Below are 72,089 nucleotides of genomic sequence, written 5' to 3' on the forward strand. Positions count from 1 at the left end.
GTATGCTTACAATGAAGTCATTTGCTTTAAATTTGTACTATACAAAATGCTCATTTTTTCATGTGCAACCATTTCAAATGCATTTTATATGATATGTTGGGGGTTGTAAACACATGCTCTAGATTATATGTTTTAGTATTTACTCTTAGATGAACATAATAGCGTGGAGTGGGTGTTTCTGTATTATTTTAGGACCCTATTGTAAGTTTCCCGATTCATGCCCTTATATAGGTATAAACCACCATATCCTTATATAGGCATAGAAATCATAACCATATTTAGGCATAGCTCATGCAGTCCAAATACGGCAGGGCTACTTCCAATAGTTCCGAAAATCCACAACGATTTCTTTTTTTTTTTTTTTTTTTTTATCCTCATTTGCCACCTCGCCACCCAAAACTTCTATCTTAGTCCACCACTGGGCTTTTATATCTCATAGGTTGGTTTAGAGTAATGGGGCATAAACATCACATATTCTTGAGTCTGGCCTTCCTCTGAACTATCCCTCTTGGCCACCTGACTCAACATGTGTGTCCTCCTCCATCTCTGTTTATCGTCCTGAACAAAAACCATATACCAGCGAGACAGGCACGGGCTTAATCATCGGACTTCAACATTAAAAATAATTCAACCAAAACATAACAAGAAGGGTACCCAAAATCCTCTATTTCTCTTAGAACGGTCTAAAATATCAAGCTTAGCCATATATCTCATAGCTAAAATCCAATCCATTAAACTAGGACTAAGTGGTGAGACCCATAGTTTACATATCTCTCGACGTGCTAGCAACATAGCATAAAAAATAAGCCTAACATTGTTATTCAAAAATCTGTTTTCTAAATCATATCTCCCGGTAATAATTAATTCAGGGCTTACCTCAATGCGTTGGTTCAGATATTTGGAGAGAGAGTTACTTACATCTATCCAGAATTGCTTGATTTTTGGACAGGACACAAACATATGTAAATCATCCACATTTGGAACTTTACACTTTGGACATCCAACAATTCCTCCAACTTTAAATTTAGAAAGTCTATACGGAGACCAATATGCCCTGTGAATGGTAAATAAAAGGTTTCGCCTTAGGTTTGCAGGTTTAACAATACTATAAAGCATGAACATAGTTACTTGCCATTGGTTTTCTGTCGCAATCCTTGGCAAGCTATCCATCCACAGGGTCTCTGGCAAAACGAATGGTCCATCTTCCATTTCTAGTATCTGCCAGTACCAAAAAGCCACTTCCTTCTTAAAGATCCCTGTCTCCAACTTTAACTCAAACTCATTTTCAACTCCGATCTCTGTTTCCAAGTCATTTGCCCAGCTTTGGATCTGTAGATATTTATATTTTGAAAAAACCGGACCCCACATTTGCTGGCAAAAACCCCATGTTATAAGTTTGCCATCTTGAAACAAATCTTTCCACCTTTGCAGAGCAGGTTCCTTTTTCAGATGTAGTGCTAGCGCGTCTTTTGTCCAAGATGGAGCACCAGGAGACTCCCATATTGGAGCCATGTAGCTAAAGTAGGGTAATTTTGATATTTTTCTAATTTTATGCCATATCTCAGCCAAATCTCTCAAAGTTTTAAGTCTCACTTTTTAAAAAAATTTAGGGTCTGCAAACTTATATAGAAAACCAAAATCATGATATCCAGACCTTTTCAACAATATTCCAAACATTTCGCCAATCGGAGAACTAGGTAGGGTACCCAGCAACATCCTGCAATTTTTTAAGCAGAAAGCCCATGCATAAATTTGTATATCTGGGGCCGCCAACCCTCCTTTATTGATTTTCCTCCTTATTTTATTCCATGAAATCCGAGAGGCCCTTGACGCCCAAATAAAAGATATTATCGTGCTCTGTAATTTAACCAGCCATTCCTTTTTAAAACCCAACGGGATAGTCTCAAACAAAAAAGTAATTTTTGGTACAATCACCATTTTTACAAGATTAGATCGTCCATATATTGAAAGAGGTAGATTCATCCATCCTTTTAGGGTATCAACAACTTCTTTTTTGACCCTATCAAAATTAGTTTTTGCTAAATCTTCGATTTTTTGTGTAATCCTAACCCCAAGGTATTTCATTTCTGCTGTAGTTTTTACCCCTCCTGTGTTAAGATTCCAGGTCATTATTTCAGTCTTGTCTTGATTTAACTGATAACCAGAGATCTTTCCAAAATCCTTTGTTATTTTCACTAGATTTTCCAAAGAACCAACCAAATTTGAAGAATAGACAATAATATCATCTGCATATAATCCAAGTTTCTTTGACCAGTCCATCACCAAAAAAGGGGGTATCTCTTCTGAAGGTCTAATTTTGCAGGCAAGAGGCTCTATATATAAATTAAAAAGCAAGGGTGATAAAGGGCATCCTTGTCGGGTGCCCCGCATTACTTTAATAGGGTGTGTGAGAGTCCCATTAACCAATACACGCGATGTTGGTGTGCAATACAAGGCAAAAATAGATTGCGTGAATTTGTCTCCTAGGTTAAGATAATGCAGGAGTGTTTTTAAGTATGTAAAGTTAACTCGATCAAAAGCCTTGGCAGCGTCTAACGCGATCACTGCCAAGGGGTATTCATAATTGGAAGCTATATCTATCATTCCTATCAATGAGTATGTAAGTTCTTTTAGGTATCTCATCTTGATAAAACCCCTTTGGTCTTCGTGGATCAATTTATGAATAATTTTACCGAGTCTGTCCGCTAAGATTTTTGAGAAAAATTTGTAATCACAATTTAAAAGAGAGATGGGTCTAAAAGCATCCAAACTCTTTGGTGATTTCCCTGGTTTAAGTATTAAAATAATAGTTGCCTCATTCCATGAGCTTGGTATTGTTACCTCCCCTCTAAAAAATGTATTATACAAATGACATAATGTGGGAGCAATTGTGTCTCCTAAGACTTTGTATACTTCTCCTGGGAGGCCATATGGCCCAGGGGCTTTCCCTCTTTTACTCTCCTTAATCACTTTCCTCACCTCTTCTTGAGTGATTTCCTTATTTAACTCCAGCATATCATCCACTAAAAGTGGTTTCACTAAGGGTAGCCAGCTTTCTATCTCTCCTTTATTTCGACAGAGATCCTCTGTATACACATTCACAAAATAGTCATGAAATGCTTCTACAATTTGTTTCCTTTCTGTTATACCTTCACCTGTGTCTGATTTCTTAATCTCTTTAATTTGATTACGTATGACGTCTTTCTTAGCTTTCCACGCTAATAACTTGCCACATCCCTCTCCATATGAAAAGTGTGCCAATTGACTAGCTTCCCATCTTTCTTTAACTCTTTGAGCCAGTACTGCCGTAAGTTGTATCTTTAAATCTAAAAGCGTATTCTTAACCGCCTCTTCTGAAATGTTACCTCCCTGAGCAGTTTGACTAGACTCACAGTTTCGAATTTCTTTTTCCAAATTAGTAACTAAGCTATGATACAGTATCCGCTTCTTGGCCCCCTGAGCTCCCATTCTCCCTCTCATAAACGCTTTGCAAGTTTCCCATACTATATCCTCCTTAGCCGAACCCACATTCACATCTAAAAAGACTCGTATCTCTTCTTTAAAAGCTTCTAGAAATTCTTCATCTGCTAAAATTGTTCGATCTAATCTCCAGACAGAACTCGTTTCCTCTATTTCTAATCTTAAGTTTAGACTCACAGCAGAGTGATCTGATAGATGTGCCCCTATATGTTCTACGCTCGTGACCCGCTCTTTTAACCTAGTGTCCACCAAAAAGAAATCTATCCGTGAACTATGCTTGTATTTTTTATTATAAAAAGTAAATCCTGTCTGCTGTGCAGCTTTAAATCTCCAAATATCACAAAGCCCTTGCTGTGCCATAACTGACCTTACCTTTGCTGTCATTTTGCTATTTACTATTGCCCTGTCATTCCCAGTTCTATCCAACTTACAATCTAATACTGTATTGAAGTCTCCAGCCATATAATTTTGCCTGAGAATTCCAACAACTCCACTTCAATTTTATCTAATATTGTTGGGTCGTCTACATTCGGGCCATAATAACCAACTATAACAAGAGCTTCCCCTGCCAATCTTAACTTACTAATCACCCATCTTCCTCTTCTATCTACTGAATTATTTTCAACTACTATATCAGCTCCTTTCCTGATCAAAATAGCCACCCCTTTCGTAACCAAATCTTGAGATGTGAAAATAGCATTTGCAATCCACTTTTGAGTACTGAAAATCTCCTTACTTTCATTCTCAGTTAAATGCGTCTCTTGTAGAATAATCACCTGGGCTGGAGAATCTTCTAAATATTTCAAAATTAATAATCTCCTCGTTTTAACCCGGAGACCGTTCACATTCCATGTAAGGAACCGTAGCTCCTTATTAGTAATCCTACTCATAATACGCTACCCATATTTCCCTTCTACATATTCGACGGTAAGGCAGCTCTTGAGGAATATATATTTTTTTTGTTTGCTCCCTTAACCCACCCCCTCCCAACCCCTCCCAACCCCCCCTCTACCCCTACCCCTCCCCTCCCCACACAGCCTACTTTTCCTACCCCCCCCCTCTTCCCTCCCCGGAAAACCCAACCATAACTCCCATGGCCTAGGCCAGTGGATGTCGCAGTGGTGATGTCTATTTATACTATTTGTCTATACATAGTCAGTATTCTAGTCTTATCCATCCTGAGTGATATCCAGAAAGGCGTCTACATCTTCAACTGTGCGAAAAGTATACATCTTGTTTTGCCACATCACTTTCAAAAAGGCAGGAAATTTTAACTGGGCCGTAGCACCTATTTCTCTTAAAGGTATCAATCGTTTTCCTAATTCCCATTGCCTATTTGCTGTGGCTGGGGACAAGTCTGACCTAATATCCACTACCGTTCCGTCTATCATTATAGACTTTTTCTTAAGAGCAGCTGTCAAAATTTTTTCTTTTAGAGAGTATGTCCCAAAATTAATCAAAATTTTTCTTGGTTTGGCGCGGTCTGGGTTCAACCTAAAAGGGTCGCGATGTACTCGCTGAATATCTCGCATCAACATTTCCTCTGTTTCGACTAACGGCAATTCCTTCTTTAATAGCTGTACTACAAAACTCTTAATATCCGAACCCTCCTTCCCTTCTGGTACTTTAAGAATTTTTAAGTTATTGCGCCTTTGCATATTTTCCAACCTCTCGACTCTTTCATCCAGCTCTCTATCCTTAGAACTTAACTTCTCTATCTCCTTGCGATTATCCAAAACTCTTCCTTGTACAACTTTCATCTCTGATTCCATCTCCCCTGTGCGCGTACTTAACTTGTCAATCTTATCTTCTAGTAATGTACATGTAGCACTTATGCGCTCCGATTTCTTTTGGAGGCTTCGAATCCTAGATGAATATCCTGTTCCAATTTCCTTAGTAATGCCATAACAGACAAGTCTATCGTTACTGAACTATCTTGCTGTCCTATTCCAGATTCTTCTGAGGAAATCAAAATGTTTCCACTAATAAATGTATCATCTTGTCTTGCGGATATATCCTCTCTTGCATCTCTCACCTCATTTTCCAATTCATCTGAGACAATGGATAAACTTTCACCTAGTGTATCTGGTAAAGGGGATTGAAGCCCCTGCTCAATAGGTGCCTCCGCATCCACACTAATAATTTCCCCTTTATCTAACTCCATCTCTGCTGCAAGTATCTGGAAGGGGTTCGGTGTCGAGAGAGTAGACCAGTCCTGTTCCTCTTCTATAGAGCTCAGTGAGCGGTCAGCCAACTCACCAACTATGGATTGAGATTGACATAGAGATTGAGCTTGAGCTTGAGAAGTAGAATCTGGCTTCAAAACCAAAACTTTTGGAACTGGCTTAAAGTATAAGTTAAGCGAAGGGGTTATTGGGGGCTTAAGACCAGCCCTTTTTTGTCTCTTTTCTCTTTCTTTTCTTGATGGGGAATCCTTAGCTTTATTAGAAGTAAACTTAGAGGTAACCTCTTCTGCTTTTTCTACCGCACCCTTTTTAGTGCCCTTTTTAGTACCTCTTTGCAACTGTAACGGATTAGAATTCCCCAAAACACCTTCAGTTTTATCTACTTTACTTAATTCCTCTGGTCTATTGCTCCTTAGTAGATATCTTGTTTTACCCTTTACTTCCAGCCCTTTGCTTACTTGTTCGGCTTCAGTTTCAAAATCAGCCCCCTTGTCTTGTTCATCAGCTTTCTCGCCAACTTTTCCTCCCAGCAAGGGAGCGGGGGGGGGGTGGTAGTTAAATCTTCCTCTCCTCGACCTCTACCACCGCTCGTTGGCGTTCCAATTTTTGCCAGTACTCGGCGTCCTCTACTGACCTCTTGAGCCGCTCTCTCCCAACTCCCGGCTGGAGATTGACGCGACTCCGCCCCCTCACTCTCGGCAGCCTGCACAGCCGAGGTCTCCGCCATCCGCCGCGGGCTTCCAGCAACCGGCCGACAAACGGCCTCCAAGATCGCCCGGTAACAACGATTTCTTGGAAAAACCCGCTTTCAGCAGTCAGGGACTTTCCCTTGCTTGAATATGGATTTGTCCAAGAACTCATGGAGTTTTCAAAGAACTGAGACTCTTTGATGACGTTATTATGTCCAACCATACGTCAAACCGGGCACCTTCAAGGTATAAATATGCCCACACTTGCCCAAGCAAACACACGGAGGTTTGGAGCATTTCTACTATCTACTTGCCCGACGTGCCCTGCTACAGCAAGTGCCGAAGGAAGCCGACCCTCCAGCAAATGCACTGAGAGAGACGCTGTCTTTTCTCCTGCCGAGAAATCCAGCTCCAGTGTTTCCAAGCTACCCTTGCGAGTTGTTGGGAAATCGAGTCCCAGGACCAGCCTTCTTCATAGTAAACTAAGGTACGGAGCTGATTAGACCCTTAGAGAAATCTTGGGCAGATTCTTGGCAAAAGAATACAACATTTATGCTACACCTCACTTCTTCCCTCGTACTAAGTTTAGGTAAGGCACACCGGGGTAGGCGTATTTTAGAAGCACCAGTTGAGTACTTTTAGCCTCTGTTATTTATATATGTATTTATATATGGTTTAGGAACCATACAATACTCTTACAGTATTATTTTATTCTACTACTTATACTGTATGCATTATATTTTACAACCAGTTCTACAATTGTAGCAGTTGATTTCTTGTGCTTGAGAAAGAAGACTGTTCAATAAATCCTTTTATTGAAAACGCCCGTCTTTCTACTTTCTCTGCGCCTCTGGCGAAACGAAGCATGCACGATTGACTGAGTGAAATATCTATCTATTGTTTCCACGACTCTGAAGATGCGTTTTATCTAGAGGAAACAAAGTTGTCATGTTTATGCGGTTGTCAGAGATTAATCCCTTCTTGTGAATTCGAGAAAGTTTCTAGTGACCTCTGAGCTAGCTGGCACACACAATTAAGTTTAGTGTATTCGATAGAGACCTTGTCGACCTCAGTCCTATGTCTAAACTATAGGATATACTATTCCAATGCCCAGAGCCTATTGGGAATTTAGGAACTACACTACAAGGTTAGCTAGAGTATCTGCCATAGAGAGATTATCTAAGGTAAGTGGTTTGTTTTCCAGACACTTCATCTGCTACCCTATACATCAGCAGCCCAAGGCACCTGCCAACCTGTCCAAGTTCAGTGCTAGCCCTGTGTCTGATGCACACTTGCAATTCCTCTGGCAGTTTATTGCTACCCTTCCATGAAGCCCTGCTGCACTCCCACAGATGTCAGAATGTTTTGTGGAGTCCAAGTCACAATCAACATGTGTGGCCCATCTGAATTTCTGTTAACATAAACATTTCAAATTAATCCCCATGGCCTGACCCACATTTGGAGGCACACCCACCACTTGGATATATCAGAAAAGCAGGCAGGCAAGGTCTGTTTTAGAAATATATAAATATTTATAGCAATAGCAATACAGGGTCCATGGAATGAGCAAGGACTGGGGCAAACACCCTCATCTGCTCCCTCCTAGTGGTAGTCCTGCCCAGACCTTTTCTTCCTCCTCATTTCTGCCTTTTCTGGTCTACCTCTCTTTATCTGTTCAAAGGCTGATGAGAAAAAATATGGCGCAGTCCCCAAAAATGAGTGCTGGCGGGCACCCCTGCAACCTTTGACGCCAATTAAGCACTACACTTCAGTACATTCATGCATAATAATTTTTATAATGCCTGCCTTATCTTTTGTTGTTCTGTATTTTAAACTATCAATTCCAGAGCTTGTTAATCATTGCAATTTTTATCTCGAAGCTCTTTGGACCAATGTAACTCATTGCAAAGATTGTAACAACCACAGACTGACAGTTCATCTCTCTCATTCCAAACACCGATATCTTACTCCAGCTTTCACTAAATTATTTGTTTAAAACAGGCAGGACTGATGGCCTGCCCCAAGGCTCCTGAGATTGACCATCAGCTCAAATTCCATCTTGCAACTGCTGAGGACTTTGAGGGGGTTATGGCCATTTCTGGAGATGTTTATCGAGGAATGGACTACTTACCAGTGAAATACCACAGCTGGCTGCAGGAGACCAACCGGAGGACATTTGTAGCCAAACTCAAAGGGCAGGTGGTGAGTTAACCAAGGAGCTGGTCATTCAATTAACATTTCGCAAGCCTTCCTCTGCCTATTGAAACATCAAAATCTGAGTACCACCCAGTCCAGGGTCAATGTGGTTGAATACTATCTACTCCCGGGTTCTGAATTTCCTTTGCAGTCCTATTATATGTTTGTGATTTCTGGGACCATAGATCTCTTTTCTCTCTACTGCTGCTGTTCACAGACCTCATCCACTTTGTTGCTGAATCCCCTCTCCGCCTCCGTCTCTGTATCCCCTCTGCCACTCTGTCTCTATATCCCCTCTGCTGCTCTGTCTCTCTATCCACTCACCTGCTCTGTCTCTGTATCCCCTCAACGACTCTGTCTCTGTATCACCTCTGCCTCTCTAACTATGTATCCCCTCAACTACCCTGCCTCTGTACCCCCTCTGCTGCTCTGTCTCTGTATCCCCTCATCTGCTCTGTCTCTGTATCCTCGCTTCAGTTCTGTCTCTGTATCCCCTCTGCTGCTCTGTCTCTGTATCCTCTATGTGGCTCTGTCTCTGTATCCCCTCTGCGGCTCTGACTCTGTATTCCCTCACCTACTATGTCTCGCTATCCCTTCTGCCACATTGTGTCTGTGTCTTCTCACCTGCTTTATCTCAGTATCACGTCACCTGCTCTGTCTCTATATCCTCGCTACCGCTATGTCTCTATATAACCTCTGCCACTCAGTTTCTGTATCCTCTCTGCCGCTTTGTCTCTGCAAATCCTCTCCCGCTTTGTCTATGAAAATCCTCTGCCTCTCTATCTCTGTATCCCCTCACCTGCTCGGTCTCTGTATCCCCTCTGCCGCTCTGTCTCTTAACCTCCTCTGCCACTCTGTCTCTGTATCTCCTCTGCCTCTCTGTCTCAGTATCCCCTCACCTGCTCAGTCTCTGTATCTCCTCTGCTGCTCTGTCTCTGTGTCCACTCTGGTGCTTTGTCCCTGTAACTTCTCACCCGCTCTGTCTCTGTATCCCTTCACCTGCTCTGTCTCTGTATCCCTTCACCTGCTCTGTCTCTGTATCCCCTCTGCCGCTCTGTGTCTGTATCTCCTCTGCTGTTCCGTCTCTGTATCTCCTCTTCTTCTCTGTCTCTGTATCCCCTCACTTGCTCTGTCTCTGTATCCCCTATGCCGCCCTGTCTATTTATCTCCTCTCCTGCCCTGTCCCTGTATCACCTCTTCTGCTTTGTCACTGTATCGCCTCTGCCGCTCTGTCTCTGTATCTCCTCTGTAGCTCTGTCTCTGTATCCCCTCAACTACTCTGTCTCTGTATTACTTCTGCCACTCTGTCTTTATATCTTCACACCTGCACTGACTCTGTGTCCCCTCACCTGCTGTGTCTCGGTATCCCATCTGCCGCTCTGTCTCTGTATCTCCTCTGCCGCTCTTTCTCTGTATCCTCTCACCTGCTCTGTCTCTGTATTACCTCTGCTGCTCTGTCTTTATAGTTCCTCTGGTGCTTTGTCTCTGTATCTCCTCACCTGCTCTGTCGATGTATCTCCTCTGCTGCTCTGTCTCTGCATCTCTTCACCTGCTCTCTCTATATCTCCTTTGCTGCTCTGTGTCCCCTCTGCCACTCTGTCTCTGTATCCACTTTGTCTCTGTATCCCCACTACCGCTCTTTCTCTATATCCCCTCTGCTGCTGTGTCTGTATCCCCTCTTTTGCTCTGTCTCTGTATTCACTCACCTGCTCTGTCTCTGTATCCCCTCCGTCTCTGTATCCCTTCTGCTGCTATGTCTCTGTATCCCCCCACCTGCTCTGTCTCTGTATTTCCTCTGCCGCTCTGTCTTTATAGCTCCTCTGCTGCTCTGTATCCCCTCACAGGCTGTATCTCTGTATCCCCTTACCTGCTGTGTCTCTGTATCCCCTCTGCCGCTCTGTCTCTGTATCCCCGCACATGCTCTGTCTCTGTTATCCCTCACCTGCTCTGGCTTGGTATCCCCTCACCTGCTATGACTTTGTATCCCTTCTGCGGCTCTGTCTTTCCATCCCCTCACCTGCACTGGCTCTGTATCCCCTCACCGTCTCTTTCTCTGTAACTCCTCTGCCTCTCTGTCACTGTGTCCCCTTGTCCGCTCTGTCTTTGTATCCCCTCTGCCCCTCTGTCTCTATAGCTCCTCTGCTGCTCTGTCTCTGTAACCCCTCACTTGCTCTGTCTCTGTATTCCCTCACTTACTCTGTCTATGTATCCTCTCTTAAGCTCTTTCTCTTTATCTCCTCTCCTGCTCTGTCTCTGTATCTCCTCTGTGGCTCTGTCTCTGTATTCCCTCACCTGCTCTGTATCCCCCTCACCTGCTCTATCTCTGTATCTACTCTGCCTCTCTGTCTGTGTATCCTCTCTGTCCCTCTGTCTAACTTCACATCTGCACTGTCTCTGTGTCCCCTCACCTGCTGTGTCTCTGTATCCCCTCTGTCTCTGAATCCCCTCACCTGCTCTCACTCTGTATCTCTTCTCCTGCTCTGTCTCTGTATCCCCTCCGCTGTTCTGTAATCCCTCTGCCGCTCTTTCTCTGTATCCCCTCACCTGCTCTGTCTCTGTATTTCCTCTGCCACACTGTCTTTAAAGCTCCTCTGCTGCTCTGTCTCTGTATCCCCTCACTTGCCCTGTCTCTGTAGCTCCTCTGCTGTTCTGTCTTTGTATCCCCTCTGCCACTCTGTCTCTGTATCCCCTCTGCCCATCTGTCTCTATAGCTCCTCTGATGCTCTGTGTCTGTATCCCCTCACTGCTCTGTCTCTGTATCTCCTCTGCTTCTCTGTCTTTCTATCCCCTCACTGCTCTGTCTCTGTATCTGCTCTGCCGCTCTGTATCCCCTCTGCCGCTCTGTCTCTGTATCCCCTCTGTGGCTCTGTCTCTGTATCCCCTCTGTGGCTCTGTCTCTGTATCCCCTCTGTCCCTTCGTCTCTACAGCTCCTCTGCTGCTCTGTCAATGTATCCCCTCACCTGCTCTGTCTATGTATCTCCTCTGCCGCTCTGTCTCTGTATCCCCTCTGTCTCTATATCTCCTCTCCCACTCTGTGTCCCCTCTGATGCTCTGTATCTGTATCCGCTCTGTCTCTGTATCCCCTCTGCCACTCTGTCTCTGTATCCCCTCTGCCGTGCTGTTTCTGTATCCCCTCGGACGCTCTGTCTTTATATCTCCTCTGCTGCTCTGTCTCTGTGTCCCCTCACCTGCTCTGTCTCTGTATTTCCTCTGCCACTCTGTCTCTGTATTTCCTCTGCCCGTCTGTCTCTATAGCTCCTCTGATGCTCTGTCTCTGTATCCCCTCACTTGCTCTGTCTCTGTAGCTCCTCTGCCACTCTGTCTCTGTATCCCCTCTGCCCGTCTGTCTCTATAGCTCCTCTGATGCTCTGTGTCTGTATCCCCTCACTGCTCTGTCTCTGTATCTCCTCTGCTTCTCTGTCTTTCTATCCCCTCACTGCTCTGTCTCTGTATCTGCTCTGCCGCTCTGTATCCCCTCTGCCGCTCTGTCTCTGTATCCCCTCTGTGGCTCTGTCTCTGTATCCCCTCTGTCCCTTCGTCTCTACAGCTCCTCTGCTGCTCGGTCTCTGTGTCCCCTCACCTGATCTGTCTCCGTATCTCCTCTGCTGCTCTGTCTCTGAATCCCCTCACCTGCTCTGTCGATGTATCTCCTCTGCCGCTCTGTCTCTGTATCCCCTCTATCTCTATACCTCCTCTGTCGCTCTGTCTCCCCTCTGATGCTCTGTCTCTGTATACGCTCTGTCTCTGTATCCCCTCTGCTGCTCTGTCTCTGTATCCTCTCTGCCGTGCTGCCTCTTTATCCCCTCGGAAACTCTGTCTCTGTAACCCCTCTGTCGCTGTCTCTGTAGCCCCTCTGCCCTTCTGCCTTTATAGCTCCTCTGCTGCTCTGTCTCTGTGTCCCCTCACCTAATCTGTCTCTGTATCTCCTCTGCTGCTCTTTCTCTGTATCCCCTCACCTGCTCTGTCTCTGTATCTCCTCTGCCGCTTTGTCTTTGTATCCCCTCTGCCGCTCTGTCTCTATATCTCCTCTGCGTCTCTATATCCCCTCCTCCGCTCTGTCTCTGTATCCCCTCTTCCGCTCTGTCTCTATATCCCTTTTGCCGCTCTATCTCTCTATCCTATGTGTCGCTCTGTCTCCATATCTCCTCTGATGCTGTGCATCCCCTCAACCGTACAGTGATCTCTTTAAAAACAAGCATTGGCATAGCCATAGGTCTCGCCTTTGGGACCTTATAAGTGTTTTGCCAGACCTATTGGATTTGCCAATGTGTTTATGCTATGTTGTAGAGCAGTGTACCTGCTGTGCAGCATGTTGAAAAGTTATAATAAAGTGTAATATGCATTTTTGTTACCTTATATGGCCATCCTGCGAATGATATCACAGTATGTCTCAGACGGTAAACAACCTTTACAACGCAACTTTTACAATGCACTACCATTACAATGAAACTTTTACAACGCAACATCCATTACAACGCATGCATTTACAACGCAACCATTACAACGCATGACACTACAACGCACACCACTACAACGCATGTCATTAAAACTCAGTCATTACAACGCATACCATTACAACGCATAACATCACCATCCAACACTTACCCTACTGTTGCGCCCCCTGGAGTTAGAATAGTAATTTTTATCCCTACACTATCCAACACTTACCCTACTGTTGCACCCCCTGGAGTTAGAATAGTAAATGTAACCCCTACACTATCCAATACTTACCAAACATGCAATGTAATGTAATGCGTTGTAATGGTTTGAGTTGTAAAGGTAGTATGCGTTGTAATGGAATGCGTTGTAAATGTAGTTTTTAAAATTTCGTTGTAATGGCATGCGTTGTAATGGAATGCGTTGTAATGGATGTTGCGTTGTAAAAAATGCGCTGTAAAGGTATGCGTTGTAAAAGTGTGCGTTGTAACATCATACATCCGTCTCAGACCCATGGCAGACATAATCAAACATTGTTAGCGATTGCTGGATATGCATTGCCATTACTAGGTAAAGAGAACAGTTTTCCCTTCCCTGGATAGCCCCTTTAGAACACACCCCTGTCATGAAGCTGCACAAAGTACTTCTTTTGAATACGTGCAGTGAGCATGAAGTCTACAGCGCACGTTCTTGAAGGTGGTGCTTGCACATGCTTGAGGTATGATGAGCACAATTAAAGCCAGCCGAGAACGTCAAAACAAAACGTGTTTCAGTTGTTCACACCTGATGAAAGGCAGCAGGACAGCAGATTGGGAAATAAACAGGTATAAGTGGGTGGGTGTTTCTCCTAGATTTCAAGTTATGTATTAACAGAAGCAAGGAAGAGTGCTGTGTTTATTTTGCTGACGCACTACCTGTTAAGTGAAGGTGAGTATTTGGTAAGATGAAAGATGGTCTTCATCGGCTGTGCTTTTCATTGCCCTAAAAACTCATTTTAAGCTGTCATCTCGTTTCCACGAGCGTTTATTTGCCCTGTTATGCATTGATTAAACTGTGAATGAAATTTCTTTATTTTTCCTGCATTCTGCCTGTGGCTGGATTATTCTTGCAACTTCCTTGTGGTGCTCCTTCTTCCGCGTCGCCCCTTCGGGAAGATTTTTCTTCGACTCTACACACAAAGAGACAATATCACCTAAAGCCATATGCTTTGCTTGGCCAGTGGATGGATGGATGGTAGTCAAAACAAACCACATTAAACCAGTGTAAACAGAATCTCACTGTAAAGGCTGAAATTTAGTGGGATGGGGAACCTTAAGTAGTGCAGAAAGTTGACCATTTGCCCTTGAATTCATGCAAACGTTTAGAATTGCAACCATGCAAACTCAACTTTGCTCTCAACAGTCTTGGAAGCTAATGAAAATGATCCACGAGCACTGAAGCTGCCGCCCTGTGTGCCGCTTCTTGCTCCCACAGGCAAATCGCCGTTGGAGTGAACATTTAAAACAAGCGAAAGCACGGCACGTTGTGTGGAAATAGTAACCTGACACACGAAGAATGCAGCTGCGCACTGCGCGCCTCTGCTCGCTCCCGAGAGCAAAACGCTGTGGGAGTGAACATTACTTAGAAAACATTAGAAAAGACGTGGGACATGCACCCGCATTTAGCCATTTGCATGCGTTCATTTTTAAAAGACACATGCACAAGCCAATACAATGTGTGGGAGGAATCAGACCCACACGGAGAAAGCCTGAGAAGCCACAAGAAGCCTCGCAGAGCAGTGCACGCTTGTGGGCTCAGGCTAAAAAGATCAGACCACATGAATATCTATGTTCCTGTTCACTCGCCTCTACTCGTTCTGCTTGTAGACTACAAACCTCTTTGTGATACTTGCTTTCATTGTGCAAGGGTCCATTTGTTTCACACTTTGACTGCATTAAGGACTTTGGGACTTCTTTTGATTTTAGCAGATGTGGAACATCTTCCAAAGAACCACAGATACCCTCTCCATGCTATTTAGAGTGGATAGGGCCATTAATGTTGCAGCAGCAAACGAGTCTCTCTTGCTACAGCTACAAGTCTCTTTACCCATTGTCCTGAATGTTCCAAAGATTGCTTTTACCTAAGTGTGAGTTGAGAATACAAGCGCTTGATCAGGGTAGTGAGTGCTACAGAAATGAAAATACCCTACGGTACACTTACAAGTTCCTTGTTGTACAAAAGAAGCTCTGTTACTTCATTCATAGGTTTCCAGCATCAAAGTTCAAACTGTTCAGACACCTCACCTAGGGCCAGATGTAGGTATCCAAATACCGGTCGGTATTTTCGGCCGTTACCGACCGGTATTTGGTTACTGAGATGTAGTGCCACCTAAAATATAGATTAGGTAATTTTACAGATTCGTCAAAATTACCGATTCTGTAATATTACCGAATCTGTATTATGAGATGTAGGTAGCATTGTAATCAGTGCTACAGGGCTTTAAGAATTCGTTATTTACCACCAACTAGAAATTGGTGGTAAATAATGAAAAGCCTTGAAAAACCATTTTTTTTGCATTTCAAATGCTGCCATGTTGCAGACATACATGCCCTTAGGGCATGCATGTCTGCAACATGTGCACCCATACACGATTGAGGGGTGCAACAGGGTGTCAAAGTGACACCCTGCCACCCTTCAATGTTTCCCCCAATTACCGGATCGGTATTTACCGATTCGGTAATTGACATTCATTCCTATAGGCCTCCAGGGCCATAGGAATGAATGGCAATTACCGAATCGGTAAATACCGATTCGGTAATTACCGAATTTTACCAATTCGGTAATTTAAAAAGAGGAATTACCTACATCCCATTTACCTACTCTTAAATACCGAAACGGTATGATTCGGTATTTAAGAGTAGGGAAATCGAGATTACCTACATCTGGCCCCTAGTATTCTATACTTTCAAGTTTGTCAGTGATCCTAAGATCCACGCTGTCAAAAGACATGATTTAGAGGTGAGCAGTAACATAGCTTCCACCAAAAATCGTCAGATGCCCCATCGCCCAACACTTCAATAACACTCTTTCTGGTGCATATTTTATCTAACCACAGATTCCGCACTGCCCTCCTGCCTCTCTGGTATGTCGAGTTGCCTCTTTTAACATTTAAAACATGCATCAAGTTAGTATGTAGCACACAAATAATTGCTCATTCTCTGCTTCTGGGGGCAGGGAAAGGGATAAAATAGAAGCTGATGTTACCAGGCAGGATTGGCATTGGCTTTTATGTACCTCTCTGCTCAGTCACCTCTAGATTTAACAGAGCCAAACAGACACTGTATGGCGCCACCTAGAGGTTCATGAGTGCACTGTTCAAGAAATCTTGCCAGATCAAGTCTGGCAATTTAGGAGTATTCTAAGGCGGGAAATCTGATTTTAGATAGAGTATCCACAAGAAAGGACACGACCAAAGACAAGAAACGTGTTCTTTTGTACTTCTGTACTATAGGGAAAGCATCGCTCATCCATTCCATTTGTGTTTAAAACGGAAATTAAGCAAGTTCAGCTCTTTGTGAATTATTTCAGTTTGCTGGGCTAATGACTGCAGGAGACTACCGTGTTTTTGTTGTTTTCGAATTACTTGATTTTTTTGTTAATTTTTGGTGGGTGTTTCCTTGGCCAGTCTCTGGTAAATAGTGATTTTTTCACTATTTACCTGGTCAACAGCTCAATAGCAGAGAATATGCAAATTTTAGCTGACAGCCTTGCAAATTAACTTCACAAAATATCCATGCTGTTAGCTAACTATCAATATTGTTCCACAAGCCAGCCGAATAGCAGAGCTTCTGTGCTATTTTAGAGGCAGTTGGTCAAATAGCAAGGAAATGCCTCTATTTACACGATGGCCAACGAAACCGTAGAGATTCTGCACTATTTGGTTGTCGGCCAAGCGCTGAGAAATCTTTACTTGGTGCAGCAGCCAAGCCACCAGGAAAACAGTGAAGCTCCCCTATTGTTTAAATGGCCGCTAATTAAACAGCAAGAATTATGCACTAATTAGCCAGTAAACAAACGAATAGAAAAGCTTTAACCCCAGCTGCTGGCTAAATATAATCTTGACTATACCCTATTTCCATACACCAGATAAATACGAAAGATTTCCTGCAATTAACCTGGTTGTTCTAAGATAGTTAGTGCAGAATCTCCACTGTTTAGCAGGACACCAAGCAAATAGTGAAGCTTCTCTGCTGTTTGCTCAGCCTTTGGCCACATAGTGCAGGATCTCTCCTAATATTTATTTTGTGGTTTACTACTAGTTTATTGGTACAAAAACTCAGCTATGTATCTGTCCGCCAGCTAAATAAAATTACAGATGTAATAATATTTATTTGGTAGCAGTGGCATTTCTCTGCTATGTCATGCTGTTTTCCAGCTAGTACAGAATTGATGCTGTATACCTGGCTGCTGGTTAATACTGCCACATCTCTGCTGAGAATCTGACCCCTGCTTGAATAGCAGAGAATCACTGCTCTTTACTGGACAGCTGAAATGCCCCGGCCCATGGGCATCTAACAGATGTTCTATTCCTCTAGCAGCTGGTTAAATAGCAGACATTTCACACTAGTCAGCAGCCAGGCATGCAATGGAAGTTCTGCGTTACTTAGTCAACATTCATGCACATAGCAGCGGAATGTCACTAAACATGCTGTCCGGGTTCACTAAAATGACTTGCCAAAAGGCAACTCCTTAGATCTTTTAATAAGAAAGAATAAAGTGATTACTATTCCATATAACCAGCTTTAACGCGATTTATCCGCTATTCAGCCTCCTCTACTCTCAATCCGAAGCGTAGATGGTAGATCCAGATCAAAGCATGAGAAAAGAGCGATTGAAAGTGAGGGAATGCTACTTTATTTATTTTTATTTAAAGAGTTTTGTATAGCGTGAACAAGACCCTTGGGTATCAGAGCGCTTTACATTACATGAGGTAGATTAGAGACAAGTCTTGTATAGTATAACTATACACAGTGATATGACGTAGGTAAGTATACATCCATAAAGGTAATATCAAAATACACGGTTAACACAGTATATACAGTGACATGAGGTAGATTTAGGATATAACTATCTATATGGTGAAATTGGGACTTCCTGATTGCAAAAAGTTTTTTAAGAGGCTTTCCAGTGCATTCTTAAATTCTGGGTCCAGGATTAGTATAGTACCGATTGAGGCTATCCCCCATATAGCTGTAAAACTATAAGTAACGGGTTAACACAGTATGTACAGTGATATGAGGTAGATTTGGGAAACACCTCAGTGCAAAAGATTTTAGTTGACTTATCCTGTATATTCCATATTCTCCAATCCTGGGTCAGTATTCATGCAGTACCGCCCTCGAGTATCCCCGGCACAGCTGGTGAATTTCTTTTCACTTTCCTTGTGTATATGTCTTGGTCAGAACTATGTGAGTAATGAGTCTTTGCAAACCAAAGGATTTATATCGCACAGCTACACAGGCCCAAAAGTTAGGCCTAATTAACCTCTAACAAATTTATCTTCAACTTTATCAAAAAGTATTCAAATGTACTCAAAATTACATAATGTTTTTCTTTATCTCATTGCAGTGCATTATCACTTTTTTAAAGACTGCAGGAATCACTTTTTTATGAACCCATGGGTTCATAAAAAGTTGAAGATAAAGTTGAAAATAAATTTGTTACAGGTTAATTAGGCCTAACTTTTGGGCCTGTGTAGCTGTGCGATACAAAGCCTTTGGTTTGCAAAGACTCATTACTCACATTATATTACCCTTTGGGAGTGGGTACTCTCCCAATCACGTGTCTGCACGCAAGAAATTCCTGTACACTTATACACATTATATGAGTATAGAAGCTCACAAATTGTTCACTTAGGAGTGCTAATCTATCCATTTCTTGGTCAGAACTATGTCATGGTGCTAAAGATGTGCCGTCTTGTCTATGGGAGGAACTTGCTCATTAGAAATATTTTCGTTTCCCTCCTAAAGGTTGCTGTGTTTGTTATTTTTCTAATTATTTATATGACTTGATTATAAACAACGCTTTACCATTCCAATCCAACGTAAATACATTAAACCGAGAAAAGTTTATTAGTGCTTCAAAAAGTGCTATCATATTTAGATCAATTAAGGTGGGAAAGGTGAATAAGTGCTTTAACAAGTGCAATTTTGTGTGTGGGCAGATAATGATTCAGGCCGTCTACATATATACAGTAGAACCAAGATTACCAGAATTTACATGATTTATTGCAGATTGATGTTGTTAGCTAAAAACCAAGACACTATCTTATGACGGGTATAAAACTTTTAACTGCCTTTACAGTTTATCTCCAGTATTGCCAGATGTCATGAAATCTTTTACGACCCCCCCGCCCCCACCCGCTTTGCATATGCCTCTTCAAAGTTCACAGTGCGGGACATTTTATTTTTCCAATCAAAGACTGTCAGGACCTTGGCGGTCCCCCTATTCTGGAGGATAAAAGAGCGAGTACAGATATAAAATATTGTTGACCCTTTACTAATTGTTGACTCCTTTTAGAAACCCCAAATAAAACGAGGGTTGCATCTGGCAAAACCAATCAATTAATAGCCTGAGCAATAGCCTCAAACACTTGCCGCCAAAAATGTGTACGACGCGGACATACAAACAAAGTGTGAAACAATCCCCCTTCGCCTGATTGATGACAGTTGATGGAGCAGTAATTTCATGGTAATTTTGTCAATGCAAAACACCATTACATCTTGTTTCCCAGTCAAAGCCATGGACCTTTGCCACCGTGTGATGACCAAAAGGAGCCTTTGCATAAACATGAGCAATTTCAAACGCAAATAAATATTTAAGGCAATATTGAGAGTTGTGAGTAGTTTTAAAAGGATTTATTTTCTAATCAAACTTAAGTTTCTCTGACTCTTCATTCATTAGTCAAATATCAATCAGGTTACAGAATTGAAAATAGGAAAACAGACTAATTACAATATCTATGAACCTTTAAATGTATTCATATCATTCCTTAAGTTATATTATTAATACCATGAATATTTCTGTATATCAATAGTATTCTTAAGAATCCTTTTCTGTTTAATATGCATCGGTAAATGATTGCCTGTATGAAGTATTGTACTTTGCAATAACCTTAATTTCTAAATAAACCTTTACTTGAAAATAGGAAAACAGAATTAATCAGAACATATTATTATAGATTGCATACAAAGCGCTCCATAAAAGAAGAAATCCCTTTTTCTATGGAAAATGAGGCGTAAATGTCTGCCAGGACTCATAAAGAGTTCAGGAAATATAATGCAAGAGTGAGTTTTGCAAAGCTAAACCAATAATTATTAATGGCAAAAATCTCCAATAAAGAGAACTAAATGCACAGGACAAATAAGTCTTTACTAAGTCAGTCAGTCAAAGCATAAAAGTTAGGGGCATATTCACAAGGAGCTATTGCCGAATTAACGTCACTTTATCGCAGCAAAAGAGGAGATAAATTTACCTCCCCAGTCACAAGCTGGTGTTAACAGCCCACAGCACCAGTTTACCTGCGATAGCAGCCGCAAAAAACATCGCCACAGAGGACCCCCGCAACTATCGCTAATGAGATGCAGAGTAGGCGTTCCCGTGCAAAAAGCTGCGACAACACAACACCTCAACATTCACAATGACCAGCCATATTGGCGATAAAAACACACAACACACGATAAAGCGCGTTAGCAGCAGGAAATGAACACCTGCTCTGACCTAGTGTAAAGTCAGACGGCAGCCTGCACCACAAAAGGGAGCCCAGCCCAGGGCGTCATCGGAAGGGCAACAGATGCCATGAAGCCACTCATCATGCAGTCCGGACACCCAAAAGGGCCACAACACCCACGCCAACACCCCAGGACCCTAACCCCTACCCGGAACCCCCCCCCCCGGACCACCACAGATGCAGTGCAGACAAAGACAGCAGCACCCCTGGAAACGCACCTGCCTCATAGACCCAACATCTGACAATGTCACTGTCCACTACAGGCTGAAAGGGCCAGCCATCCTATGCATCCTGACCATCATCGTCCAACAGGCCTACAGCACCAACACAGCGGACAACCAACATCCCACCCCACACCAAGCTGCTGGCTGGGCTGCACCTGCTGGCCCCCGCACACCCCAACCAACACCCACCAGAGTCAGAGGAGTCTCACAGCCAGCCATATCCAAGTCCCCCACACCTGTCCTGAACATCATCATCACCCTGGCACCCTAGTCCCCATACGTCGAACACAATACACAGGATCCGCTTGAGACCAAGCAAGGATCATACGCCATAGCCGGATGCATGCACGTGTTGGGGGCAATCTACAGCACACATGCCCTACCTGTGCCCCCTGGTGACACAGCACACAATCACTGCAACATGAAGGACACGTCACACATCAATTTGCAGGCAATATCAGAACACCGTGGGACCTCCACCAATGTCACCTCCAAATACACAGCCAGAGTGCATGATTCCTTCATCCTCCACAGTCCATCAGCAACCAGCGTTCCCAGATGGCACCAATGGAAATTCACAGCCACTTGGCAAGTTCCAAATTAACACCCTAATCACCTCAACTCCACAACCATGCAATCAACAACTCTGGCAGTGCACACATCACAAAATCACAACCAATTTGCAAAACAACATGCCCACCCACTAGACACAACAGAACAACTTACAATGGTAACCTGGACAAGCCGTGAACATGAGCCATCAATTGCATGGCACCTCAACCGCACAACAGCCGAATGTGGGGAGAGGTGGCAACCAGGCATGTGTGAAGGATGCAGTAAAACCATGATTGGGAAACTACACAATGCCAAGAATGGCAGCGATGTTCTGGACAGACGGCAGTATGCAGAACACACCCATATCCATGGTGACATACACCTGTTGTGTATGGAGTGTAGTGGACAGTGGACGCAACCATGTCACCCCCGCCAGTGGTGATCTTTGCAGAAATGTTGCGTGTTATGCCCCCCCCCTTATGCCCCCCCCGTAAGTGTGAGCAGAGTGGGATGGCCCGGCGTATGCCAGGCCAGAATAGGGTTGTGAATAAAAAGCACGTAGCCCTGATAGTGGTCCTCTTCCGGAAAGGCCAATGTCTCTACCATTCTTCTCGACCGGGTCGAGAACGCCGGCATCCGGGGCACACCGCTGATATAATTCCTCCAAGACCGTAACCAAGCAGTCCGCCTCTCCGCTTTCACCTCAGAGAAAAAAGTCTCACCTGCGGAGTCCCTCAGGGCTCCTCTCTTTCTCCTTTATTATTTAATTTGTATATTTGTACTTTGATCTCTGAGCTTCAGAAGCAAGCAATATTCATCTTCAACTATGCAGATGACTTACAGCTCATTTTCAACATTGACTCCTCCCCTTCCTCCATTGAGAATGTTCATACCACGATGACTTTCATTAGTGGTTGGATGAACGCGAACCAGCTCAAGCTAAATCCCGACAAGACCGAACTGGTCTTGACAGGGCCCCCAGGAAACCCTTGAAATACCAACTTCTGGCCACGTTCCCTGGGCTGTCCTCCATCCCCCGTCAACTCTGTAAAATGTCTCGGAGTCACTATTAGAAGTGACCTCTCCATGATGGCCCAAATCAAATCAGTGGTATCGATCTGCATATTCCACTTACGTCGCATCAGGAAAATCAGCAGATTTCTTTCCCATGATGCTCTTGTTCAGGTCATTCTGGGATTGGTCATCTCTCGGATTGACTACGCGAATGTATGTAGGAATACCTAGGTACCAAATGCACCAACTCCAACTTATCCAGAACCAAGCTGCTAGACTTGTTTTTGGCCAGCCCAGGTCTAGTCACACCACACCCCTTCTTAGGAGCCTCCACTGGCTCCCGGTGGCCCAGCGCAGCTTTTTCAAACTAGGCTGCCTGATCCACAAGGCCCTCTCCCTGCAAGGCCCTGCCTTCATTGCCTCTCGGATCCACCGTTATGCTCCTTCCCATGTCCTTCGATCCTCGGGCTCTAACCTATTGTCTACATGCACCTTCAGACGCAGGAAACACGGTGGCCTGCGATTTTCTTTCCAGGCCCCACTCTTCTGGAACTCACTTCCTCCAACTCTTCGTTCAATATCCTCCTATCCTCAATTCAGGAGGGCTCTGAAGACGCTGCTCTTTTCCCAAGTCTACAGTTTATTGTCTCACACTTTGCTGCATGTCCCCAGCCCGTCCTTGAAGCGCCAAGAAACCGTTGGTGTACGTGCGCTGTATAAATACTTTTATCATATCATATCATATCTGCCAGGGCCGCGCCTCCCACCCCTCCACAAGGCCAATGCCGTCTTCTTGAGTGGAGTTGCCTTTGATCCTGTGCCCCTGCCTACCCTGGCCTGCTGGACCACGAACCTGTCAGGCCGCCCCTGCGCAGCCAGGCCACACTGATAACCTGCTGACACCGGCGTGTCAAGGAGGAGCCTGAGGCCCGCGACCCTGCCAGCCTCTCAGACCATCGCTTGGCCATATTACTCCTTTCTCATTCACATACTACACCGGCATCATCTTCGGCCCAGTAGGTCCCATATGTGAAACTGTGTCCTGGGTCCTGAATGGCAGTGACCCGAAATCCTAGCCAGTAGCCACAGCACCAGACCCCCCGATCAGTGATTCATAGTTCCATATGGGCATCTTCCGACACATGGTGCCACAAACCCTGTTTAACGCCATCCAGCGACATGTGGTGCCACAACCCCTGTTCAACCCCAGTCGGCGACACGTGGATGAGGGACCAGGACTACCCTGTGGACCAGTATGTCTACCTGCCACTTTTAAAATGCAGTTTATGTCTGAACCTCAAGGCAGCTTTTGTGATTTAATATTGCAGAAATCTATAGGTAAAATGTAAGCACCATAACTTCAAAAGCAACTGTTAACAAGTATTTACAATGCAACGGTCTCGCCTTTGCCAAAAGTTAGAGCTATTGGCATTGTAAATGACAACATTTTTATTTATGTGTTGGTTTTGAAAACAGATAAAAAAATGGCATTGTCATTTACAATGTTAATAGCTTAATCTCTCGCAAATGCGAGACCTATTGCATATGTACCCACCTACACACCCACAGAGAGCCCCCCACACACACAGCCCACCCCACACACACAGAGAGCCCTACACACATACACCCACAAAACAGAGAGCCCCACACACACAGAGAGCCCCCCACACACACAGAGCCCCACACACAGAGCGCCCCACACACACAGAGAGCCCCCCACACACAGAGAATCGTTTTGGCCACCATAAGCGTGGAAGGGTATGCTCAGATGTGAGTCCCTTGCTCACTGCACCATCAGGATTCAAGCAAGCCGGGCCGAAGACGGCTGTAATGACAGAAACCGGTCCCCGGAAGCTTGTTTCCTTTCCAGTAAAGAATTGGCTTGGTAGTTTGGTCTGCCCTGTTCCCATGATGCACTGGGCCAGGGACAGACTAATTTGCATATAGCCAGGTTCTGAACTGGGATGGTGCAGTGAGCTAAAAAACGGTGATGGATCAAGCCCTGATCTGTTGACTGGGTAGGAGTGTTCTGATTAACTCAGATACTCTGTCCATCACCACCCCCTTTTTGAATCGTTTTGGCCACCATAAGCATGGAAGGGTATGCTCAGATGTGAGTCCCTTGCTCACTGCACCATCAGAATTCAAGCAAGCCGGGCCAAAGACGGCTGTAATGCCAGAAACCGGTCCCCGGAAGCTTGTTTCCTTTCCAGTAAAGAATTGGCTTGGTAGTTTGGTCTGCCCTGTTCCCATGATGCACTGGGCCAGGGACAGACTAATTTGCATATAGCCAGGTTCTGAACTGGGATGGTGCAGTGAGCTAAAAAACGGTGATGGATCAAGCCCTGATCTGTTGACTGGGTAGGAGTGTTCTGATTAACTCAGATACTCTGTCCATCACCACCCCCTTTTTGAATCGTTTTGGCCACCATAAGCGTGGAAGGGTATGCTCAGATGTGAGTCCCTTGCTCACTGCACCATCAGGATTCAAGCAAGCCGGGCCGAAGACGGCTGTAATGCCAGAAACCGGTCCCCGGAAGCTTGTTTCCTTTCCAGTAAAGAATTGGCTTGGTAGTTTGGTCTGCCCTGTTCCCATGATGCACTGGGCCAGGGACAGACTAATTTGCATATAGCCAGGTTCTGAACTGGGATGGTGCAGTGAGCTAAAAAACGGTGATGGATCAAGCCCTGATCTGTTGACTGGGTAGGAGTGTTCTGATTAACTCAGATACTCTGTCCATCACCACCCCCCTTTTTGAATCGTTTTGGCCACCATAAGCGTGGAAGGGTATGCTCAGATGTGAGTCCCTTGCTCTCTGCACCATCAGGATTCAAGCAAGCCGGGCCGAAGACGGCTGTAATGCCAGAAACCGGTCCCCGGAAGCTTGTTTCCTTTCCAGTAAAGAATTGGCTTGGTAGTTTGGTCTGCCCTGTCCCCATGATGCACTGGGCCAGGGACAGACTAATTTGCATATAGCCAGGTTCTGAACTGGGATGGTGCAGTGAGCTAAAAAACGGTGATGGATCAAGCCCTGATCTGTTGACTGGGTAGGAGTGTTCTGATTAACTCAGATACTCTGTCCATCACCACCCCCTTTTTGAATCGTTTTGGCCACCATAAGCGTGGAAGGGTATGCTCAGATGTGAGTCCCTTGCTCACTGCACCATCAGGATTCAAGCAAGCCGGGCCGAAGACGGCTGTAATGCCAGAAACCGGTCCCCGGAAGCTTGTTTCCTTTCCAGTAAAGAATTGGCTTGGTAGTTTGGTCTGCCCTGTTCCCATGATGCACTGGGCCAGGGACAGACTAATTTGCATATAGCCAGGTTCTGAACTGGGATGGTGCAGTGAGCTAAAAAACGGTGATGGATCAAGCCCTGATCTGTTGACTGGGTAGGAGTGTTCTGATTAACTCAGATACTCTGTCCATCACCACCCCCTTTTTGAATCGTTTTGGCCACCATAAGCGTGGAAGGGTATGCTCAGATGTGAGTCCCTTGCTCACTGCACCATCAGGATTCAAGCAAGCCGGGCCGAAGACGGCTGTAATGCCAGAAACCGGTCCCCGGAAGCTTGTTTCCTTTCCAGTAAAGAATTGGCTTGGTAGTTTGGTCTGCCCTGTTCCCATGATGCACTGGGCCAGGGACAGACTAATTTGCATATAGCCAGGTTCTGAACTGGGATGGTGCAGTGAGCTAAAAAACGGTGATGGATCAAGCCCTGATCTGTTGACTGGGTAGGAGTGTTCTGATTAACTCAGATACTCTGTCCATCACCACCCCCTTTTTGAATCGTTTTGGCCACCATAAGCGTGGAAGGGTATGCTCAGATGTGAGTCCCTTGCTCACTGCACCATCAGGATTCAAGCAAGCCGGGCCGAAGACGGCTGTAATGCCAGAAACCGGTCCCCGGAAGCTTGTTTCCTTTCCAGTAAAGAATTGGCTTGGTAGTTTGGTCTGCCCTGTTCCCATGATGCACTGGGCCAGGGACAGACTAATTTGCATATAGCCAGGTTCTGAACTGGGATGGTGCAGTGAGCTAAAAAACGGTGATGGATCAAGCCCTGATCTGTTGACTGGGTAGGAGTGTTCTGATTAACTCAGATACTCTGTCCATCACCACCCCCTTTTTGAATCGTTTTGGCCACCATAAGCGTGGAAGGGTATGCTCAGATGTGAGTCCCTTGCTCACTGCACCATCAGGATTCAAGCAAGCCGGGCCGAAGACGGCTGTAATGCCAGAAACCGGTCCCCGGAAGCTTGTTTCCTTTCCAGTAAAGAATTGGCTTGGTAGTTTGGTCTGCCCTGTTCCCATGATGCACTGGGCCAGGGACAGACTAATTTGCATATAGCCAGGTTCTGAACTGGGATGGTGCAGTGAGCTAAAAAACGGTGATGGATCAAGCCCTGATCTGTTGACTGGGTAGGAGTGTTCTGATTAACTCAGATACTCTGTCCATCACCACCCCCTTTTTGAATCGGGTCAGAAACGTGAGGCAGGAGAGCAAGCACAACAAGCGAGGGGGGGCCGGAGAGCAAGCACAACCAGCGAGGGGGGGCCGGAGAGCAAGCACAACAAGCGAGGGGGGGCAGGAGAGCAAGCACAACAAGCGAGGGGGGGCAGGAGAGCAAGCACAACAAGCAAGGGACGCAGGAGAGCAAGCACAAGCAACGAGGGGGGCAGGAGAGCAAGCACAAGCAATGAGGGGGGTCAGAAATGCAAGCGAAACGAGGAACAGGGGGGTGGGGTGTCAGAAAAGCAAGCCGGACGAGGAACAGGGGGGTGGGGAGGTTAGAAAAGCGAGCTGGGCGAGGAACAGGGGGTGGGGGTCAGAAAAGCAAGCGGGACGAGGAACAGGGGGGTGAGGGGTCGGAAAAGCGAGCTCGACGAGGAACAGGGGGGTGGACGGTCAGAAAGGCGAGCGGGACGAGGAACAGGGGGCTGGGGGTCAGAAAAGCGAGCGGGACGAGGAACAGGGGGGTGGGGGTCAGAAAAGCGAGCAGGACGAGGAACAGGGGGGTGGGGGGTCAGAAAAGCGAGCGGAACGAGGAACAGGGGAGTGGGGGGTCAGAAAAGCGAGCGGGACGAGGTACAGGGGGTGGGGGGTCAGAAAAGCGAGCGGGACGAGCAACAGGGGGTGGGGGGTCAGAAAAGCGAGCGGGATGAGGAACAGGGGGGTGGGGGGTCAGAAAAGTGAGGCAGGAGAGCAAGCACAACAAGCGAGGGGGGAGCAGGAGAGCAAGCACAACAAGCGTGGGGGGCAGGAGAGCAAGCACAACAAGCGAGGGGGGGCAGGAGAGCAAGCACAACAAGCGAGGGGGGCAGGAGAGCAAGCACAAGCAACGAGGGGGGCAGGAGAGCAAGCACAAGCAACAAGGGGGGGCAGGAGAGCAAGCACAATCAGCAAGGGGTGCAAGAGCACGGGCACAATCAGGGAAAATAGGCAAGAAAAGCGAGCACTCACCGGAGGACTCAGCAGCTTCTCAACTTCTTCGGGCGGCGGGAAGCGCCACCATTTTTGCTATGTGTATGCTCACGCTGCCTGCACCCCCAAGTCGGCCCTCTGATTGGTTAATAAGGAACACCAATCAGAAGGCCGACTTGGGCGTGCAGGCAGCGTGATGAGGGGCTGCTCTCTCCCGATAACGTCAGAGAGAAAGAACAGCCTAAAACACACCCCTCTATCCCAAAAAGACAGGGCTTGAACGGAGTGATGCCCCTCTCCTCCAATGGCTGGCCTTGGTTTAGGAAGCCAGCCAATGGAGAAGAGGGGCGGGTTCAAGCCCCACTCTAGGGAAAACATTAAATCTCGGCTGCGCTACACTGCTACGCAGTGTACACTAGGCCGAGACCTAAAAACCACAGAATACATTTTATGTAGAATTTCTAGGTATAGTACGCCAACCATCTTGACAACAACGACATTCTTTTGAAATTAGCTGCCTAAAGAGATTTATTATGTATCTCTGCAATTAATTGGAAGTCGCTCACTGATAAATGGCATTGTGTTTTTTAGGATACCCTGGGAACAAAATCAGCCCGGTCAGTCTCCATGAAAAGATCCTTCAACTGTCTATACCAATTTACGATTCCTAACATTTTGCTTGTCCCAAGAGTACTGCTAATCGATTGGGGTCCCTGTATCTCGCTTTTAAAATGAACCTGCAGAAAGTGCTTGATGTTGTTAAAGCTTACAAAATGTTGCTTGCATTGCGGGCCACTCCTTGCTATTAGTTATTCTCTTGAAATTGATTTCCGTCGCTTGTTGAAATCACCAACATTTTTAAAGCCTAACGAGTTTCAAAATCTACTCTTATGATCTGACAAGAAAGGCCCAGATAACTGCCCTCCTGCAATTACACTAAAAATCAGTGAAAAGGAGACATATAAGATTTGTAAATAAATAACCTGGGCCCTTTGTAGAAATCTCGATATAGGCAGGAATACAGGGGTAAGGCATACCATAAACAACAAGAGACAACCTGCCTCCTAATACAGAAGAGAAAAGTATCTTGCTAAAACTTGGGGACAACTTCTATTCTCAATAGAGCCATGTGATTCAGAACCATACACTCAAAAAAGCCATCAATAATGAGCGAACTATCGTATTTAGTTGAAAGCTCTTCAGTATTTAATACAAAACATATCAAAATGTACACCCACAAAATATGTACATTATTTTTATCCATACATAAGTGTATTTCACTCTGGATAACTTCAAAGAATCTATGTACTATCTCCCTACAGTCACTAGCAAAGTATCTCGTGTTGCACATCCCATATTGACGTTGAGACTGCAGCTATCAGAGCTTCTTTATATCTTCCCGATCACAGGCTGCTCTCCATCTAAAATCGAGCAGTTGCCTTTGTTTCTAGACCAATGAGACTTCTCCAATATTAGCCGCCATCACGATAGAGAGGTCCCATTGCTTCTTTGTCCATATACACCATATGCGCCCTGAAAAAGGTGTTACCCAAAGAAGTGGTGTTCCACCAAAACGTGCATCGGCGCTGTGAATTTGTTCCCTCTATGAACCTACTTGATCTATTTGCTTTGGAAAATTGATGAACTGCTAGAAAAGTCTTTGTTTGATGTTCATTATTGTTACACTTTTTTGAGGGGACTTGGTGCATATTATGCGTTTTGACACAAATGTTATTTATGTATCTGTGGTCTGTGTGAGGATGTTTGAGTATGAATTTGTATGTATGTTGTGAGTGGAAGGTTTAAAATGGGATCTGGTGTTTCTATAATTTTTTAGAAGTGACATTTATTTGTGATATATTAATATATTTGTGATGAAAAGACAAAATATAAAATAAAGCAATATTTAATTTAATATCTTTTGGATGGGGTGAATAATATAGTTTATGGTCCCGCAAGAGTGGTCTACTAGTCATATGACACCCAGCATATTTTTAACGTTCTAGGCAGAGTATTACTTTTGTACTTTATTGGTTGTCTTTCCCTGCCTCTCTGCCTATATTCAATTTCAGAGGTCCCCTCTTTATGAGTATGTTGGACATCAGAGCAGCCCTATACCATAATATCTTTCTGACATCCTTCATATAACCACAACCCCTTTACCCATGTCTTCTAGTCCACAGGCCTTCTTTGTAAGTTTCTAAGGCCTTCTGACCCAGTATTTCTGCATCCAGAACACCTGACAAGCAAGAGGCAAACTCTACCACCTTTCACTCCTTTCCTGTCCTAGCAACCCTTCCATATGCCAGCCCTACGTACCTCTGTTAGCCCGTAGCATAGCTGCCAGGTAGCTCTGGGTAATGCATGACATTAGAGGCCAGTCCTGGCTTTTTATCCAACAGCACTTAACATATTGTGATTGTAAGTCCATAATACCAGAGTAAAAAGCAAAACTACATGCTGCAATATGTATTGTGCGGGTGAGTAAAAAAAAATATTACTGACTGAAGCCTTTCAACATACAGGGGCCACTTGGCAGCTGTCCCTGAGCCCCACTCAGCCGTCAGAGTTCATAAGGCTGTCAATAACAGCTGACACTCGGTGACTTTCAGCCAACCCCGAGAGACCCCTAACTGTCTCCCGAAACTGTCCACACTGGACCTCAAATCCTATTTGTCTAAATGGAGAACTATGCTTTAAGTCAAATTAAATAGGTGGGGGAATTAAAAAGAGGTGTGTCTTATAATAATTATGAAAGGTTTATAAGAAGTTTTCCCTCTGTATTTAAAGTCATGTCTAAATGCATGTGTCCTGGAATCATTCCTGGTCCTTCTAGCGACCCTCTTCCTAAAGGCACGCCATCCTTTGTACATGGACAATCACCTGGGGCTGTATTACACAAAGTGCCCTGGGGGTGGGACAGGTGTGTGCCTGCTTTGTTCGGCCCAGAGCACTTTTATATTATAGAAGGGGCTGCAGACCCTTCTCCTACCTCGCCGCCAAGACCTGGAACGCTCTCCCTATCAGCCTACGACAGACCAAGGACCTGCCGGCCTTCAGAAGACTCCTCAAGACCTGGCTCTTCGATCAGTAGCAACCCGCCCCCCCCCCCCTCAGCGCCTTGAGACCCTCACGGGTATGTAGCGCGCTTTAGAAATGCAGTGATTGATTGACTGATTGTGGCCACTTTTGGGATATTGATAGCACTGGCACACATGTGCGCCAGTGCAATCATGAGTGGGCATCCCCTCATTTACCTTGGTGCATGGCTTTATGCAAATGAGGGAATCCCACTCCGGATATAGGATGCGGGCATAAAGGCGAAGAAGCCATCAGGAGATGCACTAATAGGGCAGCCCTCAGGAGGGAGGAAAGGGGGACCCATTCCCCCTCAGATATCCCCCAGCAGGCAGGTGCACTCACTCACTGCACTCGCCTGAGAGGGTATCTCTCTCCCTTAATGAAAGTGCAGGTGGGTTGTTCCTTGCACAGTGAAACATTGAGTGGCTTGTAAACAGCTGCTCCATATTTCACTTGAATTCATTGCCTCAAAGGCAACTTGAGTTCATGGCTGCCTTGAGGGCAGTGCATTCACCATAATAGGGCACAACTTCCTGTTTGCACCTGGTGCACCATTTGAAATGTGTGCAAAGGTGCAAAGAGGGATAGAGCACCCTGTCAGTAATATAGCCCCTGGTCTTCATGGTACATGTCCTCCTGGCCATAATGAGTCTGGTCTTCCTGGCCTTGGTCTTCCCCATTCTTCTATTGCTTGTGGTCTTCCTGCTGGTCCTGATCCCCTTTGTGGTCCTGTGTCTAAGCAGTCCTAGTCCTCCTCCTTCTTCTGATTTTGCTTTCTCGCCCTACGTGCGCCAGGTATGCCCAGATGTGGGCCCTGGGCTCACTGTGCCACTGGATTCAAGCTATCATGGCTGATGAGGGATGAAAAAACAAAAACGGTCCTAGGATGCTTGTTTCCAGTCCAGGGAGGACCTGGCTGGGCAGTTTGGTCTGAACTGTTCCCATGAGGCACAGGGTCAATACTGATTTGCATATGACCAGGTCTAAACTGGGGTGGCATGGTGAGCAAAAGAATGATGGATTTAACCCAGATCTCTTGACTGGGGGTGAATGTTTTGATTTGTTTTGCATTTCGTCCATCAATTGTGTGTCTTTTGATGTCCACAGTCCTGGCACTCCTCCTGAATCTCTTCATTCCCCTCCTCCTCCACCTAATCTTCCTTGTTGTTTTTCTGCTCATCTTGGCATTTCAAGTCCTACTAGTCCAGGGTCTTTGGTGATCCTAGTGATGATGTTTCCATTATTTCAGATATTTCTAGTCCCACACGTGGTTCTGATACCACTGTTCATTTTTATCCTCTACCTCATCCTTCTGCTGATCCTTTTCCTCTTGTTGTTCCTTTTACTTTCCTCCCCCTAATGTGGATTAGCATCTTCTCAATCCTAAGGGTCATTCTAACCCACCTAGTCTTTAACCTCCCGCCCCAGTTCTCTTGATCTTGAGTCTGCTGGTCCTGGTACTACTCCTTATCCTTTTGGTTGTCCCCCTAGTTCTTTACTCTACCTCCTCCTCCAACTCCTCCTCCTCTTCCAGGGCCACCTACTATGCTTCTCTGTGGACCCCATGTTCTAATTCTAGGTTCCTCCTTGTCTTTCTCATCTTCCGTCTGCTCTGCCTCGTGCTCCTTTTAACCCCCTTGTTCCTCCTCTGTGTCCATCTAGTCTTAGTCAACCGGGCCCGCCCTTCTGGTTGCCCTCCTTCTTTTCTGAAGTCCCTCCACCTCCTTGGTATCTTGGTGGTCTTGGTTCACTTACTGGCGCTTCTCCTCTTGGCACTTCCCTTCCCATTACTGGTCCTTTGATGTAGGCATTCCCAATCACCCATATTTTGGTCTTACTGTTACAACTAATTCTCCTGTGTCCTATTCCGGTCTTTTGGTATTCACCTTATCCTAATAACAGTCCCGGTCCTGATGTTCCTGTGGCACTCTTGCTCCTTTTCCTTTTCTTCTTTATTCTCATTCTGGTCTCCTACTCCTGCTGTTCCTATACATCTCGATACTCCTGAAGGACTTGGTGATTCCTATACTTTTCTCGGTGATGCTAGTCAACCAGGAAATGTGGGTCCTGGATCTCCAGAGCCTCATCATGATCTTTGTGTCCCTCTGGGCCTTTCCAGATCTCCTAATCTTCCTTCTGGTCTTTCTGGTGTTCCTCCTCTGCCTGATCGTCCTCCTGTTTCCCCTCTCCCCCTGATACTACATTTCAGAATTTTATTCTCTGTGTCTTCTTTTTCACACTCCTACCCCCTCTCCTCTGAGCTGATGAAGGGACTACTCTTGTTCACAAGTTAACCAGGGTGGAGGGGCTGGAGCACTGAAAGGTGCTGTTAATCTTGTATTTAGAAACATATGTTCACCTTAAGAAATGTAATAATAATAAATGTGCAAGCAGTATTAACAATCGGATCCAGCAAGGGAGTGGGATTTCAACCACACAGCATTTGCATAAGCTTTATTGTGATATTGGTTAGCTTGTACTGCCTCAAAGTTGATTTACTATTTTATAAACCAGTTTTCAGTTTAAAGAGGTCGTCAAATAAAGGACTGGACAAGTACAGGCTTCAAATGAGGTTTTTTTTTTTGTTCCTTTTACCAAGGCTCAGCCATTATCTGCATAAATTATTGGTTCAGAGCAATACTCAAAAGCCCTTACAGTATATAAGCTCGGCCGGTTAACCCTGTCATCATTGCTGACATTGCAAATGACATCACTGATTACATCATCCACGCTTCTTTTGTACAAATTGCTCCAAAAATGGATATAGCATTAGAGTTTTTAAAGTAAGTGCATAATAGCTCAGAATAATATGAAACATCATTCCTGCTGTCATACATACAATCCTTATAGTTAAAGGAAGCTTGTGTCTCGTGCAACATTGACCCGATAGCATACACTTCACGGGTAGCCAAGTTCATATTGACTATGTACCACAGATGAAAGTGTAACCTATCCTGCACACAGTGTTCAATCTGTATACACCTGTTCAGGGAAAATCGAGTTCTCCCAGATGCTGAAGCCTAATTACATAACAAGTGCCCTATTAAGGCCAGTCTGTACCTTTATCAAACCCCTGAAAGTCACTGAATCTACATTGAGGAAAAAAAGTGGATATAAGTAGAAAAGTTGTTTTTTCAGCACTGTTGACTCTATTGAGAAAGTTTACTCTGTATCACGCAATTTGTAGCAAGTGAAACTCTCATGAGAAATACACCACAGAGTTTTGAAAAGTATCTACCAAGAGCAGTGTACACTCTATGCAAAACGTGCCCAAAGAGACACTATTCACTAAAATAGCCAAGGTCTGAAGGTGCTAAATATCATACTACCGGTAGCCTTCTTACTGTGGGATAAACTTTACAGATAGCCCACCTACTGAAGGAAAGCAAGTACATGTACAAAGCTTAGCAGACAGTCTTCTATGCTCAGTAGAAATTATCTTGCTGAGATGATTCTGTCTAACAGTCTCATAAATCAAGGCCGCTTACAATACATAGTATGTTGAACATATATGTCCTGCGGGAAATGTTTTCTGCAGTACCAAATAACTTGTGTGGAATATAATAGACACAAGTCATCAACTGTCACCTGCACACAGAGTTACTCTTCAATACAAAAGTGAATAACTTCTTTAATACCTCTACACACCTATGATGCATTAGGAGCACATGAGTTTTGTAAACACTTACACCCATTAACTGGACAGAGGCTGTACAAAATTAGGTAGAAAAATTAATATGGTCGTTACCTGCCACAATGTAAACTATAAAACAAACAGCACAGTTATAGGATGATGTTATCAATGATGGCATCAATTAAGTCATTTGGGATGTCATCAGTGATGTCATAAATGATGTCCTAAAGCATGTCATGAGTGATGTAATATGTGAGGTTATAAGCAGTGCATGGTGGGGGCACAAGCTATAGATTGATCTGCTAACTAAATGGTAAATGTATGTGTTTTTGTGTTCAAAACTTTAATGTTTGTCACTGACAAATTCATCTAACTATAATACTACTTTACCTTTGCTAATTTCAGTGAATGTTTAAGGTTTTCCTCAAACAAAAACAAATCTTTTATATCTCACCTAACTATAAAGTTACTTCAACCTTTGTATTTTTTCAGTGAATATATTACTTACTGGTGGTCGCCAGTAGGTAGTTATAGTTAGGACCTAGTTTACATAGAAAAAGCGTTTTTGACTGGCTTATAACTCTACACAATTATTCAAAAAAAGAAACATAACTGATTCTAGTTGTGCAGGAAAAGTTCCAGGGTGAGCTATCAAGTGCGAGCCGAGAAAAAGAAGGGTCAAACAAGTGCATTTTCCATTTTTATTCCCATAGAGATTGTAGACACGACTACAGCCCGGACAGCTGAACTGAATTATAGCAAATGTGGTAGAAAAAAGGTAGCGCTTGATCCAGAAAGCGACCTTTTTGTGATTTGATGTAAATCTGTTCAGTAGTTTTCGAGATATTAAAAGAAAATCAAATTTGTATATAGTGGTGTGGACCCTACGTGACTCCTCCCAATCTCATGCAGAGATCTGATTGGCTGCCGACACTTCAACCAGGAAGTGAAGCCAGCCATCTTGGGGCCTGGACTCAGCCGAGTCTCAATCAAAAAAGGAAAAAAAAAGAAAAGGGGGCATGGTAGGAATACCCTGATTTCCCAGACCTGGTTCTGAGGTCTCCCAGGCACCCACCTTTGCCCAAAAAGCCTCTTTTTTAAAAACAATTGTGCTGAAAATTGCAATAGATTTTGGAATTCGAGGCACAAATGTAAAAAGAAAGAAGTGCGGTCTCTAGCAATTGTTTAACCAAAGCCCCCAGGGTGGGCCAGGTTCTGAGGGCCTATCATATTTTAAATAAGGGGAAGGGGAACACGAGAACCCTCTCCCCATTGCCAATCTTGGCCTTGGGACCACCTCCCGGGGCATACTGATTCATAAAATTAGAGGAGGAGGGCAACACAGCCCACCTCCTGAGGCTGTTACAAGCCCAGGAGACCACCACTTCCCTTAGGATTTGTTAATAAATCATGGGGGGGGATGCTGACCCCCCTCCATTGTCCTTTAAGAGCCCTGGGGCCCCCACCTCCCCGGGGCTTTATTTAAAAAAACCCTCGTGGACCCCCCTTAATTGCCCATTACGGGCCCCAGTAACTACCATCTTCCTGGCATCACGAAAACAATTCATAGAGGGAGGAGAGCTGTGTTGCCTCCCTCCAAAGCAATTTAACGCCTCTGGGACCACCACCTTACTTGGGTGACCTTGCAATAACAATTGAGGTGGGGTGCATTGCCCCCTACTGGGCTGTTCTTGGCCCCAGGAACCACCTCCTCCCTTAGAACAGAAAGAAGAGTCCACCTCCTGGAGCCACTAATGGTCCTGGGGACCACCACTCCCCACGGCAGGCTCCCTATGTACCCATGTGGTCACCCTTGGGACATAGCTGTTTGCTCTTGCTTGGTGGGAGCATTGACAGCCCCGGCCAAGTGAGAGCAAAGAGTAAGTCTGCTGCCAGTGAGTGGGCGCAGGAAAACTGCTCCTACTTGCTGGGAGCTGACTTCTCATCAGTTCTTTTGTTTTCAAAAAAGATGAAAGAATTGCTCCCACATACAGGGAGGAGCATTGGTGGCTGCTCCCTGTGTGGGGGAGCAATTCTGGCGCCGGCTGGAGTGGGGGAGCCGTCAGGGACTACAAAAGCATTGAGACTCCATCTACGGTCATCAGCGCTGCACACTAGTTGCCCTTGGTTGGCTCAGGGCACCCAGGTTCAAGTGGCCAATCCCCAGAGGGATGGGGGCACATGGCCCCTTTGCCTCACTAAGTGTGGCTGAGACCCACAGTATGAGGTCCCCAGGGCTGAATAAACATTTATTTATTAGAAAGTAGTCCTCTTTGGTGGAGATTCACCTCTTTGTAGTCTTGTCATCTTCTCTCGAAAAGTATTCATGTTATCACAAATTGTGCACGAAGACTTTCGGGGAAAAATGACATTACCCCAATTACATGAACACAAGGTCACTAGAGACATTACCTCTTACAGCCTGATTCATGTAGGTAAATTGCACTCGCAAAGGGCCAGATTCTGAGAATCTGGCCCTTTGCGAGTGCGATTTTTGCATTTGGTATTCATGATACCAAATGCAAAAATCGCTATGTAAGAATTCGCATATTTGCGTGGAATAGCATTTAAGGAATCTCTATTAGAGATTCCTCAAATGCTATTCATGACACAAAACAAAATAGCGATTTTGGACTTTTGGGGCCGCTATTTACCGAGAGGTCAGACCTGTCGGTAAATAGCAGAAACTCAGAAAAATGCTTTTAAAAGCATTTTTCTAAGTTGCATGTTGCACACACACATGTCCTTTGGACATGTGTGTGCGCAACACCTGTTCAAATGTGCATTTTAGGGGTGCTACAGGGTGTCCCTTGGACACCCCTGGCACCCTTAAAATCGCTATCTCATTTGCGAATAGCAAATTGCTACTCGCAAATGAGGGATACTCCCCATTCATTCCTATGGGCCTCTTGGCCCATAGGAATGAATGGGGAGTATTTGTGAGTAGCAAATTGCTACTCGCAAATAAAGAACATGTAGGAATCGCTATTTAAGTAGCAATTCCTACATGAATGCCGTTTTGCGTGTCCTCAATAGCGAATCGCTATGATTCGCTATTAGGGACACGCAAAACGGCATGTACATGAATCAGGCTGTTAGTCCTTTATGCAGCGGTACAGAAGAATAGACATTTGCCCAATGAGGAAGCACTTACTAATTAGTCCAGTTGGGTAGGCATTTTCGGTAAAACTGTGGACTCTTCTTGGAAAAATGAGGTTCTGCTATGAACCTCAACTGGAAGCACTTACAAATATAAATACAGCAGGTGCCCCAGTTGAAGCTCCACTTCTGGAAAGCACAAACAATTCTAACTTCTAGGGCTTAGCTAATGCTATGGAAGCGTGTTTACTCTGAAATTCCACATTAAAAAACAACCAGAAATCCTTAATGGAGGTGAATGCATCCTTGATCTATTGGAGAGCCATCTAATCTGTAGTGACTGTTTCTAGTGATTTCATTCTTGTCTTGAGAGCAGAGTTCATGGTTCTCCCTTTTAATTACCCAGAGTATGCAACTGCCCAAAATCATCTGCAAGGGACTCCCATTTTGCCTGGCTCCATTTTAGTCAGTAGTACACAAAGGTCTTCTAGCCTTTTTCCATGTTGATGGACTGCTTAACAAACTAGAATCTGTAGATTAAGATTCATGTTATCGCACATTTGTGGATCAAAACGCTTGAGGAACAATCACATTGCCGAAATTACATGCACACAAGGTAACTGGAGACATTTTCTCATGGTCTGTTACCCCGCTGTAGTGTAAAATATGCACTAGTCATTACCCAATGAGGTAGCACTTACTAATTAATCAGTAGAAAGTACTCTTGTTGAGTAGACTTGTTCTGCAAAAATGTAGACTCTTGTTCAATAAAGAGACAGGTGAGGTTCCTTTCTGGCCCACTCACTAATAAAGCTACAGGCCTACCCAAACCTACACTTACGCACCCACTGACACAGCCATTCAGCCCCTCTCACTTACATTCACAGACCCACACAGTTACTCAGACACTCAAAGAGCCACACACACACTCACTTACACACCCATATAACCAATCATACGCCCACTCACACACCCACTCACATACCCATACAACCACTCATACACCTACTGACAGTAGGTGTATGAGTGGTTGTATGGGTATGTGACATGCCAAGAGGCCCATAGGAATGAATGGGGAGTATCCCTCATTTGCGAGTAGCAATTTGCTATTCGCAAATGAGATAGCGATTTTAAGGGTGCCAGGGGTGTCCAAGGGACACCCTGTAGCACCCCTAAAATGCACATTTGAACAGGTGTTGCGCACACACATGTCCAAAGGACATGTGTGTGTGCAACATGCAACTTAGAAAAATGCTTTTAAAAGCATTTTTCTGAGTTTCTGCTATTTCTGCTTAATTGTACACAAAGTATACTAATTTAACTTTTGTAATACCTTACTAAATATGTTTAACACTTATAAACTATTAGAAAACACTCACAATCACTGGATGATTTCAGCCTCAAGGATATATCCCCCGGGCCAGGCCTTTCTGCAATGGGGGAAGGGAGCCTCCAAGCCTCCCTCTCTCAGCCCCAGGGACCATATCCCCTGGGGCCTGGCTTTTTATTTGTTTATTAATTTTTTTAATTAAGGGAGGGAGCCATGCAACCCCCCTGCTGGGGCGATTTTGGTCCCAGAACCCCCACTCTCCCCAGCCTGGCCTCCCTTATGAGTGCCCTGGTCCCACTCAGGGCACCAAGATACTTTTGTTGGGGTCCACATGGTGAGTCGCAAGGCACCCGCAGTCCCTGATGGCTCCCTGCCTCCTGTAGGAGCCAGCACTGCTTTGACAGAGAGAGAGCTGCCAAACTTGCTCTGTCAAAGCAATTCTGTCCTCCTTTCAGCAAGCTAGAGCATTCTTAATGTTCTCACTTGCTGGAGATGAAGCAAAGTTTGCTAAGGCTTGGAGGCAGCAGTAAAGCTCCTGCCAAGCCAAAGCAAACTGCTATATCCTGGAGTTTGGCACCCTGGGATATAACAGGAGCCTGAGGGCCTAGGGGGTCATCTATAAATGCAGAAGGGGGCTTCATGGCACCACATCTCTGCTTTTTGTATGGCTTGCCCTGGGGAGGTGGTGGTCTCCGGGGCCGAGACCGGCTCGGAGAGGGGCCATGTGTCCCCCAACCCTTTTAAAATAAAAAAAATCACCTTGTGAAGGTGGTGGTCCCCTGGGCCCAGGGATCCACGAGACCCCCCTATTTGAAAATGAAACCGCCACGGAGAGGTGGTGGTCCCCAGGGCATGGGGGTTCCGCAAGGCTCACCCATTGCATTCCTATTAGCCCTGGGGAAGTGGGGGTCCATGGCGCTGCGAGGGAGGCTGTACAGGCCTTTCCCACTCACATTTCATACACAGCCCCAGGGAGTTGGCGGTCCTTGGTGCTGTGGGGTGCGTGTGCCCACTTGCATACTTTATAGGTGATACCCCATGGAAGTGGTGGTCCCCTGGGTTTTATAAACCCTAGGACGGAGTCCCATATGCCCCTTTCCTTTATTGCTTTACATGCCCCCAGGATTTTGCTCTTCCCAAGGCTACCTGAAAAAGACAAGCAGGAGCCTGCATGTTTTTTTCTTAAGTTTTGCCATGGAACCACCCGCAAATTCATGGAAAATAGAATTTACATTTTTTTACCCCCAGCAGGATCCCAGTGAGGATACCTGTTTCAAATAACCACCATAGTGTTTGAGATCATAAGCTCAAACGGAAAAACCCACGCTTAAAGCTTAAGACAGATTGAGTATCTGTATAGTAGTTGTTGAGTGATTTCCTATATGGTACACGTAACAAAATAGATATCTGTAGAAATATACGCAATAAAACATATATTTGTATAAATATATAAGAAACACATCAAAACCGTGATGAATAATAACTAGGGCTCCCAGTTTTATGGTATTTATTTCTTTGCCATGTCCGTCTGTATTTATCCATATTTATTTTTTGGGCATTTTTTCTGTATTTATCCAAATTTATTTTTGCCACAAGCAAAAGACGACGTGAAAGCTAGTATTTTTCCACATTTATTTAAATTGACAATTTTATTATTTTCTAGTGCAATATAGACTATATTGTACTAGAAAACAAATAAAAAATTATGTCATGTGCTCGCCTACACTACAGCATAGTAGATGATCTATTTTGTACAGTTTAGGACAGAAAATGATAGATCTTGGATGGCTAATTAGTGGGCTGTGCTGCTTCGCCGTTCTCTCTCTCCTTCCTGCTTGACTATGTATCCCTTGCTTCTAAAGGCGACGCAACATCTCCAAAAGATTGTGCTTCAAATCTGATGGAGTTTCTTGCTGCGCGAGAAAAAGCTGACAAGTCCCACCCGAGTACTTCACAGGTCTTTAAAAAGACTATTCACCTGTTAACGAGGCTTTGTTGTTTATTTCACCCCTTCTTACCAGACTGGGGGCAGTGTCTACCCCCTGTGAGAGCTGCCTTTTACATGCCACACGGGTGGGAGCTTAATTTAAACAGAAACAGTTGCGGTGCTGTCTGCGAAAGGAAAGAAACACAGCCCTGAAATGCCTGGTCTGAACGGAAACGGAATGGGTGCTGTGAAGCCGGGAGAACAGCAATCTAAACAACGCATGTGTCAAATGGCTAATGATGAACGGCCAGAAACCCACTGCGGGTCAAGAGTTTGAAGCAGATGTTCTAGACAAAGGAGAGGAAATCCGCCCTACGAGATGCTAGGCTGAAATGAAATTGATGGTGGCATCGTTGAGAGGCTCGCAGGCATGATTGTTGGCAGTAAAGGGGGATGGGAGTGGCTAAAACTCATAACACAGCTGACAAACATATTTCAAACAGTGATGTATGCTGTACTCAAGGGCTTTTGAACGCCAGCCCTACTATATCAGGATGGACTTGGCTAATACCCTTTTCTGTGACAAAATTTGCTAGTATTTTGCTGTTTATAAATATAAATACAGACAAAGGAAATATACATTTCCGTCTGTATTTATATGTATAAATCCATAAAAACGGAAAACCGGGAGCCCTAATAATAACCTGCCTCACATGTATTTAATTGAGACAACAGATGAACTCAAATGATTCAATGGTCTGTGTTTTAACGTAGTGTTGTATAATCAATACTATTGAGTGATGTAAATATGTTCTGATTGTAGGATACTCATTCTACAAAGAAAAATCACTTGGAACATAAACCAATGGGGAAGCTTATAAATTGAATTTAAAGTAAGTGGCTAAAACTGACCCCGTGTGTCTGAGTATATTCAGCATAAAGGACTTTCTGTATGAATAAATCTGATGATTACTTCCATCACTCTATTACAAAATCACTTGATCCTAACATATGAGGCATTATTAGACAAGAGCGCTACTGATACATACTATAAGGTATGCTTTGTTAACATTTTATAAATAAACTTAGGATCTATGTCTGGTGTTGATATATGGAGTTGTTCCTCCCTTCTCCAATTTTCTGAGAAATTGTGGACATGGTTTGCGTCCCAGTGATGTAATATTGAGAATATGAAACAGATGAAATGTGATAAATTAAAAATGGATAATTTTAGAAAATGACATACCGATGCTGTTATGAGAAGTATTATTATTTCTCTAAAGTCGATGTTTTTTGGAACCTTGTTTTAAATGTATGTGTATAAAATTGTAAATAGTTTTTTATGTACTTTTGTAGCCCTGAAGAAGTCCCTGCTAGGGACAAAACGCGTTGGCGGTTTCAAAAGTTTTAATCAAAGAAAAATAGAGGATTAAATCGAAAATAACTACAACATCGACTCTTCTTTGCAACATTGCTGTACATTCAACTGTATAATTGTTACTCTTTGCTTATAAAGTGTGTTGGGCTCATTTGTGAGGAACCCAGTGGGACCCAGCCATCACACCTAGGGGTTAGGATATTCCTAGCTCTCCCCCTTTTCTTGATTTTTTACATTTTTTGTAGGACTCCTCTCAAGGCCGAGTCCCAAGATGGTTGGCAACACTTCCTGGTTTAAGTGTTGGGAGCCAATTAAATTTCCGCACAGGGAGTGTGGATCCACTCGTGAGCAAGGGAACTTTTGTTACCAAAGCGCCATGAGTCATGCATTTGCTAAAACTATTATTCCCTCTTCTCTTCCTTGAGGTGCTTATCAGGACCGAGCTGATCAGCTGGGCTTTATTTGTAGTTATTTTAGAATAATGCGCATCTCTTGTGGCGGATATGGCCGTTCTGAGGTTTGTTTGACAGGGGGGTCCCCTGATGCTTTAGCCTTGTCAACAGAAGCAAATAAAAGGATTCACACGAGAAAGAGACCGTTCAAAGATGCACCCCTTGAAAGGCCCGTTGTGCGCCGCTTTGTCTGGGCAGACTGTCATCTCATCTGTTGGCACAGTGTGTGGGGCAGATGACAGAGTTTGTGTTTGCTGCCAGGTCTCAGTGGGGGGTAGAGAGGTGCTTGGGGTGTGATGGGAATGCGCCATGGGTGCGGTGGCTGCTTGACTACCTGCTTGGTCCACATGCCATCATTTGCTTCACAGTGCCGCCGCCTGCACTGTTAGTTTATTCAAGTGGTCATTTTCACTGACTGGAGGAAGCAGGGTACAGGAGCGCACATGTGCCTGTTACGGGGCTGTATGGGTGAAGGAACTTAAGCAGTCCTGCCTGCACAGCTACACACCTCTCTGTCTGCAGTCCACTCTACATTGTGAAGATTATTGTACAGTGGTGTTGTATTGAAGGGCTGTAGTGTTTAGCACATCTGCCTGAGCTGGGTGAGGGCAGTGCCAGTAATCCTGCCTGTCCGCTTTCCTTGATGCCTTCATTTTGTCTCCAGAGTGCCCACTGTATTGCAATGTGTTGATGCTCATGGGGATGGTTGTGGGTGGGCTGAGAGTGTTTGGGTGAGTTTTGTTACAATTCCTGCCTTCTTCCTTCGCACCCTTTAGCGTGTCCTCTGCATTGCACCCTTGAATGTGATGAACTGGTATGTGCACGTTCTATGGGAGTGGTGAGTGCGTTAAAATGTGTTTGCAGGGTTTGGGTGAGTGATGGCTGTTCACTGAAGTCTGCCTTTTCTCCTCTCTGTCCTACCTGCACTCGTCCCTCCAGGTTGCACGCTTTATTGCGATTTGTAGTTTATTCCTGGTGCACTTGCTCTGGGGATCGGTGTGTCCTTTGGGCTGATGGCGTCTGGTCAGTGTTGTGAGAAATATTGCTGAAAATCGCACCAAAAAAGATGCCCATTTTTTAAACATTTTGACGGTGGCAGAACTGCCCCCCTACCTCCCCCTCCCCCCCCCCGCCCCCCCCCAGCCGAAACACCCTTATTGCCATCGGGATGTCTCGCTGCGCTCGCTGGCATATGTTGATTCGTTCTCCATATGCCTCACCAGTTTCAAATTCCACCTGCCGCCACTGTGGGTGATGGCATTTAGCTCTTTCACAAGGAGCACACCTGCACACAATGTAGTTTCCTACATTTCCAGGGCTTTTGTTTTTACTTTATTGTTACATTAGTTAGTGTCCCTTAGGTGTTTAGAGCCTGGTGTGAAAGCAGGATGCTTTCTACCAGCTCTACATTTTGATTTCGGGGTGAGCACAAGGCACATTCCAGGTTCATGTGTTCCTGTCTCCTCCTAATGCTTGTGGCAATTCCTTCTGGAGTGGCCTTTGGTTATCTGACTGCTGCTATTTTTACATCATACCAGCTTGTGTCCATTTGAAACTGTACTTTGTAGAGTTGTTCTTTTTTTAGTATGCATGCTATAAAGTGCATTTTTAAATGGACTCCTGTATGTCATGCTGGGGACTGCAGTTATAATCACAAACCAATTTAGTCGGTATGTCCTACCTATATGACTTTATAGTTTGCTTTCAGTGCTCTGTATGTCCTGCTTATATAACATTTAAGTAATTAATTTAGGCGGTGTTGTTTATCCTATCTATCTATCTATCTATCTATCTATCTATCTATCTATCTATCTATCTATCTATCTATCTATCTATCTATCTATCTATCTATCTATCTATCTATCTATCCATCTATCTATCTATCTCTGTGTCTGTCTATCTTTTCAAACCTCTCCATTTGTAATAAAGATTTACAAAAATGTTACCAAACTTTTATTAGCAAACTTAAGAGACTGGCAGTCTACTCCAGACCAATTGGCTTTTATAGATATGGTGTTAGCCAATACCTTGTTATTTTCCTACATACCATAGTTATAGGGTTTTTAAGCGAGCCTTCATTCATTAGTCTGATCTTGTGTCATTCACATTTGTTTTCGACCCACTTCAGCATGTATGAATGGTCAATGAGTCAGCCCACTTCCACCATTGGCTAACTTTACTGTGAGTGATGACATGCTGCCCTTTTACAAGGTGATTCAGAAAAGGGGGTGGTGATAGACAGAGCATCTGAATTAAGCGGAACACTCCTACCCAGTCAAAAGATCAGGGCTTGATCCATCACCGTTTTTTAGCTCACTGCACCATCCCAGTTCAGAACCTGGCTACATGCAAATTAGTCTGTCCCTAGCCCAGTGCATCATGGGAACAGGGCAGACCAAACTACCAAGCCAATTCCTTACTGGAAAGGAAACAAGCTTCCGGGGACCGGTTTCTGGCATTACAGCCGTCTTCGGCCCGGCTTGCTTGAATCCTGATGGTGCAGTGACCAAGGGACTCATGTTTGAGCATACCCTTCCACTCCTATAGTGGCCAAAACGATACAGAAAAGGGGGTGGTGATGGACAGAGCATCTGAATTAAGCAGAACACTCCTATCCAGTCAAAAGATCAGGGCTTGATCCATCACCGTTTTTTAGCTCACTGCACCATCCCAGTTCAGAACCTGGCTACATGCAAATTAGTCTGTCCCTGGCCCAGTGCATCATGGGAACAGGGCAGACCAAACTACCAAGCCAATTCTTTACTGGAAAGGAAACAAGCTTCCGGGGACCGGTTTCTGGCATTACAGCCGTCTTCGGCCCGGCTTGCTTGAATCCTGATGGTGCAGTGAGCAAGGGACTCATGTCTGAGCATACCCTTTGACTCCTATAGTGGCCAAAACGATTCAGAAAAGGGGGTGGTGATGGACAGAGCATCTGAATTAAGCAGAGCACTCCTACCCAGTCAAAAGATCAGGGCTTGATCCATCACCATTTTTTAGCTCACTGCACCATCCCAGTTCAGAACCTGGCTACATGCAAATTAGTCTGTCCCTGGCCCAGTGCATCATGGGAACAGGGCAGACCAAACTACCAAGCCAATTCTTTACTGGAAAGGAAACAAGCTTCCGGGGACCGGTTTCTGGCATTACAGCCGTCTTCGGCCCGGCTTGCTTGAATCCTGATGGTGCAGTGAGCAAGGGACTCATGACTGAGCATACCCTTCCACTCCTATAGTGGCCAAAACGATTCAGAAAAGGGGGTGGTGATGGACAGAGCATCTGAATTAAGCAGAACACTCCTACCCAGTCAAAAGATCAGGGCTTGATCCATCACCGTTTTTTAGCTCACTGCACCATCCCAGTTCAGAACCTGGCTACATGCAAATTAGTCTGTGCCTGGCCCAGTGCATCATGGGAACAGGGCAGACCAAACTACCAAGCCAATTCTTTACTGGAAAGGAAACAAGCTTCCGGGGACCGGTTTCTGGCATTACAGCCGTCTTCTGCCCGGCTTGCTTGAATCCTGATGGTGCAGTGAGCAGGGACTCATGTCTGAGCATACCCTTCGACTCCTATAGTGGCCAAAACGATTCAGAAAAGGGGGTGGTGATGGACAGAGCATCTGAATTAAGCAGAACACTCCTACCCAGTCAAAAGATCAGGGCTTGATCCATCACCGTTTTTTAGCTCACTGCACCATCCCAGTTCAGTACCTGGCTACATGCAAATTAGTCTGTCCCTGGCCCAGTGCATCATGGGAACAGGGCAGACCAAACTACCAAGCCAATTCTTTACTGGAAAGGAAACAAGCTTCCGGGGACCGGTTTCTGGCATTACAGCCGTCTTTGGCCCGGCTTGCTTGAATCCTGATGGTGCAGTGAGCAAGGGACTCATGTCTGAGCATACCCTTCCACTCCTATAGTGGCCAAAACGATTCAGAAAAGGGGGTGGTGATGGACAGAGCACCATCAGGATTCAAGCAAGCCGGGCCGAAGACGGCTGTAATGCCAGAAACCGGTCCCCGGAAGCTTGTTTCCTTTCCAGTAAAGAATTGGCTTGGTAGTTTGGTCTGCCCTGTTCCCATGATGCACTGGGCCAGAGTCAGACTAATTTGCATGTAGCCAGGTTCTGAACTGGATTGGTGCAGTGAGCTAAAAAACGGTGATGGATCAAGCCCTGATCTTTTGACTGGGTAGGAGTGTTCTGCTTAATTCAGATACTCTGTCCATCACCACCCCCTTTTGAATCGCCCTTTTACAAGGAGCTCATCCCTACACAAAATACTTCCCTACAGTGACAAGGGTTACTGTTTTAGTGTAGGTTTTTTATATATAATAATAATTACAATAATAAATTTTTTTTTTAGCCACTTTATTTGATTGGCGAGGGCCCAGCATATTCCTCTAACAATAAAGGTTTAGAAAAATCATGAGAGAATAAAATAAAAATTGCAAAAGCTAAAAGGTTGGATTTCAACTCCAGACTTATTGTATTTGGCAATTCTTGTTATAGTTGGCTATACAGTGATATTGGTCAGGAAATCTGAGACTCACAAACACAAAGGCTGAATTTCACCGACTAAGCAAAGCTCTTGGATTTGGTCTCCCGGCTGATCCTGTCGGATTGTCTCCATTCTTCTTTCTCTGACTGTCAGATTGTCTCTTGTTTTAGGTTGCTCTGGAGTCAGTCTGCCTGGTGGATGCTGGAAGCACTGCTGTTACAGAAGGCCTGCGGGTGGCGCCCTGGGTGAGGGGGCAAGGCATCCCACGGATGATGCTGGACCATATTGAGGATTTTTTAAAAGCCGAGTTCCCTGCTGTTAAAGTCATAAGATTAACCCGAAGTCAAGACCCTCCCTCAAGCATGCTTCATAAGTACAGACTGCTACATTCCAAGGTAATAGGCCAAGCTGGAGTGCCTTTGGGCCTAGAAAGGGTAACAAAAGTATACATAGAGGTTAAAGGTTAAAGTTGAAGAGTAAAATAATTGGCATGTGAGAGAGATGAAAATTCAAGTTTAAGTGGAAAAACAAGAGAGTGATTGTATGCCAGTTTTCATGTAGCAAAATGCTCAGAGGTGAAGCACACAACACAGCATCCATGATGCTTTCCTGAGCTTTCCCATGATGCAACGCTGCATTTGATATCACTTCCGGGAGTTTCATGTAGCACATCCCTTCCAATTGATTGGCCGCCTAGGCCTTGGTGAACTTCTTCAGGATATTTCCAGGGGATTTATGGGTTCAGAACCAGCCAGACTTTTAGAGGATTGATAGGGTGAGTTGGACAAGCATAGATATATTAAATTATACATATTTTGTTTACAAAATACCCTGCGGGAGTGGAGAATAGAGAAATATTAAAGGATTGAGATCCGTACATTAGCAAGATAAACTCCATATTTCGGGAGAGAGAAGAAGAGGGCAAAGCAGTAATTCTTTAAAGATGAGGGCGAAAATAATAAATAGTCTTTAAAACAAAATGGTAAAAAAGAAAGGGGTAGAGAGACTCCTTATGGAGAGTGGAATCAGGCTGAGAGAAGCAAAAATGTCTTAAAGGGAAAGCACTAAAGAGAAGATGTTCTTATAAGGGTTAGGGAGATATTTGTTCAACAGGACAGGAGACTAAGTTAGTTTTATATGTAAGGGACTAAGCAAAGAGTGGGAGTAGTGTATAATGTGGGATTGTGAACTCAACCTTGTAAGGGTGTGCTAGACAGAAGATGAAAAGGGGTACTCCGTATATGGGAGGTGAGCAAAGAAAAGAAGGGGTTGCTTCTTACATTGTGAAGGGTAAGCTCAGAAGTCTGAGATAAATATTTTGTGCGGGAGGATGAGCAAAGAAGAGAATGTCTTACATCTTGGAGGGGAGAGTGAGTGCAAAAGAGAAGGAGTTACAGGAGGGTCAGAGCAAAAGAGAAGAATATATCTATTTCATGAGAGGATGAGCAAAGAAGGGCATACATAATTGCAAAATTAGATCTGCCTGTATTGCCCCCTTTATAACATTTATGGTAGATTCTTCCTAGTGTATCAATCAGGAAGGTGTAGACAACTCACCATTGCATGTGGTTGGAGCTTACCTTTAAGGGGCCACCCTTCTATCACACAGACTAACTTCCGCCAAGTAAAAAAACACAAAAAAGATGAGGTGGCCTGAAGACTCAATTAATACTAAATTAATAAAACAAAGTAAGTTTGTGACAAGAACATGGACAGGATAGATGCAGGGTGCCAACATTATCAATTACTCAGGAGTGCACAAATAAGGAGGGTGTTTTAGCTGAAATATCTTCTTGTTCAGTCCAAAGTCTACAGTATTGTTCACAAGTCCCCTATAAATATGGATTTTGAACACCCCTTGCCACCAACAAAATGAAATAAAAATAGAGGTTAGGGAGAACAAACTGACCTTGAAGACTGGCAATGGTCATAGATGTCCTGGGCTAGTCTACCACTAATTCAGCCTCCAACTAACCTGACAGCCTCCAAGGATAGGTGTAGCGAATTATATACACACATATTTAGCCTTTACATATCTTGGCAAAGGGGTAGTGCGAGACCAGAAAGAAGGCTCCCCACCCGTGCGACATCTTGTCAAACCAATTGCTGCTTACCTGAATTCTTAGGACTTCTGCAAAAGCACAGATCTTCCACCATTTCCCCTTGAGGTTAATCCTTAGTATCAGAAGAAATTACTTAGACCAATGACTACACCTGGGGGAAGAGGACAGTGCGTAATTTGAGCTGGTGGTTTCCGGTGCTCAGCACCATCACTTATGACAATCTGCCAGATGGAGGCGCTGTTTGTCTAATTTAGAGAAAAGAACAACAACAGCTGATTATTAATTCAATTACATTAAAAATGACTAAAACCTGCTGCCTTTCTTCTAGCTTTGGGGGACTAGAACAGTTAGAAGTGCCACACTTCTAGTAGTGTGATAGTTAGTAGTTATGTTCTTACAGACAGAGGCAATGGGTGGTGCAAGTGAAGCGGCCTCCACAAGGGCCATGCTGCTATAATTTTTCAAATTAAGCACTGGAAGAGGGGGTGTTGGAAAGTATGCACTTAGACTAAAGTACGTAGCATAATAAATAAAGTGCTCAGCAGAGGACATGTTAGCTACCCCACTAGAAAACTGTGACAAAAATGGGGAAAAACAGCACAGACAGACTGGGAAATGGAATATAAAGTGTAAACATACAGGTCAAGCGTCTAGTGGCAGCCACTCCAACAGACAACCACCTATACAGGACTCATTCAATCCTGTGCTGACGTCTCAAGATGAAAAGGGGAGAATCCTAAGATAGGTATTTTTGAACTGGAGAAGGGAAGTTGAGACTTCTGTGGGAGATGGTCAGATTGGAAAAAAATAAAACAGAGACTACAGAAGGGGGTATTGCCCACAAAACGAGTGTGAAGAGAGAAGCTTTCCTGTGGCATAAGGTGGTTGAGAAAGGGTCTTTAATATCATATGAAGTGTAGAGGTAAGTTATTTGACAGTGATGTGTGGTGCAAAGAGAAGTTGTTTAACTGGAATGTGCTTAATAGTGGCTCTGACATTGCAAACATGAGACTAATGAGCCTGTACTGAATGTTCCATTGGAAACAAGTGGTACAATGGCCTCTCTGTTTTTTGCCAGGCGATACTGTCACTCATGTTCAAGGCTGAGGAAGTAAAAGAAAAGGTCCAAGTCCTCATCTCTCAAATGGAGAAGGACGGGCAGTGTTTCCAGCCACCCGTGACTTTGGAGGCAAAGGACGTGATGAGGGTTTGTACGAATCAGACGGTGATTGAAAAAATCCTGCCAGCAAAGATGCTTATCCAAAACTGGCTGCCAGTTTATCCAATGAAACCCAACCTGGACTATCTCCTCACCAAAGAAGTCACCTGGATGGCTGACAACTCAGAGGAACCCAACGTCCTGAGCCTGGGATACCCTGCAATTAGAGTGCCGCTAGAAGGCAGCTTTCATCGAACAGACATTGATCTTTTTGGCGTTGACCCAAGAAGTGTGAAGATACATTTCCTTGCTCAATTACTGGCAATTTCTAAAGAGGTCCATAAAGGTGATCTGGTCTGCTTCTTGATCATGGAGAAAGCTGTGTTACCCTCAGTGGGTGCTTTCTGCAAGGACATAAATAGGTTTGTTTTGTATACAGAGTAACCCTGGGCGTAGTGGGCGTAGTGGGGCTTCGTGGAGCTACGTGAAGTGGGCGAGAAACTACGCCCACCTCCGCACTCCGCGTAGCCCCACTACGCACCGCAGGCCTCCCTCCCGCCCTCCCTGAATACTTTAAATTAAAAGTGGAAAAGAATTAAAAGGCACTTACCTTGCCCGCCGCTCCCCCGCCGCGTCCCCGGGGCTCGCTATCTTCATGGCTTCCGTCTTGTGTATCTAATGCGCATGCGCGGGCGACCGCGCATGCGCATTTCTCGTGAGAAATGCGCATGCGCGGCCGCTCGCGCATGCGCATTGGGCTTGGACTTCGCTGGCTTGAGCTGCTGCAGTTCCTGTGTTGCCAAAGTTGTTTGGAGTGTCCAATGCCCGCTTTGGAGCCCGGGAAGAAATTTGGCAGTTGCGAGGTCATACAAGCCTCGCGTTGGGAAGCGTGCACTGTCATGTTTTCCCTGCCGCATGCATCCCTGGACTCTGAAGCTGAGGCGGTGTAGGGGAGCTGAGGAGGCGCTTTCTTGTAGACTAATCAGCCGAAACAAACAATTTCATCACATTTTGATTTTTGTTTTTTGTGGGCTCACCCTGCGTCCCGCACGCACGCACAACGAAGATGCCATCACTTCATCCCCCCAGCAACACCTCCAAGGACCTATTACTAGGGACTCTGGGACTTGTAGTTTCCCTGCATACACTGGGCGCTACACAGGTGTGCTGAATTGGATACAGGGGGCGGTGCGAACTTGTGACATCAGGTTTAAGAGGGGCGGGACTTACCAACAGTGTGCAGCATCACTCGTGGAGGCTTTTTGGGCGCTGAGGAAGGCTATCATCTAAGCCAGAAATGCATCCGCCATGTACCACGATTAAAAGCCTCCAACTGCATCCCCTCGGGTCTCTACTCTTACTCTTTTTCTTTGGGAAGGAGAAGCTTGTTTACACATACCTACGCGTCAGCCAGAGACGCGCTACAGAGTACCCCCGCCTCACCCTGGGCTTGGACTTCGCTGGCTTGAGCTGCTGCAGTTCCTGTGTTGCCAAAGTTGTTTGGAGTGTCCAATGCCCGCTTTGGAGCCCGGGAAGAAATTTGGCAGTTGCGAGGTCATACAAGCCTCGCGTTGGGAAGCGTGCACTGTCATGTTTTCCCTGCCGCATGCATCCCTGGACTCTGAAGCTGAGGCGGTGTAGGGGAGCTGAGGAGGCGCTTTCTTGTGGACTAATCAGCCGAAACAAACAATTTAATCACATTTTGATTTTTGTTTTTTGTGGGCTCACCCTGCGTCCCGCACGCACGCACAACGAAGATGCCATCACTTCATCCCCCCAGCAACACCTCCAAGGACCTATTACTAGGGACTCTGGGACTTGTAGTTTCCCTGCATACACTGGGCGCTACACAGGTGTGCTGAATTGGATACAGGGGGCGGTGCGAACTTGTGACATCAGGTTTAAGAGGGGCGGGACTTACCAACAGTGTGCAGCATCACTCGTGGAGGCTTTTTGGGCGCTGAGGAAGGCTATCATCTAAGCCAGAAATGCATCCGCCATGTACCACGATTAAAAGCCTCCAACTGCATCCCCTCGGGTCTCTACTCTTACTCTTTTTCTTTGGGAAGGAGAAGCTTGTTTACATATATATATATATATATATATATATATATATATATATATATATATATATATATATATATATACTAGCAGCCCGTCCCGACCTTGTCCGGGAGCAATCAGGCTTCCCCGACCCCCGCCCGCCCCGACATTGTCCAGCAGCCTGGGTCCCCGCCCACCCCGACCCCTGCCCGCCCCGACATTGTCCAGCAGCCCGGGACCCCGCCCGCACCCGACATTGTCCAGCAGAAGGGGGTATTGCCCACAAAACGAGTGTGAAGAGAGAAGCTTTCCTGTATCATAAGGTGGTTGAGAAAGGGTCTTTAATATCATATGAAGTGTAGAGGTAAGTTATTTGACCGTGATGTGTGGTGCAAAGAGAAGTTGTTTAACTGGAATGTGCTTAATAGTGGCTCTGACATTGCAAACATGAGAATAATGAGCCTATACTGAATGTTCCATTGGAAACAAGTGGTATAATGGCCTCTCTGTTTTTTGCCAGGCGATACTGTCACTCAAGTTCAAGGCTGAGGAAGTAAAAGAAAAGGTCCAAGTCCTCATCTCTCAAATGGAGAAGGACGGGCAGTGTTTCCAGCCACCCGTGACTTTGGAGGCAAAGGACGTGATGAGGGTTTGTACGAATCAGACGGTGATTGAAAAAATCCTGCCAGCAAAGATGCTTATCCAAAACTGGCTGCCAGTTTATCCAATGAAACCCAACCTGGACTATCTCCTCACCAAAGAAGTCACCTGGATGGCTGACAACTCAGAGGAACCCAACGTCCTGAGCCTGGGATACCCTGCAATTAGAGTGCCGCTAGAAGGCAGCTTTCATCGAACAGACATTGATCTTTTTGGCGTTGACCCAAGAAGTGTGAAGATACATTTCCTTGCTCAATTACTGGCAATTTCTAAAGAGGTCCATAAAGGTGATCTGGTCTGCTTCTTGATCATGGAGAAAGCTGTGTTACCCTCAGTGGGTGCTTTCTGCAAGGACATAAATAGGTTTGTTTTGTATACAGAGCAGCTAGTTATGGAGAAAGACATCTGAAGTCCTTCTAGTCTAAAGCTCTCACCTGGGCTTCAGTGGAAAGACTATCTCTCTACATATTAGATGTGCCCCATCACCCTGTAGTTCTGAGGACATGTATCTTGAACGAACATCTTCTAAATTACCAATGGGTTATATGTCAACACATCTGCAGCACACACAAGTCATCGCATAAATGAATTTGATCTTGCCCTGCCCACCCTGGTTTCTATACAGGATCTTGAATTTTCCCAACCCCACTATTTGAATAAAGCTCAATTTCATGACATTTATCCTCACACTGAATATATTTGTAGATGCCAGAAGTGAGCTTCTTTTCTCTTTCCTCATAATAAAACTATAATTAAAGGGTATCTGACTAAGTCTCCTTGAACAAACTCCAACCTAAGCCTCTCCCTCAGTCAGTGGTACCACTTACCAGCGCTGTCAGAATTAGATGGTACAGAATCATGGAATGGTAAATAATTGGTATAATGAGGCTAAGATTTCCTAAAATTAGGACATTTGCAAAAATTGCAGAGGATGCCAAGGGATGGCCAATTGATGTCCGGTTACCTCATTTTCCAACTCTTTCAAGAAGAGGAAGGTGTTTAGAATGGGCCATCAAACTGTTGTTTGATTAAAGTTGATACTAAAGCTATAAAAATGTGTGTGGGCATCCCACAGGTTCGAATGATGAGATCCAACCTGGGAACATTTGCCTACTAGAAGAAGTCTGACACATGATGAATCAAGGAGAAGCAGCACTGTATATATTCCCAGTTTTTCCATCCTTGGACCCTAGTTTACAGTGACATGGTGGCTGAGTGATGGGACTCAAACACACAAAATATGATAGGAGGAATGCTTGCAATTTTTTAAGCCACTGGCAAATTGATAAGGATTGAATTCCAACCCATTGTTCTTTTGTCCACCAAGCCACCTCAGTTAGGACCCGCCCCTAATTCCTGAAATCAACCATACCATGCTTTACCACTTCTCACGAACAAAACCCTAAAATTACCCTTTCTATCCGTAACCTTAATATTACCCTTACCATCCTTTACCACTACCAACCCTAAACCATAAAACTACTCTTGCCACCTTTTGCCATTACCCTCCCAAAACCCGAAAATTACCCTTACCACCCTTAACCACTATCAAACTTAAGCTCTTACCATTATTTGTATTATATCTATCTATCTATCTATCTATCTATCTATCTATCTATCTATCTATCTATCTATCTATCTATCTATCTATCTATCTATCTATCTATCTATCTATCTATCTATCTATCTATCTATCTATCTATATATCTATCTATCTATCTATCTATCTATCCATCTATCCATCCATCCATCCATCCATCCATCCATCCGTCCATCCATCCATCCATCCATCCATCCATCTATCTATCTCTTCCTCTTCTCTCACTCTCTCTCTCTCTCTCTCTCTCTCTCTCTCTCTCTCTCTCTCTCTCTCTCTCTCTCTATATATATATATATATATATATATATATATATATATATACTAGCAGCCCGTCCCGACCTTGTCCGGGAGCAATCAGGCTTCCCCGACCCCCGCCCGCCCCGACATTGTCCAGCAGCCTGGGTCCCCGCCCACCCCGACCCCTGCCCGCCCCGACATTGTCCAGCAGCCCGGGACCCCGCCCGCCCCGACATTGTCCAGCAGCCCGGGCCCCCGCCCGCCCCGACATTGTCCAGCAGCCCGGGCCCCCACCCGCCCCGTCCCCCGCCTGCCCCGACCCCCGCCTGCCCCGACATTGTCCGTGGGTCCCCCGGAGCCTTACCTCAGCCGCCGCTCCTCCCCCGCGCTCCTCAATTCACCGCTCTGCCACTCCTTGCCGCTCCTCCCGCCTGTCCACCGGTCCTCACCGCCTGTCCGCCGCTCGTCACCGCTCCTCCCCCACGCCATGTCCGCCGCTCCTGGACGCCGCTCCTCCCCACGCTCCTGACGTCAGCACGCAGGTCGCGGCCAGTGCTACTTCGAAGGGACTACTATTTTTTTTAAGGTACATTTTTTAAATAACGCATATTTTTACAGTTTATATAGCCTATGTCCATCTGCACACCCTGACGATTACAATGATGTATCGGGTGTGTGGATTGGCGCTGTGGTTCCCGAGTTTACCCGCCTCAAAGGTTCAAAGTTCTGGCTTTATAATAGTAGTATAGATATATATATATATATATTTATATATATATGTACACACATGTATTGAAAACACCTATCTCCACATCTAGAGAAAGCTGCACTACTCTCATAACCTTAATATTCGTAGGCAATGTCCATTTTATAATCTAACAGGAACACAATGTGGCTGAACTTGCAGCCTTTATCAACCATTATATATAAATATTCCAAAAGAAATGTAACACATTCAGGCGCCTATGCCCATGCTCTTGGGTCGGGGCCTGCTCGGGATGTCAGTCCCAAAATATTCCAGCAAAAACCACGTCAGAGTCCTTTCCATGACTCAGAATCAATCCCACCAGCCAGTCCATTTGTAACAGGTATTATTTGTGGCACAGCAAACAGCATAAAGCATTTCAACTCCCAAACAAGTCTTAATCATATGCTTACACGTGAGTGGTCACATGCTAGCTATGTCAAGCATCATACATTAACACTAAAGAAGGGCAACCGGCATGGTAAAAAGTACCTTCAATTTTATTAACAAAATCATGATAAAAAGTATCTTACAAAGATTTTAAATGAAAACAGTGCATTTTTGGGCAAATTGATGCGCTGCTCAATGTGTTTAAAATCGATCTTTTCTTGCATCCCCTTTCTTTCAGTCACTGTTCTTTAGTACATTATTCAAGGAAAGTACATTGCCCATAGTGCATTGTTATTGTCTTTGTAAAGCGTGTTCTAACAAGGTTACTAGTTATGTTAAAAATATTACCTTTGATGCGTGCAATAAGATTAATACTTCTTTAATGCCTTTAAAGAATGTAATTACATGTATGGCAGGTTATATATCAGTATCGAAGCTTCCGATGTGACACCACTCCCTTGTTGTAACCTGAGTCACTTTGTGTTCCTTTACGCTTGCCTGTTTTAAATATTATTGCTCCCAGCATGTAAGGGAAAGAAATTGTTTCCATCTCAAACCCTGGCTGCTCAAACACATTCGTATCTTGCCAGGTGGGCTGTTGTGCCCTTCCATGAAACATTCCATCCATATGCTGCATAGAAATAAAACCTGTTACTAATGGACTGGCTGGTGGGCCTTATTTTACGTCAGAGAAAGGACCCTAACGTGGTTCTCTTTTGGAATATATATATATATATACAGCAGCGTGTGCACAGCCCAGGGGTCGGATCCAGACCCGAAAATCATTAATTTTCGAACACGGACCGTGACCAAAGCCTTGTGTGGCTGAAACGCGTTGGTGGGGTGAAGCGTTGAATTAAAGGGCTTCTAAAAGTATCCGGTTGTGCCGCCTCCTTTGTTCGAAAAATATATATATATACATATATATATATATATTACCTACTGGCAATAGCCAGTAGGTATATATAGTTAGGACCTAGCTACCATAGGAAATCCGCAACATTCTATTGGGAATAACTTTGGCGCCGGTTGAGGAATTTGCGTGTAATTTACCAAAATTTAGGCCAGCTCCGCTCCGCTTCTTCCCTGGAAGTTTCAGGGGGATTCGTCATGCGGGGGCCGAGAAAAAAGGGAGGTCCCAAAACATGTTTTCCCCATGTTAATTTCCATAGGACGAATAGACAAGGCTACACCCCGAACCGCTGAATGGAATTACACCAAACTTTGCAAAATTGTAGGGACTGGTACACAGAAGTGCCTTTTCTATATTTGGTGAAAATTGCTCCAGTGGTTTTTATGAAAATTAACTTCAAAAACACATATATATCTATATAAGCTTACTGTAAGCTTACTGTACTCTGTACATTCCCGAGTACGAGCTGCATTCTGATTGGCTGCCAATGTCTGTCAACACTCCAAAACAGAAATTGTTAGCAGCCATCTTGTACCTCGGTAGACTGAGGCACAGGAAAGCTGAAAAACAAAGGTGTGGAACTCAAAAAGGGGGCACGGTAGAAGCACCCTGACCTCCTAGGCCTGCTCAGGGGGTCCCACAAGGACCCCCAAGGCAAAAAAAAAAATAGTTTTCAAAATTTAAATTCTTCATCCAAGAAGTGTTGGCAGCCATCTTGGGACCAATATACATGATAGCACCTCATTAAAAAGCATTGCAGTTAATAGAAGGTTTTAGGACTTTAGTTACATTATAAATCATTTGTTGATGGTACCATACTAATTTTAGGAATTGTGGTGTGTTCTAAGGTGATTTTACCATGTGAGAAAGCCTTCTGCTGGGATATCATGAATCATGTTTGAAAGAAAACTATTATCTCATGCTTTTCCCACAGTGGTTTGGAAGGGGATCTAAAAGCTAAACTGAAAGCATATTTTCTGTAAATTCACATTATCTTTCTCAGTCATGTGAGAATGAAGTCTGACATTCTCAGTAAAACATGTACATCCAACAAGGACAGAGACTGTCAGTTGATTCCTTTGTGTTCTACTGTAGCTTCCCAGAGTGTTCTAAAGAACAACTAGAGCGCTAACAGTCCTACTTATTACATAGGTATGTCACACCTGAAGCCATCTTGATTGGAATAAAGTGGTAACTCTTAAAACATTTAATTTAAAAAGGAACAAAATGAGGGGGTATATTTTGCCATAGAAAGTATGATTAGTGCTGCAGAAAGAAAAATTAGGGCACATTTTGAGTGACTTCTCAAATCCTCTACTATTTCATTAAAAAATTCTGACATGCAGTCTCCCAAGATGGCCACCAGAGACAAAAGAGCCCAAATGTAGCCCAAATAGCACCCAGATGTAGCCCAAGTATAGCCCAATGACAGAATGTCCCAGAGTGTTCTAAAGAACAACTAGAGCGCTAACAGTCTTACTTATGACAAAAGTATGGCACACCAGAAGCCATCTTGATTGGAATGAAGTGGTAACTCTTAAAACATTTAATTTAAAAAGGAACAAAATGAGGGGGTATATTTTGCCATAGAAAGTATGATTAGTGCTGCAGAAAGAAAAATTAGGGCTCATTTTGAGTGACCTCTCAAATCCTCTTCTATTTCATTAAACAATTCTGACATGCAGTCTCCCAAGATGGCCACCAGAGACAAAAGAGCCCAAATGTAGCCCAAATATCACCCAGACGTAGCCCAAGTATAGCCCAATGACAGAATGTACCAGAGTGTTTTAAAGAACAACTAGAGCGCTTACATTCTTACTTATGACAAAAGTATGGCACACCAGAAGCCATCTTGATTGGAATGAAGTGGTAGGTCTGAAAACATTTAATTTAAAAAGGAACAAAATGAGGGGGTTCATTTTGCCATAGAAATTATGATTAGTGCTTCAGAAAGAAAAATTAGGGCACATTTTGAGTGACTTCTCAAATCCTCTTCTATTTCATTAAAAAATTCTGACATGCAGTCTCCCAAGATGGCCACTAGAGACCAAAGAGCCCAAATGTAGCCCAAATAGCACCCAGATGTAGCCCAAGTATAGCTCAATGACAGAATGTCCCAGAGTGTTCTAAAGAACAACTAGAGCGCTAACAGTCTTACTTATGACAAAAGTATGGCACACCAGAAGCCATCTTGATTGGAATGAAGTGGTATGTCTGAAAACATTTAATTTAAAAAGGAACAAAATGAGGGGGTTCATTTTGCCATAGAAAGTATGTTTAGTGTTTCAGAAAGAAAAATTAGGGCACATTTTGAGTGACTTCCCAAATCCTCTTCTATTTCATTAAAAAAATTCTGACATGCAGACTGAAACATGCACTTTGAATACCAGCAGCAGACTTCCCTGGTGAGCAGTAGCTTTACTACAGTGATATAATGAGCAACTAGAGTGTTAACATTCAGAATTTATGGCAAATGTGTGACACATCTGAATGCCTTTTTGATGGAACCAAAGTAAACAAGCATTGAAAATGCAATAGATCTCGCACTCGTTTAAGTTAAAGCCATTCTGTTTGTAATGAGGTGTGTTAGAACTGGCACCTTGGCGTGAGTTTCCCTTCCACTTTTTGCTGATGTGCCTCAGATGTTTTTGCTGGTGTCCGCTGCTCAGGGCACTGCGCCACGGCCAACCCGTGCCGCAGTGCAAGTGCTCCCTATGTAAAGTGTAACTGTGATTGATATTCCTGATTGTTCATTGGATTTACTGTCAGTCCCCAGTAAAGTGCACCAGGAGTGCCAGGGCTTGTGAATGCCAATACTGCTAGTGGGCCTGCAGCGCTGGTTGCACCACCCACAGAAGCAGCCTTTTAAAATGTGTCTAGGGTCTGCCATTGCAGAACCTGCATGCAGTCTGGAACTGTCATGCTGGCTGGGCAAGAGCACACACTTGCCAGCCTCTAAACCTTCCCTTAACTTCATATTAGTCACCCCTATGGTAGGCCCTTGGGCAGGGTGCATTGTAAGTGTAAGGTAGGACATGCTCTGATGTGTGTGGCATGTCCTAATAGTGAATTACTGCCAAATTAGTTTTTCACTATTGTAAGGCTACCTGTTCTCTTAGGCCAGATGGGCTGCTGGAATTATTACACTCTATAATACCAGCAGGCTCAGGGAACATGGTAGAAAATAAAGTTTAGTATGCCTGGACTCAGAATAATAAAATACTTCTTTTAGTAAAGTTTATTTTAATATCCTTTGTTTGCAAATGCTACTTTTAGAAAGTTAGCATTTGCTTGCCTAACCATTTCAGCCCGCCTCTGCTAGTAGTAGACTGTCTGGGATGTGTGAATGACAGGGCTGGGGGATGACAGGTGGTGGATGCAAGGATTACACCTTAGTGGGAGGTAGAAGTGCCCCTGGACTCTTAATAGGGCTGTGCTCTGCCACCACAATGCTGGCTCCGCCCCCTGGGGAGCGACTGATGACTCAGCCTGCACCTGGCCCAGGAAGGGCGAAGCACTGTCATCAAGGTACTCCTGGCTGCCCTTGTCCACACAATGCTGGCTCCACCTCCTGTGGAGTGTCTGATGTGCCTGCCCCTCACACTGAAAGCAGAAGCCAGAAGTACACCCAACAAGTGCTCAGAGACTGAATGAAGTTATGCAAAGGCCCCCCTGGCCTGAAAAGACAAAATAAATGCTGTATAAAAGTAGGAGCCCTGCTCCTTGAGAATCAGAATCCTGTTTCCCACAAAGAATCTCTGCCCAACTAGAAGGAGAAGAAGACGCTGGAAGGACTGGCCTGCTGCTTGCCTTGCTGAGGAAGGAGAGGAAAAGACTTGATAAAAAGACTTTGCTGATTTGTGCTTGAAACTTTCTCCAAGGGCTTGTCTGAGCTTGCCCCCTGACCTGAGCCACAGGACCATCTGGCTCAACCTGCTTTCTGCCCGTCTGCCGGTATTTAAGAGGATTTCTGCAACCGCCGGAGCCGTGACCCTGGTGCCCTCAGCCCCTCCCTGAGGCCGTGACCGACCGCGTCTCCCCGTCCCCGCCGAGGAAGAGCCCCGCTCCGCCGAGCCGCTCTTTCTCCGCTGAGGGAGATCCCTGAGTCACCCCGCCTTGGGAGGCTCGCTGCCGTGGTGCCCCCCCAGCCCCTCTTCGAGGCCGTGATCACCTGAGTTTCCCCATCCCCGCCGAGGGAGAGCCCCGCTCCCGCGAGCCGCTCTCCCCCCGCTGAGGGAAACCGCCAAATCACCTCGCTGACGGAGGCTCGCTGTGGTGCCCCCACGCTCCCGCCTGAAAACCTTCACCGGACCCAACAGACCCAGAGAAAAGACCCCGCGAAGTCCGGGCGCCTCGAGTGTCAGCCTCGCTCTGCCTAGAGAAGCCGAGCACCCCGCACCCGCCTTCGCTGGAACTCTCCAAAAGCCGCCGTTCACCGACGCACAGTGCTCACCTCGGGCTAGGGGCCCGCAATGTTCTTCTTTCCCCTTCCGCACTGTGCACGGTGAGTACCTGAGATCGCCGGCCTCCTAGCCGGAGCCGCCCCTCCAACCGCAGCGCACACCGTGCGAGACGGTCCACGTGCGCCGCTAGAGGCGTACCACCCGACCGGACAGCTCCGCACGTCTCGCAGCTGGGAGCGGTACGAGTCGAACCCGTGCTCACGCCAGATGCGTGAGTCGCGGTAGGGTTCACACGTTTTTCATCCGGCAAAGCGCCTAGAAGCAGCTAGTAAGTCCCAAAAAGGAATCCAGGGGCTAAGAACTGTTTGTGAGATAAAAGAAACTCAGAAGAACCAGTTTGGAACTATAACCTAGAGAACTTGCCTATTTACAATCTTGTGGCTACCTAAGAAAAGCATTACTTACGGTCTTGTGATAAATACTTGCCTGCATATACATTTCTACATAAAGAGAACGTATTTTAATATAACCACAGCCTGGTGTCCATTTGTGGGGGGATTGGTGTATTTACTGTGTGTGTGATTGCAAATGCTTAACTCAGAAACGCCTGAAGAATAGCCTTGGCTGCTCACGCCACGCACCTAGAGGGTGAGCAAGGGTAATTCTAAGGGGTCAACCTTCGCCCTGACTTAGAGGAGAGGGTCCCTGCTTGTCACAAGTGAATACTTGCGCCAACCAGAGACCCCCAATTCTAACATTGGACGCAGGGGTGAGGATTTGCGAATTTGCATTTGTGGTTAACATACAGTGAATTGCTGATCACCACATAGTGAGAGCAGACCGATAACGCAGCCACAGATTTCCATTTTTTAATTTTGTTGAGACATCAGCCATTACTGAAGCCATGCCTGGCTCACTCCCTGTTGGAAAAACACTCTCTGTCTTCTCTGGAGAAGATGACATAGATTGGGGAGAGGAAGCCCTGAGGGCCTTAACAAATGAGCGGCTGAAAGAACTCTGCGGGAAGTGCAGAATTTCCAAACATGGATTGAACAACAAGGCCCACCTCGTAACGGCGCTGAGAGCCTGTAAGGAGTCAAGGGAACCACAGAATGCAGTGGATATCATACCACCAGATGGCGTTGTAGATCCTAGCAGAGGCCTGTCACCAGAGGAGCTGGCAGACAGGGCAGCAGACAGGGCACATGCGATGGAGATGGCAAAATTAGCTAGGCAACTAGAAATGGAAAAACAAAAATTGGAAATGGACAAGCAAAGGATGGCCATGGAGGTGCAGCAACGCCAGCTGGACCATGACCTAAGATTGAAGGAGTTGGAGCTGAGAGGTTTGGGAGCAACTCCTTCTGGTGGCAGCACAACGCCGGTGCAGGTAGAGTCCAGGGTGTACATACCCAAAGATGTAGTTAAGGAGTTCTTTAAGGGGGATGACATAGTACAGTGGTTTAGGGCATATGAGGTAGCCATGTCCTCCCACCGGGTCCCTGACAAGGATTGGGGAGCGGGGTTGTGGGGGAGGTTCCTTAGCGAAGGGTGGGACACCCTCCTGAATTTGCCCCTTGAAGAACAAAGTTCCTACCCCCGCATGAAAGAGGCCTTAATGACCAGGTATGGGCTTACCCCTGAAATGTTCAGACAGAAGTTCAGGGAGAGTGTAAAGCGTCCTGGGAATACGTTTGTGGAGTATGTGACTGGTTTTTGCAGAGCACTGGATGGATGGGTAAAGGGTAGTAAGGTAAATGATTTTCAGGGGCTTCTTGATTTAATTGCATGGGAGCACTTGTCTGATCAGTGTTTTCCTGAGCTACGCCAGCACCTGATTGATAGCAAGCTGTCCAACCCGAGAAAGCTTGCTGTGGAGGCGGACCGCTGGCTCAGCACCAGGGTCCACAAGGGTCCAGTGGGAGACTCCGCCAAGGGTGGGCAGGGTCCCCAGCAGAAGAGTGGGGGGGACAGGGGTAAACAAAGAGGGTTCCAGCAAGGCCCCCAAAGTAATTCCCAAGGGAACCAGCAGCGAGGTTCTCAGCCTCCCCCACCCACAAAGCAGACTGGGGCCCGACAGGTAGGCCTGTTCCAAAGGGGCCCTTCAATTGTTACAGGTGTGGTGACCCGGGGCACATTGCCAGCGACCCCAAATGTCACCTGTTTGGTAAACCAGCACCCCCTGGTGTTCCACCCCGGCAAGTAACTAGTGTTAATTTGGGGGAAGAGGTAGCAGTCCCCGGGGGTGGAGATCCTGTCCAGATGACCCTAGTCTCGCTAGGAGACAGTGAGATGGTCCCTGAGAACTACCTGCCCTCTAACACTAAGAAATATGGGCAGGTGTTTACCATCAATGGTAAGAAAGCTGAGGCTCTTAGAGATACAGGAGCCAGTGTGACTGCAGTGAGGCAGCACCTGGTGTCTCAAGAGCAGGTTGTATCCCATGCCTACTGTAGGGTTATCAAAGCTGATAATTCAGAGAGTCAGTGTCCGATCGCTCAAGTTCCCTTCGAGTGGGGGGGGGTCTCTGGCACTCTGCAGGTCTGTGTGAGGAAAGCCATGCCTGTAGACGGTTTGCTAGGGAATGACTTGGAGGACTCCCCTTGGGAAAAGGTGGAGAAGACGACTCACCTGAGGATGGTGGTTCTGCCTGACTGGGCGTGCGTGACCACCCGGTCAATGGCAGCCAGTAGGGGTGCTCAAGAGATCCTGGGGCCTGAAGGAGAGGCCCAGGAACCGGCCTTAGGGAGAAGGCGCAGGGGGCGTGGGAAACCGGCCCCTGAAGTTCCCACGGTCCAGGAGGAAGCAGACCTTGAGGGGGATGCCCTGGAGCCTACAGGGGAACAGATTGCTGAACTGGGGGACTTGCCTGAGCTGACCCATTGGCAGCAAGAAGGACGCTCCTCCAGGGAGGAATTCTGCAAGGAGCAGAAAGAATGCCCTTCTCTCGTGGGTATGCGGCAGCAGGCTGCAGACCAGGCCAATGGTGTTCAGGCCAAGACGCATTATGTGTACTGGGAGAATGACCTCCTGTATTCAGAGCCTAAGGCTGCTGAACCTGGGTCAGCCCGTGTGCTGGTGGTACCCCAGACGTTCAGAGCCTTCCTACTGAGGCTGGCTCATGATGTGCCGTTAGCAGGACATTTAGGGATGGACAAAACCTATGACAGGCTTGTCACCCACTTTTACTGGCCCCAAATGCACAAGAGCTCAGATGCTCATTGTAGATCCTGTCAGACTTCCGAGGCAAGTGGTAAGAGCGGAGGGAGGCACAAGGCTCCTCTGCAAACCTTCCCCGTGGTCGGTACGCCATTCCAGCGAGTGGGTATTGACATTGTTGGGCCTCTGGACCCCAAGACAGCCATGGGCAACAGGTTCATCCTGGTCTTGGTGGACCATGCCACCCGGTACCCTGAAGCCATCCCTCTGAGGACAGTGACGGCCCCCGTGGTGGGACGAGCACTGATTGGAATTTTCTCACGAGTAAGATTCCCTCTAGAGGTGGTGAGTGACAGGGGGACCAATTTCATATCCAAGTATATGAAATCCCTGTGGCAAGAGTGTGGTGTAACATACAAGTTCACCACCGCTTACCATCCCCAAGGAAATGGGTTGGTTGAGAGATTCAACCGAACCCTAAAAGGCATGATCATGGGCCTGGAAGGTCCAATAAGGCGTAAGTGGGACGTCCTCTCGCCATGCCTTCTCTTTGCATACCGTGAGGTGCCACAGAAGTCCCTAGGGTTTAGCCCCTTTGAACTTCTGTATGGTCACCCAGTGAGAGGACCTCTGCGTTTGGTAAAGGAAGGCTGGGAGCAATCTCCCAGGAAACCTCCCCAGAATGTATACAGTTACATGCTGGCCTTCAGAAACCAGACCAGGCGCTTCGGGCAACTTGCTGAGGCAAATCTGGAAGCCAGCCAGTAAGAGATGAAGCGGTGGTACGACCAGAATGCCACTCTGGTGGAGCTTCAACCTGGGCAGAAGGTGTGGGTCTTGGCCCCAGTGGAGCCTTGTGCACTTCAGGATAAGTGGACAGGTCCATTTGAGGTTGTGGAGTGCAAGAGTCATGTAACCTACTTGGTGGACATGCAGTCTCCCAGGAACCCTTTGAGGGTCCTACATGTTAACCGCCTTAAGCCCCACTTGGAGAGGTCCGAAGTGGGAATGTTGTTGGCAACTGATGATGGAATGGAGGAGGAGTCTGAGCCTCTTCCTGACTTCTTGGTAGCCTCTGAGAAAGATGGGTCAGTGGATGGAGTTAACCTCTCACCCACCCTGATGCCTGAGCAACAGGAAGACTGCCGCAATTGCTGGGGCAGTTTCCAGATCTGTTCTCCCTGGTTCCTGGTGTCACAGATTGGTGCGTCCATGATGTGGACACAGGAGACAGCTTACCTGTGAGGCATAACTCCTACAGGGTAACTGACAGGGTCAGGGCCTGCATCAAGGAGGAGGTCTCCAAGATGCTTGCTCTTAGGGTGGTTGAGTCCTCCAGCAGTCCTTGGTCCAGCCCCGTGGTCTTGGTCCCAAAGGCTGCTGCGCCGGGAGCCACACTTGAACTCCGGTTCTGTGTGGACTACAGAGGACTCAATTCGGTCACGAAGACTGACGCGCACCCTATCCCCAGAGCTGATGAGCTCATTGATCGGCTAGGGGCTGCCCGTTTCCTCAGCACGTTTGATTTAACGTCTGGGTACTGGCAGATCGCCTTGACCGATGGGGCAAAGGAGAGGTCAGCATTCTCTACACCAGATGGGCATTTCCAGTTCCGGGTTATGCCATTTGGAATGAAGAATGCCCCTGCCACCTTTCAGAGGTTGGTCAACCAGGTGTTGGTTGGGCTGGATGAGTTCAGTGCCGCCTACCTGGATGACATCGCAGTGTTCAGTGGCACCTGGCCAGAGCACCTGTGACACCTCTGGGAAGTGTTGATGGCGCTGCGCAAAGCAGGCCTCACAATCAAGGCAAGCAAGTGCCAGATTGGGCAGGGATCAGTGGTGTACTTGGGACACCAAGTGGGGAGTGGCAAGGTGGCACCCTTGCAACCCAAAATTGAGACCATCCTGGCTTGGGAATCCCCCAATACCCAGACTGCAGTGAGAGCCTTTCTGGGGCTCACTGGGTACTACAGGAGGTTTGTCAAGGGCTATGGCACTATTGTGACCCCCTTGACAGAGCTGACTTCTAAGAAGCAGCCCAGGAATGTGATTTGGACTGACACCTGTCAGAAGGCTTTTGACACCCTGAAAACTGCCATGTGCACGGCGCCCGTGGTCTTGGCTCCTGATTTCTCCAAGGAATTTCTAGTGCAAACAGACGCTTCAGAGCATGGTGTAGGGGCTGTTCTCTCACAAATGACTGAGGAGGGCTGGAACCAACTTGTAGCCTTCATCAGTAGGAGGTTACTTCCCCGGGAACGTAGGTGGAGTGCAATAGAGCGAGAAGCATTTGCTGTGGTCTGGGCGCTGAAGAAGCTAAGACCCTACTTGTTTGGGTCTCACTTCCGGGTTCAGACAGACCACAGGCCCCTCAGATGGTTGATGCAAATGAGGGGTAAGAACCCAAAACTGTTGAGGTGGTCCATCTCCCTACAGGGTATCGACTTCATGGTGGAACATCGCCCTGGCACAGATCACGCCAATGCTGACGGTCTGTCCAGTTTTTTCCGCCTTAGTGATGAGGAACTCCCTGGGGAAGGGTAGTTCTCCTCACATTTCAGCTGGAGGGGACACGTGTTAGACCTGGCACCCTGGGGAGAGTTTCCCTTCCACTTGTTGCTGATGTGCCTCAGATGTTTTTGCTGGTGTCCGCTTCTCAGGGCACTGCGCCACGGCCAACCCGTGCCGCAGTGCAAGTGCTCCCTATGTAAAGTGTAACTGTGATTGATATTCCTGATTGGTTCATTGGATTTACTGTCAGTCCCCAGTAAAGTGCACCAGGAGTGCCAGGGCTTGTGAATGCCAATACTGCTAGTGGGCCTGCAGAGCTGGTTGCGCCACCCACAGAAGCAGCCTTTTAAAATATGTCTAGGGTCTGCCATTGCAGAACCTGCGTGCAGTCTGGTACTGTCATGCTGGCTGGGCAAGTGCACACACTTGCCAGCCTCTAAACCTTCCCATAACTTCATATTAGTCACCCCTATGGTAGGTCCAAGGGAAGGGTGGATTGTAAGTGTAAGGTAGGACATGCTCTGATGTGTGTGGCATGTCCTAATAGTGAATTACTGCCAAATTCGTTTTTCACTATTGTAAGGCTACCTGTTCTCTTAGGCCAGATGGGCTGCTGGAATTATTACACTCTATAATACCAGCAGGCTGAGGGAACATGGTAGAAAATAAAGTTTAGTATGCCTGGACTCAGAATAATAAAATACTTCTTTTAGTAAAGTTTATTTTAATATCCTTTGTTTGCAAATGCTACTTTTAGAAAGTTAGCATTTGCTTGCCTAACCATTTCAGCCCGCCTCTGCTAGTATGTGTATCTGACTGTCTGGGATGTGTGAGTGACAGGGCTGGGGGATGACAGGTGGTGAATGCAAGGATTACACCTTAGTGGGAGGTAGAAGTGGCCCTGGACTCTTAATAGGGCTGTGCTCTGCCACCACAATGCTGGCTCCGCCCCATGGGGAGCGACTGATGACTCAGCCTGCACCTGGCCCAGGAAGGGCGAAGCCTTGTCATCAAGGTACTCCTGGCTGCCCTTGTCCACACAATGCTGACTCCACCTCCTGTGGAGCGTCTGATGTACCTGTCCCTCACACTGAAAGCAGAAGCCAGAAGTACACCCAACAAGTGCTCAGAGACTGAATGAAGTTATGCAAAGGACCCCCTGGCCTGAAAAGACAAAAGAAATGCTGTATAAAAGTAGGAGCCCTGCTACTTGAGAATCAGAATCCTGTTTCCCACAAAGAACCTCTGCCCAACTAGAAGGAGAAGAAGACGCTGGAAGGACTGGCCTGCTGCTTGCCTTGCTGAGGAAGGAGAGGAAAAGACTTGATAAAAAGACTTTGCTGATTTGTGCTTGAAACTTTCTCCAAGGGCTTGTCTGAGCTTGCCCCCTGACCTGAGCCACAGGACCATCTGGCTCAACCTGCTTACAGTCCCGTCTGCCGGTATTTAAGAGGATTTCTGCAACCGCCGGAGCCGTGACCCTGGTGCCCCCAGCCTCTCCCTGAGGCCGTGACCGACCGCGTCTCCCCGTCCCCGCCGAGGAAGAGCCCCGCTCCGCCGAGCCGCTCTTCCTCCGCTGAGGGAGATCGCTGAGTCACCACGCCTTGGGAGGCTCGCTGCCGTGGTGCCACACCAGCCCCTCTTCAAGGCCGAGATCACCTGAGTTTCCCCGTCCCCGCCGAGGGAGAGCCCCACTCCGCCGAGCCTCTCTCCCCCCGCAGAGGGAAACCGCCGAATCACCTCGCTGACGGAGGCTCGCTGTGGTGCCCCCACGCTCCCGCCTGAAAACCTTCACCGGACCCAACAGACCCCGCGAAGTCCGGGCGCCTCGAGTGTCAGCCTCGCTCTGCCTAGAGCCGCCGAGCACCCCGAACCCGCCTTCGCTGGAACTCTCCAAAAGCCGCCGCTCACCGACGCAGAGTGCTCACCTCGGGCTAGGGGCCCGCAACGTTCTTCTTTCCCCTTCCGCACTGTGCACGGTGAGTACCTGTGATCGCCGGACTCCCAGCCAGAGCCGCCCCTCCACCCGCAGCGCACACCGTGCGAGACGGCCCCGTGCGCCGCGAGAGGCGTACCACCCGACCGGACAGCTCCGCACGTCTCGCAGCTGGGAGCGGTACGAGTCGAACCCGTGCTCACGCCTAGAAGCGGCTAGTAAGTCCCAAAAAGGAATCCAGGGGCTAAGAACTGTTTGTGAGATAAAAGAAACTCAGAAGAACCAGTTTGAAACTATAACCAAGAGAACTTGCCTATTTACAATCTTGTGGCTACCTAAGAAAAGTGTTACTTAAGGTCTTGTGATAAATACTTGCCTGCATATATATTTCTACATAAAGAGAACGTATTTTTATATAACCACAGCCTGGTGTCCATTTGTGGGGGAATTGGTGTATTTACTGTGTGTGTGATTACAAATGCTTAACTCAGAAACGCCTGAAGAATAGCCTTGGCTGCTCACGCCACACACCTAGAGGGTGAGCAAGGGGGTAATTCTAAGGGGTCATCCTTCACCCTGACTTAGAGGAGAGGGTCCCTGCTTGTCAGAAGTGAATACTTGCGCCAACCAGAGACCCCCAATTCTAACAAGGTGGATTTTTAGCTTTGCTTTTAATAGTGTTTTTCAAACTTTCATGTAAATACCATGCATATGTATGCATATATGTATATGTATGCATGCATTTATATTTGTATTTATATAGATATGCAGATTATATATGTTTATATATGTATGTATATATATATTATATATATATACATACATATATAAAAATGCATATATATGCATATATATATATGTGTATATGTGTGCATGTAGATAGACCGAGGCACAAGGAAGCAGAAAAACAAACGTGAAGAACACAAAAAGGGGGCAGGGTAGATACACCCTGACCCCCTAGGTCTGCCCAGGTGGTCCCACAAGGACAAAAAAGGCCCAATTTCATTTTTTTAAAACCTGGTCTGGTCTTAAAAATTACCCCCCGGGGGGACCAAATCGCGGCGGCATAGTGATAAAGAAGTGTGGGGGGGTCTACAATCCCCCCCACACTGCCCCGGGGACCACCGCCCCCGGGGCAAAGCAATGCAGCCCCTTGGCGCATACTGGAGGCTCCTGGTGGGCTACTATACCCCCAGGGACCCCCAGTATGCAAGGGGAATTAGTTCCTATTCTGCTAACATGCCAGGGGTTGCGCTGCAGAGAGGTGTAAAAAAGGGTGTGGCCTCATTACACCTCTCTGCAATGCAGCCCCCTGGCACATACTGCAGGTTCCAGGTGGGCTAGTTGCCCCCCAGGGACCCAAAGTATGCAAAGGGAATTAGTTCCACCTCTGCAAACACGCACGGGCGCTGCGTTGCAGAGAGGTGTAAAAAAGGGTGTGGCCTCATTACACCTCTCTGTAATGCAGCTCCCTGGCTTATACTGGAGGCTCCTTGTGGGCTAGTTGCCCCCCAGGGACCCCCAGTATGCAAGGGGAATTAGTTCCTCCTCTGCAAACGCGCCAGGGGTTGCGCTGCAGAACGTTGTAAAAAGAGGGCATGCCCTCTGAACACCTGCCTGCAAAAATGTAGTAAATCAGTATAAAAAAAATAACAATTACTACATTTAAAAATTGTCATTTAAAAATCCTTCGAAATTCAATGAGAAAACGATAGGTTTCAGGCCTTATATAGTTAGGAATTAGCATTTAAACAACCTTGCAAATTCACTTAAAAAACCATAGGTTTCAGGCCTTATATAGTTAGGAATTAGCATTTAAAAAACCTTGCAAATTCACTGAAAAAAACATAGGTTTCAGGCCTTATATAGTTAGGAATTAGCATTTTAAAAACCTTGCAAATTCACTGAAAAAACCATAGGTTTCAGGCCTTATATATTTAGGAATTAGCATTTAAAAAACCTTGCAATTTCACTGAAAAAACCATAGGTTTCAGGCCTTATATAGTTTGGAATTAGCATTTAAAAAACCTTTGAAATTCACTGAAAAAACCATAGGTTTCAGGCCTTATTTTGTTAGGAATTAGCTTTTAAAAAACCTTTGAAATTCACTCAAAAAACTATAAGTTTTAGGGGTGTTATGTTATCTGGACATTTCACTCATACAAAACCATTGAAATTGCTCCTATATAGTTAGTTGTACTAACTATATTTCGCGCACCCGCAATCCACTGCTGATGATGTCACATATTAGATCATTCATGACATGGTCAGTGACATCACTGATGACATCTCAAATGACATCACTGATGACATCACTGATGACATCATCTACGTGACAATCACATACACCTTTTCATACACTATTAAAAAATTTCATCACTCTTTGTAAAATACAGAGTATCATATTTGAATCCATTGTCACAGCAATACAAGTATCTAAAAATCCACTCAGTGATTCATAGATGTATACACACATCTAATCACTTACCTGTAGATTCACTCAGACATGCTGTCAATGAACAATAGAACACTATCAAAAATACTTCTACACCTATATCGACATTAAACAACAGCACACATCCTATTCACATATGAAGTCATCCTACTCACTTATGCAAACAATGGATCATACTTACATATTTACTTAGCAAAACACTTATACAAACACCACTTCATCTATTCATTTAGATAGTAAGTCATACTTAGTGAATTATAAAATCATTATTACAAGTATACAGTTATCCATACAGTCACTCACACAATCATTGAGTCTTATGTATACTTATTTATATACAACAACTGACACATACACTGCCTTTTATTTTTCTAGTTTGTTGGACATGTACCATTGAGAAATATATTTGCTCATCACCACATCCATAAAGAGATTCAC

At 45.7% G+C, this 72,089-nt stretch overlaps 1 protein-coding gene across 1 annotated transcript; it reads left to right on the forward strand.

The window, feature by feature from the left end:
• The first annotated feature begins 8,276 nt into the window (after positions 1-8,276).
• Positions 8,277-54,060, forward strand: LOC144799727 (histidine N-acetyltransferase-like). The gene is made up of 3 exons (XM_078671243.1): positions 8,277-8,557; positions 47,546-47,770; positions 53,161-54,060. Exons 1-3 carry the CDS (start codon positions 8,366-8,368, stop codon positions 53,707-53,709), a joined length of 966 nt encoding a protein of 321 aa, XP_078527369.1. The 5' UTR covers positions 8,277-8,365; the 3' UTR covers positions 53,710-54,060.
• Positions 54,061-72,089: the final 18,029 nt, after the last annotated feature.

Source organism: Lissotriton helveticus, chromosome 12, assembly GCF_964261635.1.
Source record: "Lissotriton helveticus chromosome 12, aLisHel1.1, whole genome shotgun sequence".
In the NCBI taxonomy this organism is placed as follows: Eukaryota; Metazoa; Chordata; class Amphibia; order Caudata; family Salamandridae; genus Lissotriton; species Lissotriton helveticus.

Bases quoted from the DNA above. Each gene is read 5' to 3' on its own strand.
- LOC144799727 (XM_078671243.1), top strand. From the start codon at position 8,366: ATGGCCTGCCCCAAGGCTCCTGAGATTGACCATCAGCTCAAATTCCAT. The intron at 8,558-47,545 runs GTGAGTTAACCA...CTCTTGTTTTAG, and splicing joins CCAAACTCAAAGGGCAGGTG to GTTGCTCTGGAGTCAGTCTG. The intron at 47,771-53,160 runs GTAATAGGCCAA...GTTTTTTGCCAG, and splicing joins ACAGACTGCTACATTCCAAG to GCGATACTGTCACTCAAGTT.